This window comes from Ovis aries, chromosome X (assembly GCF_016772045.2).
Source record: "Ovis aries strain OAR_USU_Benz2616 breed Rambouillet chromosome X, ARS-UI_Ramb_v3.0, whole genome shotgun sequence".
NCBI lineage: Eukaryota > Metazoa > Chordata > Mammalia > Artiodactyla > Bovidae > Ovis > Ovis aries.
In genome coordinates, this window is record NC_056080.1 from 85,892,536 (window position 1) to 85,952,284 (window position 59,749).

General features: G+C 50.5%; 1 protein-coding gene and 4 pseudogenes across 1 annotated transcript; 3 read left to right on the top strand and 2 right to left on the bottom strand.

Annotated features, from left to right (window-relative positions):
- Positions 1-3,215: 3,215 nt before the first annotated feature.
- Positions 3,216-4,006, top strand: LOC114111433 (melanoma-associated antigen 8-like; annotated as a pseudogene).
- A 7,173-nt stretch (positions 4,007-11,179) lies between these two features.
- On the top strand, positions 11,180-11,996 carry LOC101110038 (melanoma-associated antigen 9-like; annotated as a pseudogene).
- Positions 11,997-40,230: 28,234 nt separating this feature from the next.
- Positions 40,231-41,019, bottom strand: LOC121818342 (melanoma-associated antigen 10-like). Its single transcript, XM_042242342.1, has one exon. The coding sequence runs from the start codon at positions 41,017-41,019 to the stop codon at positions 40,231-40,233; it is 789 nt and encodes a 262-aa protein (XP_042098276.1).
- Position 41,020: 1 nt separating this feature from the next.
- Positions 41,021-43,604, top strand: LOC121818343 (heat shock transcription factor, X-linked member 3-like; annotated as a pseudogene).
- Positions 43,605-44,297: 693 nt separating this feature from the next.
- LOC121818344 (protein EOLA1-like) lies at positions 44,298-45,943 on the bottom strand (annotated as a pseudogene).
- Positions 45,944-59,749: the final 13,806 nt, after the last annotated feature.

The following is a 59,749-nucleotide window of genomic DNA, read 5'->3' on the forward strand; positions in this document are numbered from 1 at the left end:
CCCCTTCTCACTGGTTCATTTATTCCTCAGAACTTCATGGGTCCTCTGCTCTGTAGAAGGCCCTGTGTTAGCAGTGAGGACACTGGGAGAAGTAGGACACCACCACATCCCATTTGTGCTGGTATCTGGGATGGGGTGGAAAGATGTTCTGGATGCAAGTGGTGCCACATCCATGGGGCTGAGCTCCCAAGAAGCAGGAAGGGCTCCTGCATGAGTGACTGATGGAAGCTCTGTCCAGGTGCCATCCATTCAGGGCCAAGGGTGAGGACCTGGGCTCCTCCCAGTGGCACAGTCAGAAGGTGGGTGTTTTAGAACTACTCTCTTCCTAGAGCCCTCCAGGAATAGTTATGATGTAGACAGGGTGGAAGAGGAAGGAGCATTTTGGATTCTGGGCACTGCAGATGGTATCCTGGGAGTGGTGCAGCCAGAGGGACTGAGGAGGGTGGAGAGCCCTGGGAGCAAGGGGCAGGGATGCAGCCTAGGAGTCTGGAGCTGAGCTTCAAGGCAGAACTACATGAAGACCACACAGTCCTCACCCTCTGCCCTCCTTCTGGGGTCCATCCGTCTCTCCCTTTCCCTTCATCACATGGCAGGGCTGGGTCAGGAGAAGAGGAGACATGTGGATGGGGAACCGGTGCCTGAACCTCTATGGAGAGGAGCGCAAAGTGCCAGGTGGGAACCATGGCTCATAGGTCAGTAGGACTGTTATGATATCTCCTGGGGAACCATCTTCCTTTGGGAAGAGCATGTCCTGTCACCACCATTAATAGAGTAACCAGTAGCCACATGAGGCTGGGTAGTGTGAACTCAAATGTGCTTAGTGTGTCCCAGGGCCTGACCATCTGCCTTAATATAATGTGAAGTCAAATGTAAATAGTTAGAAGTGGGTAACGGCTAGATAGCCCCGCTGAGGAACTGCAGAACCTACTCGGGGGACCAGAAGCACAACTTCCCTTGTGGGTCACTGGGAGTGGTGGTAGGTGGGGTCACTGTTTCCTCTGGTTTCAGGGCCATATATCTTACTCAGTGGGGAGCTAATGCAACGACAGATGTGGAGTTTGTCCAGTCCCTGGAAGGCGAAACCCCAGCACCAGGGGCTCTCATATCCCAGTGTGCACCTCACATGTTCTTCGTAGAGGCCATTCCACTGGCCCAGGAGACCAGCAGCTCTGGAAGCTGTGGTCTCAGGGCAATGAGGGCTTTGGTGTAAGGGTCCAGCCTTCGGTAAACTCAGGGACATCCTGTACCTTCCAGAGCTCAAGATGAGGACCCTGAGGAGGACACAAGGACCCCTTAGATCCCACCCCTGCTGTCAGCCCTAGGCATCCCTGGCGGCAGCATGAGCACTTGGCAGTGTGTCCTAGCTTTGGCATCCCTGTCTCTGACAGGTTGGGGACCTGCTTTAAAGCGGCGGGCCTTAGAAGGAGAAGGGGAGGAGCTTAGGTTCTGAAGAAGTCTGGGTGAGGACCCTGAGGAAAGACTGAGGGGAACCTGGACCCCATCACAGAGTGGGCTCAGGGAGCACATAGGGTGGGATGAGCACATGCCGCATTTCCTGACATCCAGGTCTCAGAGAGACTGGGGACCTGGTATAGGCGGCAGGGCCTCAGGTGGGCAGAGAGAATTCCAGGTCCTGTGGGGTAAGCAGTTGAGGTCGCTGAGGGGGGACTAGGGGACCCTTGACCTCAAAGAAAGCTGTCTCTGTTGTCGGTCCTTGAAGACCGTGAGGTAGGATAAGAACAGCAGGCATGGTCTGACTTCCTGACATCCGGGTCTCAGAGAGACGGCACGTGGTATAAGGGGCGGGGCCTCAGTTGGGGAGAGGAGAGAATCTGAACTTGTACTCGGAGACAAGGTAAGGCCTTGAGGAACGATAAGGGGACCCCCAAGGAGTACTGATGGAGCCCCACAGATCCCTGCCCCTGTCGCCCGCCCTGGGAGACCCTGGGGTGAGAAGAGCACACTACACCTGTCCTGACTTCCTGACATCCGGGTCTCAAGAGAGACTGGGGCCCTGGTGTGAGGAGCCAGGCCTCAGACTGGGGGAGGACAGGGCTCCGGTCCTACTGGGAGTCAAGGTGAGGATGCTGAGGGAGGAGTGAGGGGAGCGGGACCCCAGAACAGAGGGGACCCTGGTAGTCCCCAGGCAGGACGACCTCACGCCGCATTTCCTGATATCAGGTCTCAGAGAGGCAGGGGACCGGGTGAGAGTGGCGGGGCCTCAAAATGGAGGACGGGCCAATTCCAGGGCCTGCCTGGAATCCAGGCTGCAGGCGGGGAAGGACTGAGGCAGTTAGACCCCAACACAGGGAGGGATCCTTGCCCTTGATGGGGGTCTTAGAGGTCCCAGAGCGGGTTGAGCAGGATGAGCAGTTTGTCGACCTCTGGCTTAGGGGCCCGGGGAGGTGAGGTGCTCAGGCAGAGGGTGGAGGCTTCGGATCCACAGAGGGTGGACTCCCCGGACAGAGCCAAACCCACCCTTGTGGTCAGTGCTGGGAGTCCAGGCTGGACGCGAAGTGGGGACGGAGCATCTCCCCAGCCTAGGACCCGCGGGAGGCCCTGGGCAGGTGCAACCACATGTGGGGCGCCTTAGCGCTTTCCTTTTGGACTCAGGTCTTGTTATGAGTTACTCTGCAGGCCCCCAAAGGGCAGGGTCCAGGCTGTGGCAGGGGAAAGGTGGGCACTACAAGGGAGCTATAAGGGGACCATTTCCCCCACAACTGGGGGGGGCGCTCAGAGTCCAGGGGTGTGCCACAATCTACCCCCGAGGGGCCCCCTCCATTTTTCTCACAGGGGTTCCAGGAACCAGGAGCAGAGGTCTGAGGCCTGTGTCCAGAGGTCAGAGAAAAGAGGAGGTCCAGGCAGTACCAGGAGTCAAGGTGAGGAAGGTGGATGAATGAGCACCAGGGGCTCCCCATCCCAGAACAGAGGGGACCCCACAAATCCCTAATGCCCCCACCATGTCAGCCCCAGAACCTCTGGCTGTGTTGGCTGCACCCAGGAGAGCCACTGCCCTTCCTCCTTCGGGTAGCTGGGGGTCAGACTGCCCAGAAGGATGGCCGCTGTGAGGCCGAGAGCACCCCTCAAGAGGAGACCTATAAGTGGCCTGTGTCGACCACCCAGGGTGTATTTCTTAGCTGAGGCCCATGGTCCACAATGTCCCCTGCCTCACTCTTGTCTGTGGTTTGATTCCAGGTATCGTGCTCGAGGTCAAGATGAGTGAGCTAAGGAAGCCCAAGAAAGACCTTCAGGACCCAGGCGAGGCCCAGGGCCCGGAGGAAGCACAGCTCTTAGGGGGCTGAGAGAGGGAGGCAGCAACCCCTCAGCCTCTTCCTGCCCAGTCTCTTTGTGCGCCGCTGAGGAGGCCTTGCCCCAGGAAGCTCTGAATAAAATGGTGGCTAACATGGTGAAGTTCCTGCTCTGCAAGTATCGAGCCAAGGAGCCAACCTCTGATGCCGAATTGCTGCATACGGTCCTCGGAGGTAACCAGGAGCACTTCCCGGTGGTCTTCCGCCAAGCGGTTGAATGCGTTCTGCTGGTCTTTGGTATAGATGTGAGGCAGGTAGAAACTGCGCCCATCTACATCATGGTCCCCTGCCTGGGCCTCACCTGTGATGTGATACAGAGCGGTGAGCAAGGCCTGCCCAAGGCCGGCCTCCTGGTGGTGGTCCTCAGCCTGATCCTCCAGAATGGGGATCGCGGCCCTGAGGAAGAGATCTGGAGAGCACTCAACAAGATGGGAGTGTGTGTTTGGAAGGAGCACTCTATCTTTGGGGAGCCCAGGGAGCTGCTGACCCAAGTGTGGGTGCGAGAGGGGTACCTGGAGTACCGGCAGGTGCCTGACAGTGACCCTGCTCGCTTCGAGTTCCTGTGGGGTCCCCGGGCCTTTGCAGAGACCAGCAAGGAGAAATTCACAGAGTATCTGCTCAGGGTCAACCGAAGGGCTTTTAGGTCCTTCCCATTCCCTTCTGCAGAGGCTGTGAGGGAGGAGAACGAGGGGTCCTGAGCCAGAGCAGCAGCCAGGCTGATCCTTCCCTCTGTGATTGAAAAGGGAGCAGTCAGCCTTCTCAGAAGTGATGGCCTGGGCCACTTGGGGAACCCGGTGTGTAGCATTTTTAGGTTCCTGTTCTCTGCGATGACATGGAGACTGATCTCTGTTTTCTTTAGGAATTTTTCAAATGTGTATTTCAGCTTAAGGCTTAATAAACTTCAGTATCTAACTTTGTGAATGACATTGATCACACATGTATTTGTACTTACCCAGTTTAAGGACAACAGTTTTGCTGGTTTTTAAAAGAGTTTGGGAACTTTCCAATTTTATTTTGTGACCCTGAACATGGTAACATGAGATTGGAATTATAAGTATTTTGGAAATGTGAACTTACCTAGCAGTAAGGTACTTGGTGAAAGAATTAGAAAATAAAATGTGATTATAGCAAAATCTTGCTTCTTATACTTTTTGTCTGTCATTTTATACAGCTAAGCTATCTCAGTTTATTTGGGTTTCCCAGGTTATTATTTAAGAAAGTAGGAGAAAACTAATCCAACTAAATAAGGCCCTGCTCCCGGCTCATTTATTCCACAGGACTTAAGGGAGCTCGTGCTCTGTGACAGGCCGTGTTAACAGTGGGGACACTAGGAAGAGCAGGCCACCCCCACACCGGCAGTGATCATCTAAGAGCTGCAGCCACATGAGGAAGGTGGAGCGACATCCCTAGTCCCAGAACAAGGCAACACAGGGCAGGGCAGTGGGGCTCCAGGAGAAGCCCTCGAGTGTCAGTGCCTGAGCCAGGGCAGTTTGGGCTTTGGGAAGCTGGGTTCCTTCTGTGGGAGGTGATCGAGATGAGGCTGGGTGGTGGCAGTACCAGACCTCTCGACAATGTCTTATGGGTGAGAAGAAAATTTGAAATAGGACATACACAATAGAAGTTCTTCTTCACTTGGAGATGAATCTCCTGGGTCCAAAAGAGAAAGTGCACTTTGATCAGAATCAAGTAGACTCCTGGTTTTTCTGCCTGAGTGTAAATACATTTGAAAGGTTCCAAATGAGACATGAGTGAATTTGGGTTGGCACACAATCTTCTCAGTCTCAGGGTTTATAGCTGAAGACATTTCAGTTACCATGTTGCAGAAACTGGTACTCGAGAATCCAAGCACGACACTAGGAGATTTGGATAACTCAGGTTTATTATGCTGGCAGGCACAGAGGAGTCAACACTCCAAGCTCTGAGCCCTGATCAAAGGGATTGCAGAGTTTTCATAGACAGACTGTAGTGGGCAGCACTAGCTGTTAATAGGCTGGTTTAAACTAAGGGGTTTCTCACTCTTGGGAACAGTGGTCAAGATGAGGAGGGGGATGCCTGACCTGCACAGGCATGATTAAGCAGGTTTGCAGGGGCAAAGAGCAGGACAAGGGTGACTGAGATGAACTCCAGTTTCTAGCATTGCAAGTTCCCGCTTTCTGAGACTACAGGACCCAGGTGATCTAGACTTTGCAAGGGGGAAGCTGTTACAGAGGCAGAAGGAGAAGGAGGTCGTGTAAAATTTTAACTTTTCCCCTTCATTCTCCACTCTTGATGCTTCTATCACTCATTGTAGAAAGCATCGTCCCATGTGTTTGGTAGGACATTCCAAGCTCCCCATCATTTAGGGAGAGTATACTGAATTATTACCATTTGTAACTTTGTGGATTCAATCCGAGAGCTTATGAACTGGGTAAGAGCATAGAGAATACAAGGGCCAAACAAGAGCACTGCAAAGAGCATGAAGAGAGGACCTGTTAAAGGGAGAAGCCATGATGCCCAGCTCCAGATATTGCTCCAATTACCCCCAAGAATTAGCTAGCTTTTCTCTCTTTTTATGATTTGTTCTCTCTGATGTTGGGCCATGTTCCTGACTATTTCTGACTGGTGTATATAAAAGCAGCATTCTTCATTCAAGAAGAGGCAGCTGAAAAGGCAGACACTTTTCAACTGTCAGTAGGTCTGATGCTGCTGCTGCTGAGTCGCTTTAGCCATGTCCGACTCTGTGCGACCCCATGGACTGCAGCCTACCAGTTTCCTCCATCCATGGGATTTTCCAGGCAAGAGTACTGGAGTGGGTTGCCATTGCCTTCTCCAGTCAGTAGGTCTAGACCTCTCTTATTTGGCAAAACCACCTCAGCCAGGGAGTCTAGTTGGTCCTGTAAGGCCACTAAAGATTTGGCCACTCTCCCAATGTCGTCTGTGAAGTCTTTGGATAGTGTATGATAAGAGGTGGTTGATGAAGCAATTCCTATTCCCATACCTATCCCAGCCATGATTCCCAGACTAGCTAGTAGGGGTATAAATTGGATGACTCTTTTGACAGCATATGTGCTGCCAGAGGTATGGTGGGAGTCTGGTTGTTAGGGACAATATTCACCTGGGGAGTGAGGAAAGCTAGGGTGCAGATATCCGCCTAATTGACAGGTAGACATAAGTAAACATCTGTCCCACAAACAAAGAAAAGGCCTTGATGGGGGCGGCACCATCTATAACAGCAAGGGACACCCAATGGCTGCAAAGCAGCCTGCACATAACAGATAACTGAAGACTTGCAAAAGGTTTTCTCCCCATCTTTGGGCTGTCACGGCTGTAGCAACTGAGCCTGTCGTGAAGGGGCATCAGTTATACTGCAGAGCAATTTAGTTGGTAGGGAGAATCGATCGTAGACTTCCAGTAAGAATGAAGCTTCCCATTACAGTGAGATAACAGACAGTTAACTGTGAATTCTGACCCAAATCCTAGTCCTGGGGTGCGACAGAATCTAGTCCTGTGGCGAAGAGCACACAAATAACAGCAATCAGGGATAGAGTCCAGGGATGACAATGAAAATCCATTGATATTTTGATAGCCAGATCCTGAAGCTTCTGCCATGTATTGACCAGCTAGCTGCCGGAGTGTGGCTGGAGCAAGGCTGAAGAATCCTCAAGCTTCTGCTGTGCATGTACTTAGTCAGCTTCCAGAGTGACTAGAGCAGAGCTCAGCATCCATCGCGGGTGAGGGTCGTTGTTTCTGAAATAGATCTTGAGGAGCTTTTTGGGGTCCTGAACTGCTTTCCAGGTGTCCTCATTACAGGAAGCCACTGCCTTCGTGACTCTAGTGTGGTGGATCCAGGGGATGATGCCTGTAACTTTAACAGTAGTAGGGGTTGCCAGGATGACCGTGTGAGGGCCTGTCCAAACTGGCTGAAGTGGCTCCTTTTTCCAGTCTTTAACCCATACCTCATCTCCTGGCTGACAGGGGTGAACCCAACTGCCCAGTGGAATGGGTGTCCTTCCTCCGGTTTCTTAGGTGATATGGCGGAAGACTTTCCAGGGCCTGGGGGTGTTGGGACATCTCCAGGTCAGCTAGTTGTTGATGGTCTCCTTTGAGCTTTCTGATCACTGGGGGTGGTCTCGCGTATAAGATCTCAAAAGGAGAATAGCCTGAGGTCCTCAGGGTGCACTTATGGAGGGCAATGAGAGTCCACAGGCTAAGGGCAGCTTGTTCTAGTGTTGTCTGAGCATTGGCCAGGGGATATTTTTGTCGTACTAGTACTTGGAGAAACAAACTTAACAAGAATGTTAAAGATATATTGCCCAAAGATTAATAGAAGTAGGAAAGCTGCTGAGGTGCAACCAGGAGAACCAGGTCCAGACATTGGTTCGTGACATTAGTGTTTCTCTAGGTGTGAGAAGATGCAAGAAGTGGACTCATAAAAATCTTTACCTGAAAATATCTGACTATCTGAGGGCCTGTTTTCCTGGGGTTTTCCCAGAGCACAGAGTGCCTTATTTTTGTGTCCACCCTGAACTCCTTTCAAGGAGGTGTTGAAGGTCAGCATCTTGTAGTGGTCATGATTCAGTCTTTGTAGAGGCAGCTGGCAAGGGCCAACTTCCAGTCAGCAGGGCCCCTTCATAGTCATATTTGACCATGTTTGGGAGGCATTTCATGGTCACTGTGTCCCACAGTGCTGGGAAGGCTCATTCCCGGGTCTAACAAAGATTCCATTGACAGGCCACTCAGTGTGTTGTCACTAGACCAGGCCTTGTAAGTAGCAAAGTCTCTGGACCATACCTGTCCTACTAGCTTCTTGGTCCAAGAAAATATTTCTTCTTGTTGCTTCTTCCCATATCTAAAGTTACATTATTACAGTTAATGGTCTCATATGGAACTGCATATCAGCATTTTATCACAGGCGCTGTCACACATTTGGTAACATAAATAATCTTCTGAAACAAGCTACATAGAAAATAATATAGCTAGCAGTTATTAGTAAGGTCACAAGCAAGAATTTAAGTCAAGAACTTTCATTGGGGATAGCCCGGTATACCCCAGGTCACCTGTCTCAGTTAAATGATTATAGCCAAGTGTTAATCTCCTGGTTGTACATCATGGAGCATCTGACCTTTATCCAAAGACTGGCTGCTGAGTTAAGCTTTAGAAATAATCTTGAGTGTCCTTTTTAATAATTTAATTAAACCTTTTAGCAATGTAACATAACAAGGAACTATCTCAGAAGTGAGTCTTAGTAGCAGAGACCTTAATTAACAAAACTAGAACTTAATATTTAATGAAACATGATTTTTTTTTTGAGAATTCATGTGAGGGCATTAACGCTGTAGCTAGTTAAGGCTTTAACCCATCAAATAAAAATGAGGTCTGTCAGGGAGCCGGGAAAAGCTAAGCAACCATCTTGGGTTTCCCATAGCCCTGGATCTTTGATTTTTAGCTGTTGTTTATTTATTTTTAATTTCCTGATTTAAAAGCAGACTGTCACCATGTTTTAAGCACATCAAGATAGCAAAAGTCTAACCTTGAAGAGTTATTTTTGTTGAAGCAGAATGAGCTTTTTCTACATGTACCATAATCTTAAATATTGTTTATTTATATTACCAAAGTAAGAAAAAGATTTTAAAACAAATAAAAATCACTTAAAGGCAAAGAAATTTGTAATCTGTTTTCAAAAGCTGAATTTTAAGAAAACTTCGTTCTCTACACAGAGAGAAGACTAAATTCCAGTCTGATACCAGCTTACTGTTAATAACAAAATTTGTTTATCTGTTTAACCTTAGAAAGTCTTTTGCATAAATCTTGAAGAACTAGCAGTATTCTTCTAAATGCATGCGAGTAAATTCATAGAAGACATGATTAAAATCTGATTCTACTGCGATTGACAAGGAAACCTGGTCATACCACTTTAATATGGACACAGAACAACAAACTGGTTCCAAATAGGAAAAGGAGTATATTAAGGCTGTATATTGTCACCCTGCTTATTTAACTTATATGCAGAGTACATCATGAAAAACACTGGGCTGGAAGAAGCACCAGCTGGAATCAAGATTGCTGGGAGAAATATCAATACCTTCAGATATGCAGATGACATCACTCTTGCGGCAGAAAGTGAAGAGGAACTAAAAGCCTCTTGATGAAAGTGAAAGAGGAGAGTGAAAAGTTGGCTTAAAGCTCAACATTCAGAAAACTAAGATTAGGGCATCTGGGAAATAGATGGGAAACAGTGGAAAAAGTGTCAGACTTTATTTTTTTGGCTCCAAAATCACTGCAGATGGTGACTGCAGCCATGAAATTAAAAGACGCTTACTCCTTGGAAGGAAAGTTATGACCAATTTAGACAGCATATTCAAAAACAGAGACTTTACTTTGCCAAAAAAGGTCCATCTAGTCAAGGCTATGGTTTTTCCAGTGGTCATGTATGGATGTGAGAGTTGGACTGTGATGAAAGCTGAGCACTGAAGAATTGATGCTGTTGAACTGTGGTGTTGGAGAGGACTCTTGAGAGTCCCTTGGACTGCAAGGAGATCCAACCAGTCCATTCTAAAGGAGATCAGTCCTGGGTGTTCATTGGAAGGACTGATGTTGAAGTTGAAACTCCAATACTTTGGCCACCTCATGAGAAGAGTTGACTCATTGGAAAAGACTCTGATGCTGGGAGGGATTGGGGGCAGGAGGAGAAGGGGACGACAGAGGATGAGATGGCTGGATGGCATCACCAACTCGATGGACATGAGTTTGGGTAAACTCTGGGAGTTGGTGATGGACAGGGAGGCCTGGCGTGCTGCAATTCATGGGGTTGCAAAGAGTCGGACATGACTGAGTGACTGAACTGAACTGAACTGAATTGTTGCTTCTTGACATGCATACAGGTCTCAGGAGACAGGTAGGATAGTCAGAGATTCCTATCTCCTCAAGAATTTTCCAAAGTTTATTATGATCCATACATTTGGGATTCCCTGGTAACTCAGCTGGTAAAAAATGTGCCTGCAATGCAGGAGACCCCGGTTTGATTCCTGGGTTAGGTAGATCCCCTAGAGAAGGGATAGGCTACCCACCCCAGTGTTCTTGAGCTTCCATGGTGGCTCAGCTAGTAAAGAATCCGCCTGCAGTTCTGGAGACCTGGGTTCGATCCCTGGGTTGGGTAGATCCCCTGGAGAAGGGAAAGGCTACCCACTCCAGTATTCTGGCCCGGAGAATTCCATGGACTGTATAGTCCATGACTTCGCCAAGAGTCGGACATGACTGAGCGACTTTCATTTCACACAGTCAAAGGCTTTAGTGTAGTCAATGAAACAGAGGTAGATGTCCCTCTAAAATTCCCTTGCTGTCTCTATGATCAGAAGAATGTTAGCAATTTGATCTCTGGTTCCTCTTGACACTGGATATGAGCCTTTGTTACTTCTCACAAGGACTTCAAGAACCTAGAGGTGAAGACCTAGGTCTGAGAATGTGTCCTGAGGTCACAGAATACAAGGTCCAGGCAGTGTGAGGAGTCAAGGTGAGGTGGGTGCCCTTGGTATGCACCAAGGGCTCCCCATCCCAGATTAGACGGGACCCAACATGCCACAAATCACTTCCCTCCTCATCCCATGAAATACTGGCTATGCTGGCTGCAACCTCAGGAGCCATCTCACTTCCTCACTTGATAGTGGAAAGTCGACCAAGGAGGAACGCCCGTGTGAGACCCAAGAGCAGCCCTCAGGAGGAGATCTGTAAGTGGCCTGAGTCAGAGCAGTCCAGGGCATGTCTCTCAACTGACTGCTCTTTACTGCTCCTCTGGGCCCCGCTCCGCACCCCCCACCAACCCCGCCCCTCCGCCAGGCCCGAGGTCCCCATCTGTCCCCTGCATCACTCCTCTCAACAGTTCGATCCCAGGCATCATGCCCATGGTTGAGATGAGTGAACTCAGCAAGCCCAAGGAAGACCTTCAATGCCAAAACCAGGCCCAGGGCCCAGTGGAGGTGCGGCTCAGGGGGGCTGAGGCAGAGGAGGCCTCAACCTCTCTGGCCTCCTCCTGCCCAGTCTCCTCTTCCTCTGCCATCACCCATGCAGAGTCCTTGCTAAAGAAGGCTCTGAATGTAATCACAGCTGAACTCCTGGGGTTCCTGCTGCTCAAGTATAGCACCAAGGAGCCAATCTCCCAGGCTGAAACAGAATACGGTTCTCAGGGATAACCAGGCCCACTTACCGGTGGTCTTCCATAAAGCCACACAGTGCCTGCCCCTGGTCTTTAGTGTGTGCATGAAGGAGGTAGACCCCAGGGAGCACATGTACTTCCTGGTCCCCACCCTGAGCCTCACCCTCAAGAGATGCAGAGGGATGGGCAGAGCGTGCCCAAGGCTGGCCTCCTGGTGACGGCCCTGAGCCTGATCCTTCCACCAAGGGACCTGACACTGAGGAGGAAGTCTGGGGAGCACTTAGCAGGATGGGGGCGGGTGTGTCTGGAGTGAGCACTTCATCTCTGGGGAGCCCAGGGAGCTGCTGACCCTAGTGTGGGTGTGGGAGGGGTACCTGGAGTGCCAGCAGGTGCCTGACAGCGACCCTGCTCACTACGAGTTCCTGTGGGGTCCCCGGGCCTATGTGGAGACCAGCAAGTGGCAAGTCAGGCCATTTCTGCTCAGGGTCACACAAAGGGCTTTGAGGGCCTTCCCACCGCTGTCTGCAGAGGCTGAGGGGGAGGAGGAAGAGGGGGCCTGAGCCTGAGCAGCAGCCAGGCTGATCCTTCCCTCTGGGATTGAAGAGGAAGCAGTCGGCCTTCTCAGAAGTGAGGGCCCGGGCCTGTTGGGGACCAGTGTGAAGCATCTCTGTGTTCCTCTTCTGTGCCATGACATGCAGATTCATCTCTTTTCTTTAGGAACTTTTCGAACTTTGGCTGTTTTAATAGAGAGCTAAATAAACTTCAGTGTCTTAGCTTTGTGAATGATGCTGATCACAGTGTGTTTGTGCTTACCCAGTTCAAGAACAAGAGTTCTGCTGTTTTTTAAAAGTGATTGGGAACTCTTCCATTTTGTTTTGTGACCCTGAACAAGATGAAATGGAATTGGAATAGAACTATTTGGGAAATGTGAAAATACTTAACAGTAATATCATTGGGGAAGATTTAAGAGATAAAATGTAATTGAGTTGAGTTCTTGCTTCTTATATTTCTTGTCTGTCATTTAATACAGCTAAGCTATCCCTGTTCAGTTGGACCTTTTTGGGTTATTATTTAAGAAAGTAAAAAAAAAAAGTCTGATCCAGCTTAATAAGTCCCCTGCTCCCTGACTCATTTATTCCACATTTATTACTTCATGGAGCTTCTGCTCTGTGGAAGGCCCTGTGTTAGCAGTGGGGGCATGTTAGCAGGAAACATGGGATCCTTATGTAAACCTACCAAAATGTGGAAATAAATATGTGATTAATTCAATGCTTTTTTAAAGTAATTCATTGGAAGGACTGATGCTGAAGCTGCAGCTCCAATATGTTGTCCATCTGATGTGAAGAGCCAATTCATTGGAAAAGACCCTTGTGCTGGGAGAGATGAAGGGCAGGAGAAGAAGGGTGACCAAGGAAAGAAATGGTCGGATGGCATCATCTACTCAGTGGACAGGAATTTGGTCAAACTCTGGGAGACAGTGAAGGACAGGGAAGCCTGGCATGCTGCAGTCCATAGGATGGCAAAGAATGGGATGTGACTGAACAACAACAAATTCACAGTTTTAAATACAGACAAAGGTTTTATGTAAATAACAATAGCACTCTATCTGGGGTGAAAAGCATACCATTTGCACTTTGCCTGGGGTGGGGTGGAAATGTATTTTGGAGGCAGGTGATGCCACATCCATGGGCCTGAGCTCCCAAGAAGCAGGAAAGGCTCCTGACTGACCGACTGATGGAAGAGCTGTCCAGGCGCCATCTGTTCAGGGCCAAGACGGAGGACCTGGGTTCCTCCCAGTGGCACAGTCAGAAGGTGGGTGTTTTTCCAAGGACTGCTGTCCTCCTAAAACCCTCCAGGACAGTTGTGATGTAGACAGGGTGGAAGAGGAAGGAGCATTTTGGATTTTGGGCACTGCAGATGGTGTCCTGGGGGTGATACAGCCAGAGGGACTGAGGATGGTGGAGAGCCCTGAGCCAAGGGGTAGGGATTGAGAGAGTCAATTTCCAGGCAGGTTGATGACAAGTCCAGGTTCCCTGAGGAGGGGAAAGGGGTCTGGGGCTCTCAAGGAGGAGATAGGGGTCTGAATTCTCAAGGAGGAAGAAGGGACAAGTGTTTTTCGCCTTTACATTTCTTTTTTTTTTTTCTCTGTTTTTTTATTTTTATTTTTATTTTTAAATCTTTAATTCTTACATGCATTCCCAAACATGACCCCCCCTCCCACCTCCCTCCCCATAACATCTTTCTGGGTCATCCCCATGCACCAGCCCCAAGCATGCTGCATCCTGCGTCAGACATAGACTGGCGATTCAATTCACATGATAGTATACATGTTAGAATGTCATTCTCCCAAATCATCCCACCCTCTCCCTCTCCCTCTGAGTCCAAAAAGTCCGTTATACACATCTGTGTCTCTTTCCCTGTCTTGCATACAGGGTCGTCATTGCCATCTTCCTAAATTCCATATATATGTGTTAGTATACTGTATTGGTGTTTTTCTTTCTGGCTTACTTCACTCTGTATAATCGGCTCCAGTTTCATCCATCTCATCAGAACTGATTCAAATGAATTCTTTTTAACGGCTGAGTAATACTCCATTGTGTATATGTACCACAGCTTTCTTATCCATTCATCTGCTGATGGACATCTAGGTTGTTTCCATGTCCTGGCTATTATAAACAGTGCTGCGATGAACATTGGGGTACATGTGTCTCTTTCAATTCTGGTTTCCTCGGTGTGTATGCCCAGAAGTGGGATTGCTGGGTCATAAGGTAGTTCTATTTGCAATTTTTAAGGAATCTCCACACTGTTCTCCATAGTGGCTGTACTAGTTTGCATTCCCACCAACAGTGTAGGAGGGTTCCCTTTTCTCCACACCCTCTCCAGCATTTATTGCTTGCAGATTTTTGGATCGCAGCCATTCTGACTGGTGTGAAGTGGTACCTCATTGTGGTTTTGATTTGCATTTCTCTAATAATGAGTGATGTTGAGCATCTTTTCATGTGTTTGTTAGCCATCCGTATGTCTTCTTTGGAGAAATGTCTATTTAGTTCTTTGGCCCATTTTTTGATAGGGTCGTTTATTTTTCTGGAGTTGAGCTGCAGAAGTTGCTTGTATATTTTTGAGATTAGTTGTTTGTCAGTTGCTTCATTTGCTATTATTTTCTCCCATTCAGAAGGCTGTCTTTTCACCTTGCTTATATTTTCCTTTGTTGTGCAGAAGCTTTTAATTTTAATTAGATCCCATTTGTTTATTGTTGCTTTTATTTCCAGCATTCTGGGAGGTGGATCATAGAGGATCCTGCTGTGATTTATGTCGGAGAGTGTTTTGCCTATGTTCTCCTCTAGGAGTTTTATAGTTTCTGATCTTACATTTAGATCTTTAATCCATTTTGAGTTTATTTTTGTGTGCGGTGTTAGAAAGTGATCTAGTTTCATTCTTTTACAAGTGGTTGACCAGTTTTCCCAGCACCACTTGTTAAAGAGATTGTCTTTACTCCATTGTATATTCTTGCCTCCTTTGTCAAAGATAAGGTGTCCATATGTGTGTGGATTTATCTCTGGGCTTTCTATTTTGTTCCATTGATCTATATGTCTGTCTTTGTGCCAGTACCATACTGTCTTGATGACTGTTCGCCTTTACATTTCTTAGTCTTAGTCACATAAAATGTTTTTTCCTTTAAGCCTCAAACTGATGACTACACAACAAACAACTCAGCTTAAACTCTGTACTAGGGATTATACAGCAACAATGCTTGAGGACAATTTCTCCTACCTGTAAACCTTCTGACTAATCCTGCTATTTTAGAATGTGTATTACGGGAGTGGGTCTGGTAGGATCTCTCTATTTTTAAGTTCTAGTCCTGTTATCCTAAAATGTAAATTGTGAGAGTGGGTCTGGTAAGATTTTTACAACCTTGAGACAGTCCTTTGATTAACTGTAATAACCAATTATTAAAAAGTATATAACTCCCTTGGTAACACCAGCAAGGGGGGCACTGTCCGCCCCTTCTGATGTCTATGTCAGAAGCTTTCTCTGTCCCTTTTCTTACTTTAATAAAACTCCGCTACACAAAAGCTCTTGAGTGATCAAACCTGGTCCCTGGCCCCTGGTCCCGAAGTTAAATCTTTGGAGATCACGAATCCAACATAATTCACCGTAACCTATCAGGATGCAGCCTAGGAGTTTGGAGTTGAGCTTCAAGCCAGAACCACGTGAGGACCACACAGTCCTCACCCTCTGCCCTCCTTCTGGGGTCAATTCTTCTTTCCCTTTCCGTTCCCTACGTGGCAGGGCAAGGCCAGGAGAAAAGGAGACACAGAGATGGGGAACTGGCCTAAGAGCCTCTGGGGTTGGTGAGAAAGCAGCTGAGGTACACAAGACTGTGAAGGCCATTTATACCAAAGCAGCCTCCGGAATCTCGGGTTCCTTCTCTAACCAGCACATTCGTGAAACAAACCACTCTGTTTGCACACCAGGAGGAGCTGGAGTCCTACGTATTTCTCCCTTTTCATGAAATGTCACACTCTGCATGGCTCCTGATGTGAGTGGGGGTGGTGGACTTCATACAAGGGGCCACCCTTCAGGAAACAAAAGTCCAGGAATTCCTTCCTGCCACCTGCTCACTTTAGCTCTCAGAGCAGCACCCTTCCATTGTCTCAGAGCTCTTCGATCCTCCTGATGGTGCATTGGAGGCAGCGACCCAAGTGGACCTCCAAGGATGGGGGCACCCTGTCCCTGGTGTCCAGCCCAGAGCTCATGTCATCCCTACTCTGGACCCCTTGCCCCCACTGTCTCCAACCTGGCCTCACTCTCTGCATCTCGGAGCTCTGTGCTTCCTGTCCCTGTCCAGACAACCTCCCAGCCAAAGGTGGCTGCAGGGTTGGCATTCCCTCACAAGTCATATATGAAGGTCCCCAGATAATAGTCCCCTGTCACGACTGTTGTGAATCAGATAAATGGACAGTTGAGGTCGCTTTTGGTGAGTGTCATGACGGCTAGCAAATAACAACCCTGTGCGATGTGAATAATCACAAAAGGCTATGATTATGAATGACTATTGAAATAATTCCTTAATTCCCAATCTTTGATGAAAGTGATCAGTGAGCCTGGGTGATAGAAGGCTATCCTTTCTGAGGTTTAGCCAGAAGTGTGTTGCCAGGATGGTGTGTCAGCCACCACAGAGCCAGAGAGGACCTCAGTGTCCACAAACAGGCAGTTGGAGCAGATGAAAGGCTGTAGCAGATGACAGGTGCAGTCACCAGCCTGCTCCCAGACCCCATCATCCCCAGGCTCAAATGAGGGTGGGAAGTAGCTGGCTTCATCACACAGTCTTGTTTGTCCATGTGTGGGTCAGGGGCATTTCCTCACTGGAGCAGTAAAGGAACCCTGGCATTTGAAATCCAGAATGCAGTGGTTGTTCATTCTCCTCTGCATTACTGTGCAATGCACAAATATTCTAATCACAATAGCAGTGGTAATTGCTTACTAGTTCTGTTCCTTTTATTCACTGGGACAAGAAGATGATCTGACTTGTCAAAATAACCATCAGGGCACAGAAGCCTTGAGATACAGCTTTGTGATTGAGTCCAACAAAAATACGTGGGAATCATACACCTGGAACTTCTGACAGGGGCAGGGATCACCCTGCCCATGTCTTCAACCTCCAAAGGCTAAGTCTCTGTGTCTAACTTGCCTTTAATTCTGTTGTTCACTTCTGGTGCCATTTGTGATCATAGTAATTTTCAGAAAGCAGACATGAAAAGGGAAGACTCTGCAGAGATCAGCTTAATCCAGGTGACAGGGTCAGGCCAGTGTATCCTCCCCATACTGATCCTGTAGGTAGTCTCTCACAACGAGCTGCCCCCAAGGAGGCAGTCCCCTTCAGTGGAGGGTGAATTTGGAGAAGACTTTTGCTCTGAATCCTCATCCATCACACCGGTGGGCCTGCACAAAAGAGTGGGCTAGCCACAAAGAGGAGATCTGGGTGGTACCACAGCATTCACTATAATAGACACCTCCCAATAAGGGACAAACACTCCCTTCATCTGGAGAGTTCACCACATCTGAGGTGAGCTCCTTGAGGATTCTGGTTGGTCTCCTCTCCTAAAGAAGCTCAGAGAGAAAGACTGGACAAGTGCTGGGCCCTCACAGTTGCAGCAGCTACTGCACCACAACTGATGGTCACTCTCTCTTGCCTGAGAGCCGTTCTAAATCCCCTGTACTCTCAGCCAGGACCTCGGCCATTTCCAGTGGCTTCTCTGGTGAGGTAATGCAGACTTTGTCCCTCAGGGTTCTGAAGGCCTGGGCCCGGCGCCCTTCCCAGACCCTTGCGCTTGGACCTGTCAGTTCACCACTGAAATGGGGCAGGAACCAAGACACATCCCCTGGCTCTTAGAGATGTTTCCTGGCGGTTCCCCCTGTGCCAGAGTAACCCACACACTCCTTAGGATCAAGGTCAGCTCTGCCTGCTGGAATGGGAACCGTTCTCTGTGTGTGTTGGTCTCCTAGCAGGAGGAGCCCAAAGTGCCCAGATAGGAACCATGGCTGATGGGTCAGTAGGATTGTTATCGTGTCTCCTGGGGGAAACTTCTTGCTTTGGGAACAGCCTGTTGTGTGTCATGACCACCAATAGGGTAACCAGTAGCCACATGAGGCTGGGTATTGTGAACTCAAATGTGCTTAGTGTGTCCCAGGGCCTGGCCTTCTACCTTAACATAATGTGACGTCAAATATAAATAGCTAGATGTTGCTAATATGGATAGTCCTGCTGTGGAACTATAGAAGTTACTCTTAAGAACTGGAAGCACAACTTCCCTTGTGGGTCACTGGAGTGGTGGCAGGTGGGATCATGGTTCTTTGGAGGTGGTGATCAGTGGGGTCACTCTACACTCTGGTTCAAGGACCATGCATCTTACCTTGTGAGAAACTGAGGATGGCAGATGTTGAGCATGTCCAATCCCTGGAGGGTGACACCCCAGCACCAGGGGCTCTCATATCCCAGTGTGCACCCCATGTGTGCTGTGTAGAGGTCATTCATTCCATTGCTCCAGAAGACCAGCAGCTTCTGGATGGTGGGGGCTGGATAGCGACTTTGGCTCCCATGGCCACTTGCCCTCTGAGCCCGGTGTGCTGTTAGAGGATCTCTTGGTCTTGCATGGTTTTCTGAAATACCCTGTGTCAGCCAGTTCTGCTTTCTGTGAGCCCTCAGAGTGGTGCCAGACAAGGTGCTGCAAGCAGGAAAGCGAACCCGCATCTAGAATGCGTACCTATCAGTTTCAGTAAAGATGAACCTCTCCTCCTACAAGGATGGAACTGAGATGTTGTGATCAACTCACCATTAGTGGCTCAATGATCTTCTGGCGGGACGGTGCCACTGAGGGATCCGCATCACTCTGTCCATGGTAGGGCAAACACCTGGTAGGCGCCGTAGCTCATCTGGCCTGCTGGTGGCGCCTGTGCTGCTGAGCCCAGATGCAGCACCACCCTGGGCCCCATGGCTCCTCCACGCATGAGAGCACTGGGCAGCCCTGAGGGACCACTGACAGAGGCTGGGCGCTCTCAGTTCTTCAGGCATCGGGTCTTCAGCGATGTTTCTTGCCTCTTGTATGCTGCATGCTTTTGTGAGTAGTAAGAGGCAATGCAGGTATCTTCCTTTTTGCTGTCCCTTCCTATCGGTTCGTTGATGTACCCCTTCTCCAAACCTACTTGTAGCAATCTACCAAAATGTCTCATTCTAACCTGACTGACTGGCCAATCCATTTTCCATCATCTTTAAGCCCAGTCTATTCTTGACGCAGGCCATTTCCTTTATCCATATATAGTGGATCCCTAGAGGCACCATCAGAATTTGCATTCACTGGGAGTACATTTCTGCTTGCCACTGTCTCTATGGCCACGTGTGGTGGAGGTATACTGTACAGCAGTCCATTTCCACCTGCGGTTTCAGTTCATCTCCACTCAGCATTTCTACACCCCAGCACCTGGTCAGGAAAGAACTTCCTGGTCCATTAATCTCCAGGAATAAACTGAGGCAGAGCTGCTTGTGACACATTGGCAGGTCATATTGGGGTTTAGCTCACCTTCTTGTAATCTATGGCCCTGCTTGGGTCTGGTCTCCTCAGAGACACCACTTCTGTTTTGTGGTGGATTACTGTTGCAGTCGCCTCCCTTTGTGGGTCTGACAGAACCTAGCTCATGAGGACCAATGGCTGCATGCTGTATGCCGAGGAGATGGCCATGTGTTCCAGCAAAAAATAACAAACCCGGCAAAGCAGTTGCTATCGAGTGGGTGGTGGTCCACAGTCCCGCTGATGAGGTATGGTGGGGCCCACCTGCCTGCATCCTTTTGGTGTTAAGGGTGTCATTAATGTTGCACATCTCCCAAACCAGAGGGAATCTTGGTTTGCATTTACTCTCACAGTCAGGGGCAGGGAGTGCACTTGGTCTCCCCTGCTCTGATAGCTTCTGTACTAATGGCCTTGTGTACATTCAGGGCTTGTGCCCATCATCAAGCACGTCTGTTCTAATCACACATCTGCAGATGGCAGGCAGGAGCTCTCTGGGTCAGATCTAGGCCAGAACTCCATATGTTCCTGTGCACACATGCTCCCCCTCCACTGCGGACATTGACGGGATGAAGGCCTGACTATCACTTCCCACAACATCCCGTTTCTAGACGTCCTTACAATGTTTGCATCTTTCCTCTCTCTCCGCATTCAGTCACCGAGGTGAACAATGTGGGTTTCTTTGTGGGACAGACTTGGGGAATGATGGCTACATGCATCTGCCAGGGTGTTGCAGAGTCTTTACTCATGAGGATCCCTCCTTCCCTTTGGTGAATGGGTTCCGTGTCTGACAATTGACTCAGGTCTGGGAACTGGGGAAGACCTCATGATGCTTTTGGAGCACTCTCCTGCATCCTCCTGCTCACTCAACTTTGTTGTCTATCCGAAAGTAAGGAGTCTGCCTGCAATGTGGGAGACCTGGGTTTGATCCCTGGGTGGGGAAGATCCTCTGGAGAAGGAAATGGCAATCCACTCTAGTATTCTTGCCTGGAGAATTCCATGGACAGAGGAGCCTGGCAGGCTACAGTTAATGGGGTCCCAAAGAGTCAGACATGACTGAGTGATGAACATTTTCACTAGTACTATTTAAGTCACAGATTTGTGGACGGCCCATCTCTCTTGACCCTAAGAACACCATGTCCTATAAGCAAGCTCTATACCTCTCAGCAGATCAGAGCCTCTCACTGCCACATTAGTGTTGTTGATTTTACAATAATAGAGATCACATTCCTTTTCAAATTTAAGTGCCACCTGCTGAATTGAAGGGGATGTGATCAAAACTTCCAGGTTTGTGTGTGTGTGTCTGTGTGTGTGTGTGTAGAATTACAAGAAACTGTCTCTGGAGTCGACCCTGCACAGGAATAATGCCAGAGTTTTCTGCCCACAGGGGCTGCTGTGGGCACTGTCCTCCTATGGCTTTCCAGGGTCTGACAAACCAAATGTCACTTCTGGCACTAGTTGTGAACACACATGAGGCAGCTTGGGGATTTTGACCAATCAACCCTGTCATGACTTTAAGAGGATGGTGATTCCATATCAGGGAGGACTGAGAGCAATTGATGAAATTTAACTTTTACTCTTTATATTATTCTGAAGGAAACAGGAAAGCTGGTATTACTGAGAAACAATATGAACTTGCGTAGCAAAAATTCTAGCAAACCCACCAAAAATAAATAAATAAATAAAACATATAAGAACCAGTTAATGAGTTCAGCCAGTATGCAGGATATGAGATCAACGTTGTAAAAAACCAATTACATTTCTATATAGCAGCAATGAATCATCCCAAAGTGAACCTGAGAGAACAACTCCGTTCAGCATAGCATCCAAAGGAAGGAAATTCTTCAGAAGAAGACTAATAGACAAACAAAAGATGTGTGTGATTTGCACACTGAAAAGTACAAAACTTTGCTGAGTGGAGTTTACAAACATCTATAAGAGAGAGGGTCTCTCTGTTCATGAGTCAGGAGGTGCGATGCTGTCAGACGGTGGTTCCTTCCAGCGTGATGTGAGTCTCTTCAGTCCCTCCCCAAATGCCCAGAGACTTTTCTGTAAAAATGGAGAAGCTGATTCAAAAATGACGATGCAAAAGACCCAGAATAGACACAAAATGTGGTGGGGGGTGAGGGGACGATGGAAGACTTATTTGCTTCGTGATTTCAAAACCCAGAGTTATGATAGAGGCATCATGACAATACAGTTTTCTTGTAATTGTAAATGTAGAGCTCAAAGGGACAGAACTGAGAGTTCATAAATAAGCTCATTTATTTATGGTTCATGGATTTTTTTTTCAAGGTGCTAAATCCACATGGAAAGGATAAATCCACTTTTCAACAAGTCGGGGATCCACCTGCAAAAAATGTGAGTTTGCACCACTTTCTCAGAACATACACAAAGACTAATTCATCTGAGGAAATGTTCATGACTTTGCCTTTAGATGACATTTTCCCAAATAGAACACTAAAGCCCAATCCCTGAAAGGAAAACAAAAATCAATACAGCGTAATTAATCGAAAATCAAAACTGTTTTCTCATATCCTTGCAATGGAATTCTGGTTAGGAATAAAAAGAAAAGAATGACAAATGTGTGGTATAGCATGGATGGATCAAGGAAATAAGTCATGTGACTCCTTTTCTATGCAATTTCCAGGAAAGGCAAATCAATAGAGATGGGAAGAAGAGCAATGACCGCATGGGAGTGGGCTGGGCAATCAGGGATTAACTGTAGGTGGGCAGAGGTCATCTTCCTGAGTGATGGAAATGTCCCAAAACTGGACTGTGATGAAGGCTGCATGACTTAGGAAACTGACTAGCAATCACTGAATTGTACCTTTCCATGGGTGAATTCTAGGGTATGCAAATTACACTTCACTGAAGTTGAACAGCGCTTCTATCCGACCCTGGGCTCTCTGAGACAAGGAAGAAGACCTTCTTCCAGCAGGTTCTGGGCCTCACATCAGGGCAGAGTCACTCTTCCTCTGAGGAAACACTTGGAGATGTGGGTATAGAACACCTAGCTCCCTACCCCATTCAAATGTAATGCGACAGGCACCCAGGATGACTTCCTTTGTTTCCCCAGGAAGAGAACTCTCTGGCTTTACCCAGGATCCAAAAGGACGCTGCTCAGCAATGTCCCCTTTCAGACTTTCCCTCATGCTTGAGACACACCGTCTGCAGGTCTGAGGGCTGCCACTGTAGCTGGCCAAAATCTTGGCTTTCTCTGTCCACTGAAGACGAATGAAAAACATGGAGACAAAGTGTGGAGGCAATAGACAGGTGGCTTTCATTCTCAGCCAGCAGAGAGGGAAACAGAGTAGGCTCCTGCCTCAAAACTGAGCCCCCTGTCCATGAGGAATCTAGGGGCTGATATAAGATGAGGGCTCCCAGTCAGGACTCAGTGATGAGGAACAAAGGTGTTAGGATCTTGATTTCTTCGTCTTGCATTGCTTCAAAGTCAGCCATAGACTGGCACCAGTAACCCAGTAATTGACCTGGCAGTTTGGTGACTCTGTGGCCTATTTTCTGATATGTAACTACAAGGGGAAGGGTGTTGTAAGGGTAAACACCAGATGCACGATGTAGTTAGCATAGAGTCAAAGAAAAATATATGCGAAGTATAGCTCCTGTGGGCTTCCCTGGTAGCTCTGCTGGTAAAGACTCCATGTGCAATGCAGGAGACCCCACTTCAATTCCTGGGTTGGGAAGATCCACTGGAGAAGGGCTAGGCTACCCACTCCAGTATTCTTGGGCTTCCCCTGTGGCTCAGCTGGTTAAGAATCCACCTGCAATGTGGGAGACCCAGAAGCTCCCCTGGAGAAGGGAATGGCTACCCTCTCCAGTACTCTGGCCTGGAGAATTCCATGGACTATACCGTCTATGGGATCACAAAGGGTTGGACACATCTGAGTGACTTTCACACTTTCATAGCTCCTGTACAGTTAGGGTGCAGAAAGCAAACGTTAGTTACAGATATGCAGAGTTAGGAGCAGTTAAATTGAAAAAAAAAAAAAAACCAAACTAGGAATGTTCAGGCCTGCTCACTGTTCTCCTTACATTCTTCTCAGGAAAGGGTAAAAAAAACAACTCGTTCTTCTTGTTTTCAATTTCACTGCAACATTATCACCCAGCCTCATCGCAATCATCTCCCACAGAAGGAATCCAGCTTCCCAAAGCCCCAAACCACCCGCCTCAGGCACCGAGTGCTCCCTCTGGAGCCCCACCACCTCACACTGTTGCCTTGTTGTGAGGGACTAGGGGACGTCTCTCCACCGTCCTCCTGTGACTGCAGCTCCTAGAGCATCGCTCTAGGTGTGGGCGTGTTCTGCTTCTTCTTCTGCCCCCTCTGCTAACACGGCCTTCCACAGAGCAGAGGCTCCCTGAGACTCTGGGGGAGAATAAGCCAGTGAGCAAGGTACTTACTTATTAACTGCAACCAATTTTACCATAATTTCTTAAATAACTAATGCAAATCCAAATAAACATAGATCTTTTAGTTTTATAGATTAACAGATGACAAAAGGTTTTAGAATTAACTTTTATTTTTTATTCTCTATTTCCTTTTATTTTTTTCCACATGCCCAGCAGTTTTGAGGATCTCAGTTCCCCAACCAGAGATTGAACCTGGGCCCCAGAAGCAAGTGCTGAGTCCTAACCACTGCACTGTCAGAGAATTCCCAATTCTTCTATTTCTTGACTCCATTAATTTTATTGTTCTTTCCCATTTCCAAAAAAATTCCTATTCCAATGAAATGTTAGCTTCCTCAGGGTCACAAAATAAAATAGGAGAGTTCCCAGGCTCTTTTACGAAAGAACAAAACTCCTATCCTTAAACTGGGTAAGTATTAATACATGTGTGATCATTGTTATTCAAAAAGTTAGATATTGAAGGTTATTAAGTCTTCAGCTGAAAAAAAAAATTTGAAAAATTTCTAAAGAAAACAGAGATGAATCTCCATGTCACTGTGGAAAGAAGGAAGCCAAAGATGCTACACACCGTGTCCCTGCAACTGGCCTAGGCCCTCAAGACTGAGAAGGCTGACCGCTCCCTCTTCAGTCACGGAGAGAAGGATCAGCCCCCCTTCCTGCCCCCAGGACATGCTGTTGCACGTGGACCTGGAAGGAGTCTGGCTGCTGCTCTGGCTCAGGGCCCCTCTTCCTCCTCCCTCTCAGCCTCTGCAGATGGGAGTGGGAAGGACCTGGAAGCCCCTTGATTGATTTTGAGCAGATGCTCTAGGACGTGCTGCTTGCTGGTCTCCGCATAGGCCTGGGGACCCCACAGGAACTGGTAGCGAGAAGGGTCATTGTGGGGCACCTACTGATATTCCAGGTGCCCCTCCTGAACCCACTTGGGTCAGCACTCCCTGGGGTCCCCATAGATGTAGTGCTCCCTCCAGGGGTATACGCCCATGTCGTTCAGGGTTTCCCAGATCTCCTCATGGGCGCAGTTGCCCTCCAGGAGGATCATGCCTAGAACCACCACCAGGAGGCTGGCCTTGGGCATGCTGTGCCCATCACTCACCAGCCCATTGCAGGCGAGGCCCAGGGTGGGGACTAGCGTGTAGATGTGCTTCCTGCGGTCCACCTCCCTCACGTCCACGCCGAAAACCAGCTGCAGGCACTCTGAGGCTTGGCGGAAGGCCTCAGGGAAGTGGTGCCCGTCCTCTCTGAGGACCATGTTCAGGATTTCATCCTTCGTGGTTGGCTCCTTGGTGTGATACTTGAGGAGCAGGAAGCACACCAGCTCCAGCACCAGCAGATGCAGTGGGTCTGGGTGCGTGGACTTGGCACCTTCCTGGTCCCACTGGGTGCTCTCGGCCCCTCATCTTGGCTGCTGGAGGCCTCATCTTTGGATTGGCTCCGTGGAGCGGCAGCTGTGGTGGGGGCGGGGTGGGGGAGGCACCCTGAGGGCTCTGCGGGGGGCGGGAAATGGGTGCTTCCACATCAGCCAGCTCCAGCTCCTCCAGGGTGCCCAGGAACAGGACAGAGGAGGAGGAGGAAAGCAAGGAGAAGGGGGAAAGCTATGCGGCCTCCGCCTCCTCCTCCTCCTCCTCCTCCTCCTCCTCCTCCACCTCCTCCTTCTCCCACTAAATGAACTGTCCCACCACTGGGCTCTCAGCCTCCCTTGGGTCCTGAAGGTTGGCCTCACTCTCCTCATGGAGCTCACTCATCCCAGGCATGACTGGGATCAAACCACAGACAGAAGTGAGGCAGGGGGACAGATGGGGACCACGGGCCTGTGGGAGAGAGGTGTGTGAGTGGCCTCAGCTGAGAAACCCACCCTGGGTGGACAGACACAGGCCACTGACAGGTCTCCTCTTGAGGGGTGCTCTCGGGCCTCACAGGGATGCTCCCCTGGGCAGGCTGTCTTCTGTTAAAGCGAAGGAGGAAGTGAGGTGTCTCCCAAGGGTGCAGTCAGCACAGCCCGAGGTTCCGGGGCTGATACGGTGAGGGGAATTGGGCCTTGTGGGGTCCCGTCTGTTCTGGGGTGGGGAGTCCCTGATGCACACTCAAGGGACCCACCTCACCTAGACTCCTGGCACTGCCTGGACCGCCTCTGCTCTGCAAGCTGCGGACAGAAGCTTCAGACCTGTGCTTTCACCTCTGGGTTCCTGGAGCCCCTGTGAGAGGAAACAAGGGGGTACCTCGGCCATAGACTGTGGCATGGCGCTGGGGCCCTTGGTGCTGACAGGAGGACTGGGCTGGACTCGGTGAGGTTCCCCTTGTCCTGAGGTGAGTGGTTCCCCCCTGTGCTCACAGAGGGCCCTCCACTTCCTCCTGGCAGTGTCTGGGCCCTCCTGTCTGTTCTCCTGAGGCAAAATTCTCAAGACAATTTCCCTGTACTGAAAGGAAGAAAGAGAGGGGCCCTGAATACTGGTCACGCCTGCCCAGGGGCTAACAGGGCTCACAAGGGACAACAAGGGGTGGCCAAACTCTGTGGAGTGCCTCTGTGCTGGGACGACGGGGAGTCACGTGAGTCTCCACCTTGACACCCTGAAAGGACCCTCTGTTGACTGTGACCCATCTCCTTAAGCAAAGGCCTTAACTAACATTCATGACACCAGAAGTGAGAACACTCAATGCACCCACCTATTCTGGGCCACCCTGTGTCAACAAAGGGAAACGGCAGGCTGGGCTCCATGTACTGGGTGTGAGGGGGGGTCTCCCGTGTTCCCCCGACCTCTGCGTGGGCCTGAGTACAGACCCTCAAAGGAAGGCCCCTGGCCTTGACCAACCATCTGGCTGAGGAGGTGGGCCTCAGGGTTCCGATGGTTTCTAGGGCTGGTAGGAGGGATTTCTGTGGCCCCCTCTCTGTGGTGGGGATTGGGGTTCCCCACTTCTCCACAGGGTCCTCACCTTGACTCCCGGTGACGCTAGGACTCCTCCTCCTGCTGAGCAGACATGCTCCCCAGATGGCTGCCCCAGTGAAGCCCCCTCCGGCCCGCCTCCACCACAGGCACTTCCCACCCCCACCACGCAGGGTCCCCACTGTTCCGGGGGAGGCTGATCCTCAGTCCATCCTCAGGACCTTCGCTCTGATTGCCATCCAGCCTGGCCTGACCCATGCTGACTGAGTTCCCCTGAAGCCTGAGCTCTCCAGAAACCCCCAGAGCTCCCTTCCAAGTACCTTGGCAGCAAGAGTGCATCACCCTGGCCTCCATGCTGGGCTCCAGCGGGGATACAGCAGACCGCCCTGCAGGGAGGTTCCCTTCTTTCTGAGCAGGGGACCCGGCAGTCCTCCCCAAGGGCAGGCTCAGGCCTTTCCAGCCCAGGCTCACCCTGGGGTCCCTCGAACTCAGTCCCATCCCCCCGAACCCTGAGGTGCTGCAGTTGGGAGGAGGATGTTTCCTAGGGACCTTCCTAGGTGACCTCCTCCGGGTCCTCCCTCACTGTCTGATGGAGCCCGGGCCCCTCCCTCTGCCCACCTGCAGCCTCCTGACCCCTCAACCCAGACCTGCAGCTGGTCCAGATGGAGAGGCTGCCCTCAGGGGGCAGCACCTGGAGCCACACGCCCGGGCTCCAGGGTGACAGCAGAGCCGGAGAGGGGGACGCAGGGTTCTGGAGTCCAGGGGCCGACTCTCCCTCAGGGTCTCCACCTAACATCCCTGCAGGTCCTAGTGGCCCGTCTTCATGCAGACAGCCCACTCCTCACACCAGGACCCCAACCTCTCTAAGACCCAGATGCGGAAGCTGGGACACACCACATTTGCTCCTCTCACCTGGGGGTCTCCCAGGCCTGGAGGCAGGGGCGGGTTTTGCTGGGGTCACCTCTGTTCTGGGGTCCAGGGCCCCCTAAATCCTCCCTCAGCGTCCTCATGTTCACTTTGGTCCCATGTAACCCTCCCCTCTGCCCACCTGCGTGCCTACCTCATCCCAGGCTCCCAGTCTCTCTGGGACCCTGATGAGGAAGTTGGCACAGGCTGCTTATCCTGCCCTGTGGCCTCCCACAGCTGAGCGCAGGGCCAGGTTCTCTGGGACACTCCAGGCTCACCCATGTTCTGGAGTCCAGGGTCCCCTCAGTGCACCCTCAGGGTCCTCACTTTCTGACCCAGTAGTCCCTAGGCTTCTCATCTGCCCACCTGAGCCCCCCTCCCATCCCACGGCAGCAAGTCGCAGTCTGGCTGAGACCTAATGCGAATGTCAGGACGCCCTGCCACGTGCCCATCCACCTGGGGCCTCCCAGGCCTGACGGCAGGGCTGGGCTTCTCTGGACACCCCACTTTCCTACTCCCCACTTTTCAGGGCTCCAAGAGCCCTTCACTCCTGCCTCTGCTCCTCATCTCGGCTCCCTTCAGGACCTGGGCTCCTCCCTCTGCCCACTTGAATTTTCTGCCCTGAGACTCAGGCCCTCCCCCTCCGGTCCCCATTGCAACAAGCCCACTCGGGGTCTCCCAGGAAGGATGCAGATCCTGTGGGGTCTTAGTCCTCCCTCAGGCTCCTCTCCTGACACCACCCCCCCCTCCATATGGCTGGCTTCCTCTCTACTGGACTGGACCCTCCTCCCAGACCCAGGCCCGCACTTCCTCACACCTCTGAGGCAGACAGAAGTCGGGTGACATCACATTGGAATCCGTGGCTCAGGGCCTGCCAGGGCTGAGCTGGGAGTGGAGCTGGATTCTCTGGAGCCCCTGGGCAGAGGCCCCTCCCCAGAACTCACTCCTGAGGGTCCTCACTTGGGAGTCCTTGAGGAAATGCTGGCTGCAACGGGCTCCCTCCCAGTCGGGTCTGCAACTCCACCCAGCTGCACCCTGAGTGCAGAGTGACTCTGCCTCCCAGACTGGAAGCTGGAGGGGGTGCTGCAGCGCCCCTGGCTGCAGAGGAGGGTCCCCGAGGAAGCACACCTTCCAGTGTTGCCTCCCTGCCCGCAGCCAGACTTAGTTTGTTCTAAGATTCCTTCTCTGCAAGGAAGAGGCTGAGCAGCGGGGTCTGGGGAGGTCTTTTGAATCAAGTTTTCTAACTTTTCACAGTTCAGAGCACTGATTTTCACTCTCATAAGCTGCCTTCAGTGTCCGAATTATGTTTCACATCTTGCCAAATTTCAGGAAAGAGCATCCACTCTTACGCTGCCTGACTCACTCTGATGCTCAAATCTGTTCTCTTATTTCTAGCGCAATCTTTATCTGCTGTTTAAAGCGTACATCTCGGAAAGGCCAGTCCTCACCCTAAGGTGAGGTGATTTCAAGTGGTTATTAGCACAGACACTGCAGCCCTGCTGGCTCAATCGCCCCATTCTTTGTGCTGTCCTGATCTTACCCTGTGGCTTCTGGCATCTGTGGTCTGAGACACTGTCTCCCAATTTACACAATGAAATATGGGCAGAAGCTTAAACTTTCCTGTTACCCATCCAGTCACCTGCTTCTATGCAGGCTACAGCTATATAGATACAAATACATTTAATTTCATTCACTCTCCTTCTTAGTTTCTCAGGATTTCTTTTGGGGACGGAAGACAGAAGCTCAAGATTAACTGTCCTTTTGGTAGATAAGTTTATAGCACTAATCTTGTAAATCTATATTTAAAAAAGGAACATTGGTATTGTCACAGAATTCTGTTTCCCATAATTGGATCTGCTCTCCTGCTCTATTTATTGGGGAACTCTTGAACTTGAGTCTACCAGTAAGCTTGTGTAATGCCTCCATAGAGATCTTGTCTACATATTTGTTAGGATTCTTTTTAGATAACTTTTGCAATTTATTGCAGTTTTAAAATGAGGCATTTTCTATTACATGTTCTACATAGCTCTTGCTCTTGCAGGGCAAAGCACTTGATTTGGCTGTGGAAATATTCCATCCCCTATTTTTCTGAAGTCTCTTATTCATTTGACCTTTCCAAAGGCTCAGTCTTTTGAATTTGCTAGATAGATGATCATATTGTAATATGAAATATTACTTTTCTCAGTATAAATTTATATTACAAACTATAAAGATATTATATTTATATAACTCTGGTTTTCTGTTTCAGGGCAGCTTCAAAAATTAGACGGGATAGATAACATAATTATAGGACTTGTCCCTAGCAAGAACGCCTCTAACATTTCACATTGCTGTATGTATACATATGTGTATATATGAATATATACATATGTGTATATATGAATATATATACATGATTTATGCATGCTCTATGTTTATATATGTGTGCACACACATATGTGTATATACAGCTATGTATTTATAGTTATTTTCAGTTGCTGGTTTATTAAATTCAACTGCACTTTAACAACACTGCATTGTACTCTCTGGCCCATGTTTAACGGTTTGGACATCATGTGTCCTTTTGCTTTGTCTATGCCTCACCTATTTTTTGTGGATATAGATGATTTTCCTTTCTCACTTGTCCTTCCTCCACGCTTATATGTGGTTGATTATTGCTTTCACTGTTCACTTGCTTTATCCAATGAGATTTCCCTGTTATTTTCATAGTTGTACTTGTGGCCTGTTCTTTTCAACTTTGAGACGTCCTGTTAAAATTTCTTGTAAAATTGGTTTCATGGTGCTGAACTCTTAGTTTGCTTTGCTGCAGAACTTTTGAACTCTCCTTCAAATCTGAACAGTAGACTTTCTGGATAGAACACTCTGGAATGTAGTGGGTTTTTTTCCTTTCAGCATTTTAAAAGCAAGGTGCCCCTCCCTGTGGCCTGCAGGATGTCTGCTGAGAAGTCATTGATAGCCTAATTGAGTTTCTCTTGTAGGTAACTTACTGCATTTCTCCTGCTGCTCTAGTATTCCCACTTTATCTTTTATTTTGGACATTTTAATTACAGTGTGTGGTGAGGTGGCCCTCTGAGCCTTGATCCTGCTTGGGGTTCTAGGTGCTTCCTGAAACTGGAGGTCTGTTTCCTTTCCTAGGATAGGTAACTTTTCAGGTATTGCATCTTCCATTATATTATCTAACCATTTCTCTCTCTCTCTCTCTCTCTCTCTCTCTCTCTCTCTCTCTCTCGCTTCTCTTTCTGGGACCCATATAATGCAAAGGTGAGAGTGTGTGTGTTGTTGTCTCAGAGGTCTCTTAAACTGTCCTCGTTTTTAAAGCTTCTTTTATCTGTTCAGCTTGAGTGATTTCACTACTCACTCTTCAACTTTTCTGACCTGTTCCTCAGTATCATCTAATATACTCTTGATCCTTATTAGTGTACCTTTAATTTCAGCTGTGGCATTCTTCAGCTCTGTTTGGTCCTTTGTTTTGTTTTCTCAGTTTCATTAAACTTCTCACTTCACTTCAGTCAGTCACTCAGTCTTGTCTGATGCTTTGCGACCCCATGGACGGCAACACTCCAAGCTTCCTGTCCATCAGCAACTCCTGGGGCTTATTCAAACTCATGTCCATCGAGTCAGTGATGCCATGCAACCATCTCATCCTCTGTAGTCCCTTCTTCTCCCTCCTTCAATCTTTCCCAGCATCAGGGTCTTTTTCCAGTGAGTCATTTCTTTGCATCAGGTGGCCAAAGTATTGGAGTTTCAGCTTCAGTATCTTTCCTTCCAATGAATATTCAGGACAGATTTCTTTTAGGATGGATGAGTTTGACCTCCTTGCAGTCCATGGGACTCTCAAGACTTCTCCAATAGCACAGTTCAAAAGCATCAATTCCTTGGCACTCAGCTTTCTTTTATAGTACACCTCTCACATCCATACGTACTACTGAAACACCTTAGCTTTGACTAGATCATTATTGGCAAAGAAATGTCTCTTCTTTTAATATGCTTTCTGGTTTGATCATAGCTTTCCATCCCAGGAGCAAGCCTCTTTTAATTTCATGGCTGCAGTCACCATCTGCAGTGATTTTGGAGGCCAAAACATATGTCTGTCACTGTGTCCATTGTTTCCCCATCTATTTGCCATGAAGTGATGGCACCGGATGCCATGATCTTAATTTCTTGAATGTTGAGTTTTAAGCCAACAGTTTCACTCTCCTCTTTCACTTATATCAAGAGGCTCTTTAGTTCTTCTTCATTTTCTGCCATAATGGTGGTGTCATCTGAAAACCTGAGGTTAATGATATTTCTCATGGCAATCTTTATTCCAGCTTGTGCTTCACCTGGTTCAGCATTTCTCATGATCTACTCTGCATATAAGTTAAATAAGCAGGGTGACAATATACTCCTTTCCTGATTTGGAACCAGTCTGTTGTTCCATGTCCAGTTCTAACTGTTGCTTCTTGACCTGCATACAGATTTCTCAGGCGGCAGGTCAGATGGTCTGGCATTCCCATCTCTTGAAGAATTTTCCACAGTTTGTTGTGATCCACACAGTCAAAGGCTTTAGTGTAGTCAACAAAGCAGAAGTAGATGTTTTTCTGGAACTCTCCTGTGTTTTCGATGATCCAACAGATGCTGGCAATTTGATCTCTGGTTCTCTGCCTTTTCTAAATCCAGCTTGAACATCTGGAAGCTCGTGGTTCACGAAATGTTGGAGCCTGGCTTGGAAATTTTGAGCATTACTTTGCTAGCGTGTGAGATGAGTGCAATTGTGCAGTAGTTTGAACATTCTTTTTCTTTGCCTTTCCTTGGGATGGGAATGAAAAGTGAACTTTTCCAGTCCTGTGGCCATTGCTGAGTTTTCCAAATTTGCTGGCATATTGAGTGCAGCACTTTCACAGCATCATATTTTACAATTTGACATAGCTCAACTCGAATTCCAACACCTTCACTAGCTTTGTTCATAGTGGTGCTTCCTAAGGCCCACTTGACTTCACATTCCAGGATGTCTGGCTCTAGGTGAGTGATGACACCATTGTGCTTATCTGGGCCATGAGATCTTTTTTGTACAGTTCTTCTGTGTATTCTTGCCACCTTTTCTTAATCTCTTCTGCTTCTGTTAGGTCCATTCTGTTGCTGTCCTTTATTGTGCTCATCTTTGCATGAAATGTTCCCTTGGTAGCTCTAATTTTCTTAAGGATATCTCTAGTCTTTCCCATTCTATTGTTTTCCTCTATTTCTTGGCATTGATTGCTGAGGAAAGCTTTCTTATCTCCCCTTGCTATTCTTTGGAACTCTGCATTAAAATGGGTATATCTTTTCTTTTCTCCTTTGCCTTTCACTTCTTTTCTCAGATATTTGGAATGCCTCCTAAGACAACCATTTTGCCTTTTAGCATTTCTTTTTCTTGGGGATGGTCTTGATCACTGTCTCCTTTACAATGTCACAATCCTCCGTCCATAGTTCTTCAGGCACTCTGTCTATCAGATCTAATCCCTTGAATCTATTTGTCACTTCCACTGTATAATTGTAAGGGGTTTGATTTAGCTCACAGCTGAATGGTCTGGTGGTTTTCCCTACTTTCACTATGTAACTTCTCACTATGTACATCTGTTCTTCTCTCAAATTCTTTCAGCCACTTTATGATCATTACCGTGAACTCTTTATTTGTTAAATTGTTTTCTCCTTCTCACTTACTTTTTCTGCTGGGGTTTCATCTCATTCCTTCAATTGGAACATATTCTTCTGTTCCTCATTTTTCTTCATTAGCTATTTTTATTTCTACGTCTTTGGCAGGTTGGTTTTATTTCTTCATCTTGGAGTAGTGGTCTTTAGAAGGAGACAGCCTATGTATCCCAGCAGTCCCCTGACCTCTTGTCACCAGAGATATATGCTCTAGTGTTGCCCCGGTGGGGACTGCATGGTCCCCTCTCTTGTCACAGGCTGACTGGTTGGGCAGCCTGGTAGGCATGGCTGACCCCTGGTCTGCTTGGTTCCCAGGCCTTGCCTTGTGCAGAGGCTGATGATCACCAGTAGGTGCAGTTGGGTCATGAAGTGTCTGGCTGCTGAGACCGGGTGGTCCCAGGTAGTGCCAGCCCACTGGTGGGTGGAGCAGTGTTCTGGGGTGGATGGTTACACTGCCCAGGGTTCCCAGATCTAGTGCTAACCTGCTCTTGTGTGGGGCTCATTCCTGACACAGCTGGTTTCAGGGTCCAGGGTGTCCTGATTCAAGTCTTCTCCTTCTCGTCTGGAAATCCAGCTCCTATGGGATCCCAGGTCTTCTGCTGGCCTGCTAGTGGGTGGGCTTGGACCTGATATGGCAGGCTGTAGGGCTACAGTGGACCTAGGGTTGCTTCCTTTTCACTGTTGGGTGCAGCCCAATCCTGGCGACCCGGGCTACAGAGCCTGTGTTCCTGGAATGGGTGCCAGCCATCTGGTAGGCGGAGCTGGTCCCAGGGTTTCTGACTGCCAGTCTTGGGTTTGCTGAAGTTGGTGCCAGCCCACAGGAGGATGGGACAGGGCTTGGACCTCTGGCTGCAGAGCTGAGGGTTCCCGGGCTTGTGTGGGCACACTGGTGGCTGAAGCACCATCCTGGGCACCCTGGTGGCAGGGCCAGGTCCTGTGTAGGCGGGGGACTCTGAGGGTCCTAATGCAAATGCCCTGCTGGTGGGTGAGGCTGTGGCCATGCACCCCTATCTGCTTGGTCTGAGTCTGCCCAGTAGTGATGCCAACAAGCTGCCTGGTGGGGCTGAGATATCTTGCTAATACGTGAGATGGAGGATTTCAAAATGGCACTTACCAGCACCCATGTCCTTTTGTAGAACGCAGGCCCTCAAGTGGCTGCCACCAGCAGCTCTGCCCCAGGGTGAGCTCCATTTACCTACTGCCTCTCCAGGAGCTCTCAGAGATGAGCAGGTGGGTCTCACGCAGGCTTTCTCAAATTTCTGCATCCACACAGAGTCTTGGAGTGGGTGAGGTTTTCTGTATGTACTTGAAGAGTGGAGTCTTTAGCTGCTAAAGCTGCCTGGCTCTCTTTAGCGTAAGCCCGCTTCCCTTCAAGCCAAACGTTTTGTGGGCATGTTGTCCTGGTGCATGACCTACAGGCTAGGTGCCCAGCGTGGGGCTCGGATCCTCACTTCCTGGGAAGAACATCAGCACTGGTGATTATCCTACCGTGTGTGCATTGCCCACTCAGGGTACGGCTCTTGACTATACCATGAGTCTGCCCAACTTACCCATCCTGATGTGCTTGCCTTTCTATAGTACATATATGTGTGTGTGTGTGTGTGTGTGTGTGTGTGTGCATGTATATAAATATGTAATTCTAGACATTAAATTCTATATATATTTCTATATATAAAATTATATTATTTTCATCACAAACTATTGCTCAATCCTCAGTGTCATACTGTTCTTCAAGAAGACCATTGAGCTATCAATGGTGAGTTGATCACAATATCTCACTTCCATCCTTGAAGGAGGAGAGGACTATCTTTGCTGAAATTGATAGGAACACATTCTCGATGTGGGTTTTGCTTTCCTGCTTGCAGCGCATTGTCTGGTGCCACTATTTGAGGGCTCACAGAATGCAGGGCTGAGTGACACAGAATATTTCACAAAACCATCCAGGACCAAGAAATCCCCTAGTAGCACACCAGGAGCTGAGAGGGCAAGTGCCCATGAGATCCAAAGTTGCTATCTCAGCCCCCACTTTCCAGAAGCTGCTGGTCTTCTGGAGCAATGGAATGACCTCTGCAAAGCACACGTGATGTGCACACTGGGATATGGGAGCCCATGGTGCTGGGTTGTCACCCTCCAGGGACCGGACATGCTCCACATCTGTCATCCTTAGTTCCCCCACGAGGTAAGATACATGATCCTTGAATCAGAGGTAGAGTAACCCCACCGATCACCACTCCCACTGACCCATGACCTCACCTACCATCCACCACTCCCAGTGACCCACAGGGAACTTCTACTTCCGGTCTCCCAAGAATAGGTTCTATAGTTCCAGAGAGGACTATCCACATTAGCCACATCTAGCTATTTACTTTTGACTTCACATTATGTTAAGGTAGAAGGCCAGGCCCTGGGACACACTAAGCACATTTGAGTTCACAATACCCAGCCTCATGTGGCTACTGGTTACCCTATTCCTGGTGGTGACACAAGAGAGGCTGTTCCCAAAGAAAGAAGGTTCCCCCAGGAGACACGATAGTAGTCCTACTGACCTATGAGCCACGGTTGCCACCTGGGCACTTTGGGCTCCTCCTGATAGGAGACCAACACACACAGAGAATTGTCCCCATCCCAGCAGGCAGTGCTGACCTTGATCCTAAGGAGTATGTGGGTTACTCTGGCACAGGGGGAACAGCCAGGTGATGTGTCTTGTGTTCCTGCGGTGAAGACAAGAGTCTTCTCTTGTGTTTCAGTGGTGAACTGACAGGTCCAAGAGCAAAGGTCTGAGAAGGGCATCGGGTCCAGGGCTTCAGAACCCTGAGCGACAAACTCTGTATTACGTCAAGAGGGAAGCCGCTGGAAATGGCTGATGTCTTGTCTGAGAGTACAGGGGATTTAGAACGATCTCAGGCAAGAGAGAGTGACCATCAGTTGTGGTGCAGCAGCTGCTGCAACTGTGAGGGCCCAGCACTTGTCCATTCTTTCTCTTGGAGCTTCTTTAGGAGAGGAGACCAACCAGAATCCTCAAGGAGCTGTCCTCAGATGAGGCGCACTCACCAGGTGAAAGGTTGGGAGCGGTGGATTAGAGTGGATGCTGTGGTACCACCCAGATCTCCTCTTTATAACTAGCCCAGTCTTTTGCCCAGGCCCAGCAGTGTTGATGGATGAGGACTCAGAGCAAAAGTCTTCTCCAAATTCACCCTCCACTGAAGGGGACTGCCTCCCTGGGGGCAGCTGTTTGTGAGAGACTACTCACAGGATCAGTGCGGGGAAGATACAGCGGCCTGACCCCGTCACCTGGATTAAGCTGATCTCTGCAGAGTCTTCCCTTTTCATGTCTGCCTTCTGAAAATTACTTTGACCATGGTGGTCTGAAATGGCACCAGAAGTGAACAACAGAATGAAAGGCAAGTTAGACACAGAGACTTAGCCTTTGGAGGTTGAAGTCATGGACAAGGGCGATCTCTGTGCCCTGTCAGAAATTCTAGGAGTATGAATCCCAAGTATATGTGTTGGACTCAATCACAAAGCTATATCTCAAGGCTTCTGTGCCCTGATGGTTATTTCATCAAGTCAGATCATCTTCTTGTGCCAGCGAATAAATGGCAGAGAATGAGTAAGCATTTACCACTACTGTTGGAGAAGGCAGTGGCACCCCACTCCAGTGTTCTTGCCTGGAGAATCCCAGGGATGGGGGAGCCTCGTGAGCTGCCGTCTATGGGGTCGTACAGAGTTGGACACGACTGAAGCGATTTAGCAGCAGCAGCAGCAGCAACCACTACAATTATGATTAAAGTATTTATGCATCACACAATAAGGCAGAGGAGTATGGATGGATGGACTCCAAGTTAGACATTTTCACCTGGCCTCCTGTGTGCATTTCATGGGGCACAAGGAAGGGGCTTCAGGCTGGGTACTTACAAATGTTAGTATCCCCTGTGACAAGGGATAGGTCAGCTGCAGTTGAGGCACTTACAATCAGCCTCCTGTTTACTCTCTGAAATGAATAAAACAATAGAGACAGCATAAATAGCCAGTGTTTGTCTCTTATAAATACCTAAAGTAACAGTCATGGCAAGGACAAAGAGCGGCAAAACCTTGTTTCAGTAAAGGATAAAGGGATCTCCACTCCCGCATCTTTTGGGACAAGAGAGACACCAGACATGTGAAAAAAAGGCTTCTAGTGGGTCTAGGCCTGAATGAAGACAAAAATCCAGAAGGACTGCCTCATATAAATGACTTGACCGGCTCTTGACTGTGTTCCTGCTCACCAGAGGGGACATCCACACACTTTCTCTCCAGGATTGCATCTCTGCCTTGCTTCTGTCTCAACTAAACCATTTCTTTCTGTGCTCTCCCACTTGTGCTATGTTTCTGATAATAAAGTCTGTACCTGCATTTACAGTTTCTGTCTCTGTGATAAATGCACTTTTCACTGGAGGCAATGATCCATGAAACAATAGCGTTCAGCCTCTAGCCCTTGCTAGTCTCCTGGCTAGGATTCTGGGCTCTCATCCAGGGTACCCAGGTTCAATTCCTGGGCAGGGAATTAAGATGTCACTTCACTCAACCGCTCCCTGCAGCCTCAGGATATCAGTGCCACTGGGAGGAGCCCAGGTCCTCACCTTGGCCCCGAATGGATGGCGCCTGCCTGGCTAGCGCTTCCATCAGTCAGGCAGGAAGGATCCTTTCCTGCTTTTTGGGACCTCAGCCCCATGGATGTGGCACCACCTTCATCCAGAATATCTTTCCACACCACCTCAGATACCAGCACAAATGGGATGCTTTTTCCCAAACAACGTGCTATTGCTATTTATATGAAAAGTGTTTTTGTTTCTGTCTTTGTATTTAAATTGGTGAGTTGATCATGTATTTATTCCCAAACTGTTGGAGGTTTACCTAGGATCCCATGTTCCCTGCAGGCAGCTTCCAGGAAGCAGAGGAGAAGAGACGTGAACAAGGACCTGGAGTCTCTCCCCCGCCCTACAGTGTGCTCAGAGCTCAACAGTCAGCAGCCTGTAGGTGTAGCTTGTGATGAAGATGATTCCCTTTGTGTTTGAGGGGAGTTTTTTGAGAAAGCCAAAGTGCCTTGAATCCCCAGCTGTTTCTAGTCACCCCTCTGTGCTGGCACTTTTAAATGCAAGATCTGACTTAGCTTCCAAGGCTCCTGGGAATGTCAGGGAGGGGTCCCCCGGCTCCCTCCCGTGCTCATTCTGCCCTCCCCTCTGCAGTGATGCTGCCCACAGTCCCAGCGAGCTGAGGATGTGCCCCTGCCTCCTGATACCAGGCACAGTCTCCCCCGGGAGTCCCGGCTGCCTCCACACGCTGGGACTTGCCTGCGCAGCTCCACAGGTGCCCTTAGGCTCCCGACAGCCATTGGCTTCATGAGGGCAGGTATCAGACAAGCGACAGTGAGAGGACAAGGGCAGTGGGCGTTTTATTCATAAACTCTAGCTAGGATATGCACAATGCTGCACTTTTCACCTCCAATGAGAATTCTGAGGTGTGTGAATTCAAGTTCAGTGCAGATTTTGCCACTGTGGTTTCCGTAATCCCTCCTCATCTATGGCTTTAGGGCCTGACCACCTGGATAAGCTGATCCATTAGGTTAAGTGAACAGCCACCAGTTTTAAAGAAGACACTCCATTAAAATCCTACCAAAAGTTTGGGGATGCTTACCAAGACGTCTTCAACTATATTCTCCAAGACTGGGTCGATTGTGTAGCAAACCAAAGTCCACTCACCCCTCCCCATTTGGCAAATCTTTGGTGTACCTAGATCAAGCAGCATAAACAGGTGTCTAACTCTCCCTGACCGCAGCGTAACTTCCCTTCCTGCCCCAGGAAATTTATCTAGGACAGAAGCGGATCTTCTAATGTGTATGTCCCATTTCAGAGTTTCTTCTCACCCATAAGACACTGTGTGTACCTGGCTGCGGCCACCATTCAACCTCATCACCATCACCTCCCACAGAATGAACCCAGCTTCCCAAAGCCCCAAACCACCCGGGACCAGGCCCCGACACTCAAGTGCTCCCCGTGGACCCTGCCCCTGGTTGCCTTGTTCTGTGGAACTAGGGGATGTCTGTCCACCTTCCTCATGGGACTGCAGCTCTCAGATCATCACTCTAGGTGTTGGGGTGTCCTGCTTCTCCTAGTGTCCCCACTGTTAACACAGGCTACTGTTAACACAGGGCCTTCCACAGAGCACAGGCTCCATGAAGGTCTGTGGAATAAATGAGCCAGAGCAGGACACTTATTAAGTCAAATCAGGCTTTTTGTACTTTCTTAAATAATAACTTGAAAAACTCCAATTGAACAGAGATAGTTTAGCTGCATAAAATGACAGACAAGAAGTACAGAGGAACTCACCTCAAATATATTTTATTTCTTAATTCTTACTAAGTAACATTATATTTCCAAAACAGTTATATTCCAAGCCCATGTAATCTTGTTCAGGGTGACAAAATAAAATGAAATCGTTCGCAATCACTTTTACAAAACAGCAAAACTCTTGTTCTTGAACTGGGTAAGCACAAACACACTGTGATCAATGTTATTGACATAGTTAGACACTGAGGCTTATTAAGCCTCCTATTAAAAGGAATAACATTTGAAACAATTCTAAAGGAAACAGAAATGAATCTCCATGTCATTGTAGAGAAGAGGAAGCCAAAGATGCTACACACCTGTTCCCTCAACTGGCCCAGGCTGTCACGACTGAGAAGGCTGAATGCTCCTTCTTCCAACACAGAGGGAAGGACTGCCCCTTCCTAACCCCAGGACAAGCTGCCGGATGCGGGCCTGAAAGGAGCCTGGCTGCTGCTCTGGCTCAGGGCCCCTCTTCCTCCTCCCTCACACCTACGCATACCAGGGTGGGAAGAACCTGGGACGCCTTCCATTGACCCTGTGCAGATAGTCCTTGACTTGCTGCTTGCTGGTCTCTGCATAGGCCCGGGGACCCCACAGGAACTCGTAATGAGCAGGGTGGCTGTAAGGCACCTGACGGTACTCCAGGTACCCTGCCTGCACCCACACTTGGGTCAGCAGCTCCTTGGGCTCCCCATAGAGGCAGTGCTCTATGCCAGGAAATACCCCCATCTTGCTGAGTGCTCCCCAGACCTTCTCCTCACAGACCCGGTCCCCTGCTACGGGAATCAGGCTCAGGACCGTCACCAGGAGGCCAGCCTTTGGTATGCTCTGCCCACCCCTCCGCATCTCATTGAGGGTGAGGCCCAGGGTGGCGACCATGACATAGATGTGCTCTCTGTGGTCCACCTCTTTCATATCCACGCCAAAGGCCAGCTGCAGGCACTGTGTGGCTTTACGGAAGACCACTGGGAAATGGGCCTGGTTATCCCTGAGGACCCTATTCAGCATTTCAGCCTGGAAAATCGGCTCCTTGGTGCCATACTTGAGGAGCAGGAACTCCAGTAGTTCAGCCGTCATCACATTCACAGCCTGCTTGAACAAGATCTCCGCATCCACGGTGGCAGAGGAAGATGAGTCTGGAGGGAAGGAGGCCAGAGGGGTTGAGGCATCCTCTGCCTCAGCCCCCAGGAGCTGCGCCTCCACTGGGCCCTGGGCCTGGATTTGGCCCTGAAGGTCTTCCTCAGAAGTGCAGAGTTCATTCGTCGGGACCACAGGCATGATGACTGGGGTCTTCTGCCCAGTGAGGGTGTGGCAGGGAAAATGGAGACTGCTGACCTGGGAAAGAGAGAGTGTAAATGGTCTCAGTTCTGAAATGCGCCACGGGTGGCTCTGACTGAGGCCGCTTACTGGTCTTTCTTGAGGGCAGCTCTTGGGCGTTACAGGGCGCTCCTCCTTGGTGGTCAGTCCCCTGTCAAGTGAGGAAGAGAAATTCTGGCTCAGGGTGCAGCCAGTACAGCCTGAGGTTCTGGGTCCGACAAGGTGGGGAATTAGGGCCTTTTGAGGTCCCCTCTGTTCTGGGATTGGAAAACCCTGTGCACACTCAGGACACCCACCTCACCTTGGCACTCCTGTGACCTCAATACACAGACCTCAGACCTCTGCCTTTGCCTCCTGGTTCCTGGAGCCCCTGTGAGACGAATGGAGGGGGCACCTCGGGGGTAGACTGTGGCACAGACCTAGGCCTTCTGTACTCTTAGGAGGGGTTGACTCTGTGAGGTCCCCCCAGATCTGGAGTGGCTAGTCCCATCAGGCTTGAGTTTTGGGTCATCTGTGTAGGACCTACCATTGGCAGCACAAGCTGTCTCTCTCGGTGGTAGCCGAGCCAGGACTCACCAGGGCCTGGCCGTTCAGCAGAAGCCATCCACGGGCCTGCCAGTTGGTAGGGAGGGGAGTGGAACCAGGGGCATGTTTGTCAACCCTTCCAAGGCCTGGCCCCCTGAAACAAGGCACCTGGCAGCAGATGGGAGCTTTTACAAGCAACCTTAAACATACTTTTCTGTACTTTCACATAAGAGACAAACTGTGGATCCCATCTCCATCCCCTTTGCCCCTCCCCCATACTGGGCCAGGGCTGCCTCTCCACATCGCCTCTGTGACATCATGAAACAAGTAAGGAAGCGGACCACTTAATTGGCTGCCTGGCCCATGACCCAGATTCTAGAATCTCCGGACAGTACTGGACACTGACACCCTGGTCTGAGGCCCTTCTGCCCTGAGCGTTCACTGCTTGGGTAGAGAATGCTCCCGAGGTAGACTGGCTTCCCACGAGGCGCTTGCGGCTCCGCTGGCCCCATCAACTGATGGGGAGCCCGCAGCAGGGGACTGCCATGATTCCTTCCTGGATCCAAATGTGGATTCTCAGGGTGGCTTTGGAGAAGCAGGGTGACCAACCCGAGAGCCCAGATGCAGGCTCCCAAGACAACCTGACCCCACAGGGCCCAAACTCAGAAACGGCCAACGAGGATGAGAACAATGCCGTCCTCAGGCTGTCCTTCCCTAGAAGCTCTGGGTGAGAGTGGAGGATGCAGCCATCACCTCTGCACTGGAACGACGAGGGAGACACGTGGTCACTGAAGCAGATCTCTTCCAGATGGAGGTCCTGCAGTGTGGAGGCGCAGACAGGATCTTCGAGACAGACAGCATCGACTTTCATCTGCAAACTGAACCTGAATGGGTTCAGGAAAATCTGCCCTTCGGGTCACTCTGTGGGGAAGAAAGGATGATGGTAATGTAGGAAAGCCCTTCTGACTAGACTAGACAAGCCAAGTGCTGGACTGGTTTCATTTCCCAGGAGAACATTTTTTCTCGTGAGAGGGTGGTGCATGGGGATGACCCAGAGAGACGTTATGGGGAGGGAGGTGGGAGGGGTTCATGTTTGGGAACGCATTTAAGAATTAAAGATTTTAAAATTTAAAAACTAAAAAAAAAAAAAAAAAAAAAAAGGAAAGAGGAGAAAGCAGGGCCTGTCATGTTCCACCAACCCCCTTACAAAGGATCCACGGGGTGACTCCAGACCCTGAGGGCCACCTGAAGTCAGGGGGCCAGGAACACCTCAACGGAGCTCTGGGAGCACACTTACTAGGGCCTCATAAGCTGCTAGGAATGAAGAGACCTTATCTCCATATTTAGGCAAGGTCCGGACGTGGTGGGGAGGAGGGCGGCGAGGAGCTGCTATTCTCCCCACGATGGCTAAAGTGATTCATTTCCTTTCAGATCTATCGGAACTCCAAGTTTCAGAGAGACAAGCCTTTCCTATTGCAGGACATCTGGAGGAAAGGTGACCCCAGAGTAACTGCTCAGCCCGCCACCAGTGCAACAGCGGCCCCAAAGAGAAAGAAGCAAGCTGTGCTGACCACACGCTCTCCTAAATTCCATCACAATGAGTCCACCCAAGAGGCTGACAAGAAGGCCCAGAAAGGAATCCCAACAGCTCACAGAACCCCTGGCCTGTGCTCATTTGTGTCCTGTGGCCTTTGATCTATGGGCAGTGTAGCTTGGGGGGCCAGGGCAAACCATCTCCCCAGCGAGCAGGGTGGGCCCAGTGAAGAGGGCATGTCCAGCAATGCGCCATCTGTACCCCAGCTACTGCAGGAAGGGAGGCCACAGGGGAACTGCCCTAGAGCCCCACAGAGTGCCCAGGTTATGGTTCGGTGATGACTATGTACAGCACCTATTATTCCATTGTGATGGTCCTTTCAGTTGTGGCCCCAAACGAGGCCCCTGAGGTGGATGAGGAGCAGGAGGATTCCTCAGTTTACAAGTGTGCCCTCTGTAAGCAGTTCAAGGGCAATCTCAATCCCTGAGCCGCCAGGTCCCTAGGGTCACTCAAAAGCACTCTCCTGTAATAAAAAAATCTATTTCTAGCTCTAATAAAGTACAGCAAAACTCCACGGGAGTAAATAAAGTATCAAATGAGAACTGCGAGTCTGTGTTCTTTCTGTCTGTCCATGCTATTCAAATGGCACTGGGTGAGCCAGATGAGACTGGAAGCCCACGCCCCAGGCAGGCCTCATTCCAGTCCCTTTTCATCTGAAGCATCAGCATTTCACACATTCAGCCAAGACTGTGGCTCCCGAGCCATGCGCTGAGGCCATCCCAGGACGGGCTGGTCCCTGGGCCTTGCCTGTCACACAGCAGAAGACCCAGTCTGGCTCCTGACCGTGGGGGTGTCACCTTCCATGAGTCATGCACCCTGAAGCAGAAGGGGCTCCTCCTGGGTCCGCCAACGATGCCACAAGTTTCTGGTCAGCAGCTGAGCCTCTCTAGCTCCTGATCCAGAGGCATCCCCAAGAGGCCCACTGGAAAGCAGGGTCACCCCACTCACCAAGGGCCTTGCAAAAACATGACTTTAAACCCAAACACAAGTACAAGTTTCCACAAGCTGAACACCAGCCCTTGTTGCTCTGCCCCCACAGCTGTATCTAGGAGCCTAACTCTGGATACGGAGCAGCCAGGCACCATGTCCAACACACATGCTGTGTGAGCCAAGGTACACTTTACAGCAGGGCAAGGGTCAACTGCAAGGACAAACCACGGTCAGTTTCTGGGCCTGCTGGCCTCTCCCTGTGCTAGAGTCCTAGCCAGCTGCTGACACTCAGCCTCACCCCAGCATTCCCCATCAGTCCCCTGGACACTGTTCCAATATCGGGGAGTTTGGACCAGAACAGAGAGGGGAAAAACACTAACCGGTTTCCTAACAACACATTTCTCTCAAGCGCCCAGACCCAGCAGGGCCAAAACGAGTGGTGCCATCTTTTTGTAAAGGTAAAGTCCTGGAGACTCCTGCTGAGTCCAGAGTCCAGGCCCCCGGCCCCACACCAAGTGGGCAGCTCACCGCACGGTGGGGCCGATTCAGACTGAACCAGACGAGCATGTCCAGGGCATGGTGGCGACCGGATGGTGTCACCATGAGCTGGTCTCTCGGTCACCTTCCTCTCGAGAGCCCAGTCTGGACAGGCCTCCTGACCAAAGGGGGTCAGGTGCTTGGGGATGTCCACCTGGAACATGTCCTTCCCGGCCCTCCCCAGGACGGGCTGCAGCAGCCAGCGAGGGTCGGCGAGCGCAGTCAGGTGCTTCCGTTGCAGGTCGGGCAGCATGGCTTGATTCTCCAGCTCCTCCACCTCATCACAACCTCGGTTTTCTGGGCACAGCAAAGTGACCCCAATCCACGGGACCTGTGTGCAAAGACAGGACACAGAAGGAGAACAAGGTGATTCACAGTCATGCTTGCTAGAGTCTAAGACTGCATCAAGAGGAGACCCAGGGTGAACTGGGTCCTCTGGCTGAGCATTTCAGGTGGGCTCACCTCAACAAAGGGAACTCGGGGTGAGGCCAAGCGAGGGAGGGAGTGAAATGAAAGGGAGAGGCCTGGTGCTCCATGAACCCACCAGGCCATGGGCACCTCTCAGTCTGCCCACTGCAGGCTGCAGGGACAGAACAGGAGGGCCCCCGGTGGGGAGCCTACAGACATCAGGTCCCCAAACGACTCACAAGCAGACAGGAGTTTCTGTGGGGCTTCACCCCTGACGAGTCAGGGGACTTGCTCAGGCCCGGCTGCAGGCATTGGGGTTGGGGAACCCAGGCTGGGTGCTGTGCTACCTCTTATAGTCTCTGCTGGGCACACCCTCCCCCCGCCCCCAACACACACAGAGGCAAGTGCCACATGCAGACCCAGATATGCCTCTGCTTCTCAGAGCACAAATGGGGACTGAGGCCCAGATTGGGGGTCAGGCACCTCAGGCCACCATTTCCCAGCCCAGGGACCCTCATTGCCCCTCTGAAGAAACCTCAGCCCCACCCCTCCTCCCCCTACCAATCGGTTCAACAGAAAACAAATGACCACAAGCCAGCTGAGATCCAGGGCAGCACCAGGGGCCATGCGGGCAGCGCGGGGCAGGGTGTCACTTGCAGCCGATCACTCCATGGCCAAACTTTTCCCTATCCTGCAGCAAGGCCTGGATCTGGGCAGGGCTCATCCCCAGCCTCTGCTCCAGCAGCTTCTGCCAGTCCACGTCCTCCCAATCCCAGTGCCTGATGTGGACAGCCAGAGTAGACTGCTGGGTCCACATAGCACAGGCCGCCACCACATCTCCACGGTCTTGACACCACAAGGCTGTCGGAAGGACAGACAGCCGAACTTCATCTCCCAGGGCTCCCAGAACCTCACGTGGGTGCAGAAACACAGAACCACAAAGGCCAGGAGCCTGACACAGCAGCCTCCAAGCTCACAGCCCTGAGCCGGACATCAGCCCCATGTGTCCGAGCATCCTCCAACTCTGCTGACACAGAATGGGGGGGAGGGGGCGGGTCACAGAGGGCTGGCTCCTTCCATCCATCTCCACACTGTCTGTTGACAGGGGTTAGCGACCCAGAGGACCCGTCCATCACATGCAGTCTGTGGGGAGGTCAGGAAGGAGGGCGGGGCAGCGGGAGAGAGGCACGTGGTGAGTTCCAAGACAGAGGCCCCTGAAACCCTGGGAGCACTGAGGAGGGAGGGCAAGCCCCTTGGCTTCAGAGCCCAGTGGCCGGGCTCTTGTCCTCTCCCAGCACAGACAGGAACAGTCCTGGGCTTGGCTTCCCACTGCCCAAACACTGCCCCCACCCCACCTCTTAACTCCCTGGCCCCATCCCTGTCCATGCTCTGCAGAGCCCCCATCTTAGCCCAGGCCTGCTGAGCACAGATCCGTACAAACCAGTCTAGCCTTGGCCCTGGATGGCCCTGCCAGGTGTCTTCCCCATGCCTTTGGGAACCACGTTCCTTGCAGCCCTTCCCACACCACTGCCTCCACTGTCAGCAGATGCCCCAGCCCCCACCTAGAGCCTAGAGAAAGAATGAAAGAGTGCCGGAACTACTGGGACGGGTGCACTCCGCATCATTGCCAGGGCCTGGAATGGCACCATACAGGGATTACAGAATTCAAACCTCAAGTAACCCACTAGGTTACTCTCACATCTTTCCACGGCTGAGGAGGTGCCAGGGATAGAGAGATAGCCCATGACGGCAGGGGACCTGACCGCATGTACCTCCTTCACTTCTTTCCTTGTACCTGGAAGGGCGTCCCTGTTTACTGGAGTGGGGTGATGGCAGGGGAACAGAGCCGCTGGCCTGAACCTCAGTAGATTCTCAGCACCTCTAGCAGGGAGCTTCTGTTTCCACGAGACGATGAGGATGGGGACATGGTCCCAGTGGCCCCCAGCCTAGGGCATCCTGGGCCTTCCTTCCCAAGCACAGCAGACCCACAGTTCTCACAGGCCCATGAGGCCCCATATGATCCACCTCACCCCGGCAGCCTGCTCTCCTCGCCCCTGGATTCACTCGCAGGAGCTATAAAGGCCATCCTTCCATCCTTGGAACATTCCAGTGTGTTCCTACCTCAGAGCCTTTGCAGGGTGTGAGGAGTCACATCGTGTGCCCTCAAGTTCAGGTGCTGGGTCTCAATGCCAAGCACCTCGGCGAGACCTTACAGACAAAGGAAAGGTCCTCACAGAGCTGACGGAGGTCCAGTGAGCTCATTAGGGTGGTCCCTCCTCTAACAAAATGGGCGTCCCCATACAAAGGACACATTTAGAGACAGACAGACACACAGGACAACTCTGGGTGAAGAGGAAGCCCAAGCCCATGCACGCCCACCATGGCCAGCAATGCCCCATAAGTGAGAGGGAAGAGATGGGACAGACTGTCTCCACAACCCTCACCAGAGCCAACGTCAGTTGACACCTGCCCATTGGCTGCTGGCCTCCTGAACCAACACGGGTTGTAGTTTGAGCCACCCAGCCTGTGTGACCCTGACATGAAACCCTTCCTCCAAAGAAGACCCTTTCTCCAAAGACGACACAGAATGCCAACAGGCACATGAAAAGATGCTCAACATTCTGAATTATTAGACAAATGCAAATCAAAACTCCAATGAAGTATCACCTTACACTGGTCAGAATGCTGCTAAGCTGCTAAGTCGCTTCAGCCGTGTCTGACTCTGTGCAGCCCCATAGACGGCAGCCCACCAGGCTCCCTCGTCCCTGGGATTCTCCTGGCAAGAACACTGGAGTGGGTTGCCATTTCCTTCTCCAATGCATGAAAGTGAAAAGTGAAAGTGAAGTCGCTCAGTCGTGTTCGACTCTTGGCGACCCCATGGACTGCAGCCCACCAGGCTCCTCCGTCCATGGGATTTTCCAGGCAAGAGTACTGGAGTGGGGTGCCATTGCTGGTCAGAATGGTCACCATCAAAAATCTTAAGAATAAATGTTGGAGAGGGAGCAGAGAAAAGGGAACCCTCGTACACCCTCGAAATGTAAGTTGGTACACTCAATATGAAGAACAGTATGGAGGTTCCTTAAACAACTACAAACAGAACTACCATATGATCCCACTCCTGAATATATACTGAGATAGAAACTCTAATGTGAAAAGATACACGCACCCCAACATTCATTGCAGCACTATTTACAACAGATGAGATATGGAAGCAACTTAAGTGTCCATTGACAGATGACTGGATAAAGAAGATGTGGTATACACAGACACAGACACAGACAGACAGACACACAGACACACAGACACACAGACACACAGACACACACACACACACACACACACACAACACTGGAATACTACTCAGCCATGAAAAATAACAAAGTAAATACCATTTGTGGCAACATGGATGGACCTGCTCCTGCTGCTGCTAAGTCGCTTCAGTCATGTCCGACTCTGTGCGACCATAGATGGCAGCCCACCAGGCTCCCTTATCCCTAGGATTCTCCACGCAAGAACATTGGAGTGGGTTGCCATTTCTTTCTCAATGCATGAAAGTGAAAAGTGAAAGTGAAGTCACTCAGTCATGTCTGACTCTTCACGACCCCATGGACTGCAGCCTACCAGGCTCCTGTGCCTATGGGATTTTCCAGGTAAGAGTACTGGAGTGGGTTGCCATTGCCTTCTCTGCGGATGGACCTAGAGATTATCATATTAAGTGAAGTAAGTCGGAAAGAGAAGAAATATTCTATGGTAAGACTTATAGGTGCAATCTAAAAAGACGATGCAAATGAAATTATTTACAAATCAGAAAGACTCAGAATAAAATTATGGTTACCAAAGGGAAAAGCAGGGGAAGGGATAAATTAGGAGTCTGGGATTAACAGATGCACACTAAGTATAAAATAGTACTACTGTAGCACTGAGAAGACTCTTGAGAGCCCCTTGGACAGCAAGGAGATCAAGCCAGTCAATCCTAAAGGAAATCAACCCCGAATATCCGTTGAAAGGACTGGTGCTAAAGCTGAAGCTCCAATACTTTGGCCACCTGATGGGAAGAGCCAACTCACCTGGGTTTTGTCCTCTCTGGCCTGAATCACTGCTCGTCACACTGAGTCCCAATCTCCCATAGACCCTGATGTCAGGAAGTCAGGACAGGCCTAGTGTGCTCTTCTCACCCCAGGGGCTCCCAGGGCCAACAACAGGGGCGGGGGTCTGGGCTTCCATCAGTCCTCCTCGGGGTCCCTCCAGTCTTCCTTCAGGACCTCACCTTGTCTCCAGGTAAGACTTTGGATTCTCTCCTGTCTCCTACTAAAGCCCCAGCCCTTATACCAGGACCCCAGTCTATCTGAGACCCGGAGTGTCAGGAATTCCACTCCCTATACCAGGACCCCAGTCTCTCTGAGACCCGAATGTCAGGAAATGCAGCATGTGCTCATCCACCCTGTGTCCTCCCAGAGCCCACTCTGCTCTGGGGTCCAAGGTCCGCCCAGTCTTCCTCCACATCCTCACCTTGACTCTCAAAAGAACTAAGATCTTCCCTCTGCCCATCTGAGGCCCTGCCCCTTCTAAGAGTTGCCTAATGTCTCTGAGACACAGATGCGGAAGTCAGAACAGGCTGCCAAGTGCTCCTCCCACTACCAGGATCATCCAGGCCTGACAGCAGGGGCAGGGATCTGTGGGGTTCCTTACATCCTCCCTCAGGGACCTCATCTAGAGCCCTGGCAGATCCGGGGATGCCCTTTGTGTTGACCCGAGGCGGGACCCTCATATCAAGGCTCAAGGAGCACAGAGGGTGGATGAGCACATGCTGCATTTCCTGACATTCGGGTCTCAGAGAAACTGGGGACCTGGGAAAGGGGGCATGTCCTCAAGTGAGCAGAGGGAAGAAGCCCAGCTCCCCTAGGGTTTCAAGATGAGGACCCTCAGGGAGGACTGGGGACCCTGGACCCCAGTCAGAGGAGACCTCAAAGAAGCCTGTAGCTGCTATTGGCCCTTGGTAACCTTGGCGTAGGATGAGCCCAACATGCATGGTCTCACTTCCTGACATCTGGGTCTCAGACTGGGGACCTTGCATATAGGGTGGGGCCTCAGGGGGAGCGATTCCCAGGTCCGCTGCTGCCGCTGCTAAGTCACTTCAGTCGTGTCCAACTCTGTGCGACCCATAGACGGCAGCCCACCAGGCTCCCCGTCCCTGGGATTCTCCAGGCAAGAACACTGGAGTGGGTTGCCATTGCCTTCTCCAATGCATGAAAGTGAAAGTGAAAGGGTCCTGCGGGAGTCAAATCGAGGACCCTGAGGAGGCCCTAGAGGACCCTGGACCCAATCAGAGGAGACCTCAAAGCCCGTCTCTGTTGTCCTTCCAGGGCAACCGTGCGGGCAGGATGAGCGCTACACGCATGCGCTGACTTCCTGACATCCAGGTCTTCAAGAGACTGGGGTCCCGGTATAAGGGCGGGGCTTCAGTTCCAGGAGGAGAATCCAGGTCCTGCGCGGGAGGCAAGGTGAAGTATCTGAAGGAGGACTGGGGGGGACCCTGAGTGAGACCGACAGAACCCCACAGATCCCCGCCCCTGTAGTTGGCCCTGGGACACTTTGCGTGAGAAGAGCACTCGGCCTGTCTGACTTCCCTAACGGGGTCTCAGAGAGATAGGACCTCGTGAGTGCAGCAGCGTCTCAAAATGGCGGACGGGACAGTCCCGGGTGCTGCCTGAAGTCCAGGCTCCACGCAAGGAAGGACTGGCGGTTAGACTCCAACACGGAGGAGGGATCCCGGTCCTTGTGGGAGCTCTTGGAGGCCTTAGAGCGGGGTGACAGGGTGAGTAGTTTTGACATCTGGCTCAGGGACCTTGGGCGGAGGGTGGAGGCTTCAGGTTGGCAGAGGCTGGACTCCCGGACTGAGCAGATGCCTGCCCCGTGGTCAGTGCTTGGAGGCCAGGCGGGCATGAGGAGCAGCTGAGGACCAAGCATCTCCCCAGCCTAGAACCCCGGGAGGCCCTGGGCAGGTGCGGCCAAATGTGGGGCCCCTCAGCGCTTTCTGTACAGACTGGCATCTTGTTCTGAGTTAGCCTGCAGGCCCCCAAAGGGGAGGGTCCAGGCTGTGCCAGGGGAAAGGGGAGAACTAGGGAGCCCCGAGGGGACCTCCCATGCCCCAACTGGGGGACCTCACAGAGTCCACTCCTCCCAGCACAAAAGGCCCAGGGCTGTGCCACACTACCCCCAAGGTGTCCCCATCATTTCTCTCACAGGAGCTCCAGGAACCAGGAGGCCAAGGCAGACGTCTGAGGCCCATGTCGTGAGGTCGGAGAGCAGAGGAGGCCCAGGCAGTACCAGGAGTGAAGGTGAGGAGGGTGCCCTGAGTGGGGCTCCCTATCCCAGAACAAAGGGGACCCCAGAAGCTTAATCGCCCCGCTTTGTCAGTGCCAGAAATCTCGGGCTGTGCTGACTACACCCTGGGAGCCACTTCACTTCTTCCTTCAGGTAGCCAAGGGACTGGCTGCCCAGGTGAGCGCCCCTGTGAGGTCTGAGTGAACCCTCAAGGGGAGACCTGTAAGTGGCCTGTATCAGACGGCCCAAGGCCTCCTGTGGGTTCTGGGCTGGGAGCTGCTTGGTCCTCAGCTGCTCCTCATGTCCCGCCTGGCCTCTGTGCACTGACCACAGGGGCAGTGGGGTTCTCAGCCCAGGCCATTCCCACCCTCCTCCCTAAGCCCTGTCTCACGCCTGTCTGGGGTTTGATCACAGCCTCGTGCTCCTGGTGGGGATGAGTAAGCTGAACAAGCCCGAGGAAGACCTTCAGGACCCAGGCGAGGCCCAGGGCCTGGTGGAGGTGCAGCTCTTGGGGCTGAGGTGCAGAGGCTGCATCCCCTCGGCCTCCTCCTCCACAGTGTCCTCCTCAGCCCCCGGGAGGCTTGCCCCAGGAAGCTCTGAAGGAGATGATAACTAAGCTGATGAACTTCCTGCTCCTCAAGTATCGAGCCAAGGCTGACTTCCCAGGCGGAAATGCTGAAGAAGGTCCTCAAGGATAACCAGGAGCACTTCCCGCTGGTTTTCAGACAAGCCTCGGAGTGCCTGCAGCTGGTCTTTGGTGTGGAGGTGACGGGGTATACCCCAGGAAGGACACCTATGGTATGATCCCTGCCCTGGGTCTCACCTGCGATGAGATGCTGAGCGATGGGCAGGGCCTGCCCAAGGCCGGTCTACTGGTGCTGGTCCTCAGCGTGATCATGAGGAATGGAGACCCCACCCCTGAGGAGGTGGTCTGGGAGCACTCAGCAGGATGGGGGTGTATGTTGGGAGGGAGAACTCCATCTTTGGGGAGCCCAGGGAGCTGCTGACCCAAGTGTGGGTGGGGGAGGGTACCTGGAGTACGGCAGGTGCCTGACAGTGACCCTGCTCGCTACGAGTTCCTGTGGGGTCCCGGGCCTATGCGGAGACCAGCAAAGAGCAAGTCATGGCATTTGTGCTCAGGGTCAGACAAAGGACTTGGAGGACCTTCCCACTCCTGTCTGCAGAGGCTGAGAGGGAGGAGGACAAGGAGGCCTGAGCCAGAGCAGCAGCCAGGCTAATCTTCCCCTCTGTGATTGAAGAGGGAGTAGTCAGCCTTCTCAGAACTGAGGGCCTGGTGGGCCAGTTGGGGAAACCATTGTGTAGCATCTTTGGGTTCCTGTTCTTTATGATGACAGGCAAACTCATTTCTCTTTCCTTTAGAAAATTGTCAAACTTGGATTGTTTTAATGGAAGGCTAAATAAACTTGAGTGTCTCAGCTTTGTGAATGATGATCACAATGTGTTTGTGCTTACCCAGTTCAAGAACAAGAGTTTTGCTATTTTGTAAAAGCAGTTGGGAAATCTTCCATTTTGTGTTGTGGTCCTGAACAGGATACAGTGGAAGTGGAATTAGGACTGTTTTGGAAACGTGAACTTACTGAGCAGTAGTATTGATGGGGGAAGAATTAGATGATAAAAGTAATCGTAGTGAATTCATGCTTCCGTCCTTCCTGTGTAGCATTCTCAAAAACTAAATTATCTCTGTTTGGATTTGCCTGGTTATTTAAGGAAGTAGCAGACAGTTCATCTGAGCCCCTGCTCACTGGCTCATTTATTCGAAGACCTTTATGGAGCCTCTGCTCCATGAAAGTCCATGGTAGCAGTGGGGGCACTAGGAGAAGCAGAACACTCCCACAGCTAGAGTGATGGTCTCAGAGCCGCAGTCACACAAGGAAGGTGGAGAGACGTCCCCTAGTCCCACGGAACAAGGCAGCACCGGAAGGGGTGGTGGGGCTCCAGGAGGAGCACTCAAGTGTCGGTACCTGAGCCAGGGTGGTTTGGGGCTTTGAGAACTTGGGTTCCTTCTGTGGGAGGTGATCGTGATGAGGCTGGTTGGTGGCAGCCCTCAGACTTACAGGCAGTGTGTCATGAGGTTGATGGGAAAGTCTGAAATGGATCATTGCTGTGAGGTGTCCTTTTGCATCTTGGATAAAGCCCAGAGAGATCTCTTTCTGAGGCAGGAAGAAGGAGTCCTTCCTGGCTCCTGAAGCATTGCTGTTGACCACAGGGGCAAAAAACGTGTTTTCTACCACCCCCCCATCTGCTATGAATCCTGGTGAAATGCGAATCTTGCTCTTTGAAGTATTTCACTGTGTTCCCTTGGCTAGCCATCCTCTCTGCCCTAGGAAGCTGATTACCAAGTATATTGAAATGACAATTTATTTGGTCATCTGGACTATATTTCAGCCACTCGTGAGCATGGTCTAGATTTCAGTGGGAAGAAATGTGTGAGAGAAGCTGCAAATGTGGACAGGAATGCTGGGTGTCTGGAATCCTGGGAACAAGTTTCACAGCTGAGAAAACACTGCTCCCCACCCACAAGCACACACAATGCCCAAATTGAATAATATATCCTCCAAGAGGAAAACACTCAGAGCAGCAGTTTTGACTGGTGTTCTATTCTGTTTCCTATTGAGCTGCCGGTTTTCTGAGGTGTCTTGAAAACAAAACAGTTTCCTGAGGAGAGAGGGACAGAGTCTGGATCTGAATCACACTAGAAATAAGTACTTGCCAGTAAAGATGTAACATCTGCCAGAATCCCTGGGTTCAGGCAGGTTGAGAAGTGTGGAGGCAGCAGAGGACTTACAGGTTAAGGCTGTGCCTGGCATCAAAGGGCAGGAGCGACTTCCGGCCCTAAGGAGGTGGTGGGGTCACTGCAGTGGGGGTGCAGATGGGTGCGGGGGCCGAGGGCAGCTCTGTGCTGAGTGCCAGAGAACAACGGGAACAGGAGACGGATTCTGCCCACATATGTGCATCTGCCAGAGAGTCAGTGGACTCTTGGAAAGGAGAATTTCAAGACCCATGTGCCCTGCTCAGACTCTCCTCCCAAAACAAAGGAGATTTTGTCATTATAAATTCTAACCACTGTTCTTGTTGAGGCGTTTGCTTGGAAGTGTGGAATTGGAGAGATGTCAGGTGTTCAGTCACCTTTGCCTTCCTCTCTCCCTGCACACATGGGGACACGGCCCTGCAGGCTCATTCACTTAGGAAGGGTTGTGATGGGGAATGAATTTGAGCAGAAGCATTTTTGTCAGGACCATTTGTTTTGAAGGGACACAGGCGCCTGGGGTTGATCCTCAAGTCAAGACAACACACAGACATAGACCACTCGGAGTGTGGTTCTCTCCCAGAGACTAAAGTCCTGCGCCTCTGACCCTTGAGAGGCCTCCCGCAGGGGAGCTGGCTGCAGGGATTCCTCCTACCACACCCACAGTCACACCCCTGCTGCCCTCCCTGAGCTGCACTGTCAGCCCCCTCGGGGCTGTGCTCAGTCTCCATCAGGAGGCCAGCAGCTAGGTGCCAAAGTTCCCTGTTGGGGTTGGGGCATCCTCCTTGTGGGGCCCAGCCCGAGGCCAACCACCCCTGCCCCCCACACCCTTCTTCCCCAGAACCTGGCCTTGGGATTTGTCCTGCCTGCCACAGGAGCCGCTTAGGCCCTGGTCCTGATGACCTCATGCATGTGTATTTCTGGAAGTCCCAGGGCAGCATCCCTTCCACAGTGCTTCAGGTGGAGCCGACAGGACTTGACACAGCGTCTGGGTGATCTCCTCATGGTGGGTCAGTAGTATTCATTGCCATAGAAGTGCAGGGCACATGTCTATGATCCTGAGGTGTATTAGACCATTCCCTGTGGAATCCCGTGTTGGAGGAAACTCGGGGTCTTGTGAATGTGACTGTGCGGTCCTAGCTTTTGAGCCTGAGTGAGAGGCAGAGGGGTATCTAATCAGCCATCCACAGAGCCAGCTAGGAGCCAGTCAGGCTATTTGAGCAGAGGACAGGCTCTAGCAGATGGCAGGGTTGGTACCCAGGATGCTCTCCTAGGTGCAAGAGGCCCCAGACTCCAGTGAGGATTTGGAAAGTCACCAGGTCCCAGGGTGCAGGCTGCAAAGAGGGTCGGCCGCCCCATAGAAGTGGAAGCAGCAAGCCTCTGGAGATCCCATCTGACCTGGCTGGGAGAGGGAGTGGGGAGCAGATGCCACTGCAAGTGAGCTCCTGCCGGGTCTCCATGAGGACATCCGTGCTCTGGGGCCAATTCCGGGACCACAGCCCCGGGGCCACTCCAGGATGGATACATGACACCTTCATAACAGGTACTCCTCATGCGCCTTATTGGAAATGACTGCTAGGTGTAGTTGGGATCTTGCTCTGGGTACATAAGAACCTCAGGCCTTTGGCTGCTAGGGGCCCAAACTGCTCCCCACAACTGACTTATACGGAGGTCATTTCCAGGATCCAGCATCTTCAGCAGCAGCCTCTGTGTAGAAACACACCACTATGTTCCCGCTGATGATTGCCCAGGGCATCACAGATTGGACAGGTGCCATCCCTGGCTTAAGGATTCTCAGTGAATGTTCTGCTCCTTTGTGAAGTCCCTGTGTTTCCTCAGGGCTTCCCTGGAGGCTCAGTGTTAAAGAATCTGCCTGCAATGTGGGAGACGCAAGTTCGATCCCTGGGTGGGAAGATACTCTGGAGGAGCAAATGGCAGCCCGTTCCAGTATTCTTGCCTGGGAAATCCCATGGGCAGAGGAGCCCGAGGGGCTACAGTCCATGGAGTCGCAAGAGTCAGACACGGCTGAGCGACTGAACACACTGAGATGTACACCAAGGGAAAGGTTTGCTCTGGACCCTTGTATCTTTGGCAAGACACTGGCCCCTGCCTGGATCTTGACAGACTTCTGTGGCAAATAACACTGGCAAACATCTTAAAGTGGTTTTGAGCGAGTACAGGGTTCCAGGTCTACACCTGGCCTCGGTTGGTGGCTTTTGCCATATCCAGGCAAATATCTATGAGGTTGAATCAGGGCAGTGTTTGTGGGACTTGACAAAAGCGGATCCAAAAATGTTTTGTACAGTGTCCCTTGATTAGCATTTGTCTGATATTTCACTCGTGCCTAGTCTGGGATTAGGAGTTTGAGGGAGGAATATTACAGATGTTAAATCCCATTCTCATCACATCCTGTCAAGTGTATATACTGTTAGCACAATTGATCACTGATGATGCTCTCATTGACCATCTGGCTGAGAGAGTGCTTGTCATGAGTCTGCGCAATAAGGTGGTTGTTTTATGCCCCCTTTCCATCCTGTCCTCTTTGGAAGAAAGTCTTGCTTCAGGGGTGGAGAATTGTGCTCCACTTTCTAGAGGTGGGAGTGTCTGCATAAACTGGAATCTTTCTCGGTGGGAGATTTGTCCATCCTTGTTTGTGTAATTAGGAAATCATTTATTTTTCTCAGTATGGACTCATGGTATTTATATTACACTTTGGTTAAAATACAATGCAACTTTATATATTTTTATTTTGAAATTGTTCAGACTGACCATTGGGAGCTCTTCTGTCAGCTCCTTTGTATACCTTTGTCATATCCCTGAAAACCTTGCTTCCTTTTTGAAATTTTTTGAGCACTTTTTTCACACCCTACAAAGATGCTCTAGGCTCATTTTCCATCTTTCCCGTCCCAATTCTAGAATCATCAATTTTCCATGGAGCCCTTGTTCCTTTTATTGTCAAATGATATTGACAAAACTACATCTGTACACTAAGTGTGCTCATTGGTACTGAAGGGTCATTGATTCTCAGACCTCTTGGTGGTCAGAGCAAAGAATTATATGTGTACTTCCTATCCTGTGTTTATTTATATCTCTACAAATACTTTGATGGTAATGAATTCATGGATATGACACCAAAAACACAGACAAAAAAAAAAACAGATAATTTGGACCTCATTAAGAAAAACTATGTGCATCAAAGAACACAATCAAGGAAGCTACCATATGATCCAGGAACTCCACTTCTGAGTGTATATTCAGAAGGAAATGAAAATAGGATATGGAAAAGATATCTTCACTCCTACATTTGTTGCCGCACTGTTCACAATATACAAAGTATGGATACAACCTAAGCGTCCATCAGTGGATGAATGGATAAGATGTGACATATTCAGTATACAGCCATGTGAGAGGAAATCCTGCCATTTGCAACAACTTGGAAGGAGCTTGAGGGCGTTATGCTAAGTAAAATAAGGGAGACAGAAAAAGATAAATATGGTTTGTTATCGCATGCGGCGTCTAAAAAGGACAAACTGGGACTTCCTGGCAGTCCAGTGGCTAAGACTCTGCGCTTCCAATGCAGGGAGCATGGATTTGATGGCTGGTTGGAGTTAAGATCCCATGCTGAGCAGCGAGGCCAAAAACTAAAAAATAAATAAAAATAAATTTAAAAGTAAAATGGTCAGAGAAACAGAGAAGAGAGTAGTGTTTACCAAGAATTGGGGATGGGGAAATAGGGAGAGATTGTTCACAGGGTACTAGCCCCACTTACAATACTAACACATTTTGGGATCCAATGTATAGCAGGAGCTTATTGCTCACAGTTCCTTGTCAAATACTTGACTGTTGCAAAGGGAGCAGAACTTCTACATTCTCACCACAAAAAAGAAATGTGACAGGATGGAGGCGGTAGCTAATACTCTGTCTGTGATCATTTCACCATTTATAAATGTATCATATCAACATGACAAGATTTTTGCTTGAACTCCATCCCTCCTTGCTAGCGAGGCTTCTAGAAAAGTGGAGTAAACCTCACTGCAATTGTAATGTCATTCACCCATGTGATACTTCCAGATTTCAGGAAGAAACAGTTTTCAGTGTGAGTGAAATTTTAAATGTCCCATAGGCGATACTGTCTCTTCTGGCTCAGGTACAGCATCCACATGACACTCTGGAAACCATTCTGCAGATCAGAATCCTTTTCTGCTTGTTTCCATTTTTTAAAGTTGGATTCATGTTGATGTATGGCAAAACCAATACGATATTATAAAGTAATTAGCCTCCAATTAAAATAAAAAACATAAAGTTGGCATCTATATATTGTCGTACTTTTCTTTTTGGTTGTTGTACTTTTCTAATTTCAAATTCCCTTGCTTACCCTGGCTGAAAAGTAGGAACACTGTACAGGTTAAGAATTCTTTCCTGGTTTGGCGATTTATTACTCACAAAGCGTCACCTCTCCCCCCACGTGCAGAGAACAATGTGAGTCCATTTCCCAGCACAGTAACCACCACACAGTCAAGTTTAGTAAACCCCACGTGTTTACTATGGGTGCAGTTGCCCTCCATCCAGCATCGGTGCTGGGACTGCAGCCTCTCAAGGGACAAGGAGGCCCCTCTTGAGTGAGGACGACACCCCAGTACAGAGGGTCCCATAGAATGCAACGCCACCATTACTGGGGACCCCAGGCCAGGCTGTCAGTCTAAGAACCCCTCCACCATGCCCACTCTTCCTCAGTGAACTCGGGAGCCAGAGGTTGGGTCTGTGGTGCAGTCTCAGATGGGCAGAGGGAGGGCCCCGTCCTGCGGAGACTCGAGTGAGGACCAGAGGAGACTGAGGGTTCCCAGGGAATATATGTGCTGCCCTCCTGACAGCCCTGGGGACCACGAGGCATGGCGTCAGATGTGACATCACTGATCCCACTGGGAGGTGGGGAAGTGAGGGCCTGGGTCAGAGAGCGCGGGTTCAGGTCAGCAGAGTGAAGGAGCCCAACCACGCTAGGAGTCAAGGTAGAACCCTGGGGCCAGGGGGCTCTGGGGCCCCAGGACATACAGGTCATCACTGCTCTCAGCCTTGGGAAACCCTGGCAGGGTTGTGGGAATGAGTTCCCCACTCTGGTTTCCCTCTGGTGTGCTGGCTTGACGGCCTGGGTCTCTAAGGAAGCAAAATCAGGTGGGTAGAGGGTGGTGCCCAGACTAGCTGAGAGTCAAGGCGAAGAGCAGAGGAAGGCTGAGGACTCGTGGGACATCGTATCAGCCCATGGCGTCCTCAACCACTAAGAAGCCCTGGGCCTGGAGCCTTGCTGCAACATCCACAGCCTCCTCCTGGGGCCTCAGGGCAGTGAGGCCCTTGGTGTGAGGGTCTGGCCTCTGCCGAGGACTTTGGCATCCCAGGACCTGCCAGGGCTCAGGATGAGGACCCAGAGGGTGAACACAGGTGACCCCACAGTTCCACACCTCTGCTGCCAGCCCTGGGCATCCCTGGTGGTGGGATGAGCGCTTGGCAGCGTGTCCTGACTTCCACATCAGGGTCTCAGAGACTGGGGACCGAGGATAAGGGGTGGGGTCTCATGTGGGCAGAGGAAGGGTCCAGTCCTCATGGGACTCCAA

Coding starts and splice junctions, on each gene's coding strand:
- LOC121818342 (XM_042242342.1), bottom strand. CDS start 41,019: ATGCCTGTGGTCCCGACGAATGAACTCTGCACTTCTGAGGAAGACCTT.